Source organism: Balaenoptera ricei, chromosome 18, assembly GCF_028023285.1.
Source record: "Balaenoptera ricei isolate mBalRic1 chromosome 18, mBalRic1.hap2, whole genome shotgun sequence".
Classification (NCBI taxonomy): domain Eukaryota; kingdom Metazoa; phylum Chordata; class Mammalia; order Artiodactyla; family Balaenopteridae; genus Balaenoptera; species Balaenoptera ricei.
The window spans coordinates 26,444,405-26,516,493 of NC_082656.1; the positions used below are offsets into that span (position 1 = coordinate 26,444,405).

The 72,089-nt window shown below is 40.0% G+C and overlaps 1 protein-coding gene and 1 pseudogene across 1 annotated transcript; both read left to right on the plus strand.

Annotated features, from left to right (window-relative positions):
* The first annotated feature begins 25,367 nt into the window (after positions 1-25,367).
* LOC132352748 (pterin-4-alpha-carbinolamine dehydratase 2-like) lies at positions 25,368-25,763 on the plus strand (annotated as a pseudogene).
* Positions 25,764-56,871: 31,108 nt separating this feature from the next.
* Positions 56,872-58,968, plus strand: LOC132352749 (protocadherin-8-like). Its single transcript, XM_059903430.1, has one exon. It carries the CDS (start codon positions 56,872-56,874, stop codon positions 58,966-58,968), a length of 2,097 nt encoding a protein of 698 aa, XP_059759413.1.
* The last annotated feature ends 13,121 nt before the right edge of the window (positions 58,969-72,089 follow it).

Sequence of the window (72,089 nt, forward strand, 5' to 3'; positions counted from 1 at the left end):
ACGTTCCCTTTCTGCATTCGTGGTAACGTTCAGAACAAACGTATAACAAACACCCATGGACCAACTACTGCCTCCGGATTTCTGATTCTTCTCTGGGTTTCTGATTCTTTCTCCCTCTGCAACCTCACAGACCTTGTTTTCAAGACAGTTAAAATAACTTACTTTAAAAAAAAATAAAAATGTAACCTAAACCCATGTTTCAGCCTTCTCCCTCTATGAAGACTAGAGAAAAGGAGTTAAGAATACTTTTAAAGTCAAGCTATTAGTAGATTTACTAGTTCCTAAGAATTTACGCATTTACTTTTTATTGTTTTTCAGCCCGTAGTGCCACATGTAAAATTAGAAAAAACCCAAGAATTGGAATATCTCAGGTTAGTTCAGTTAAAAATATATTAATTGGAGGAGTCAAGATGGCGGTGTGGGAAGACGCAGAGTTAGCGTCCCCCCACAACTAGGGAGCCTGCCAGCTGCTGGTGGGGGACTCTGATGCCCAAAGAGGCGGGAGTAACCCCAGAGTGAATTAGTAGGACATAAGGGGACTAAGGGGGGAGGAGGAGTGGAGGCCAGACAAGATCGGCGCCCCTGAGGCTGGGGAGATCAGGAGAGGCAGGCGGGAGGGACTCTCCTGGAAGAGCGGGAGAGGAGTGGAGGGCGATCGCCTGGTCCACTGGGGCCAGGGAGCCTGCTGAGCTCCCAGACCGATCCCCTGTGCTCCAAAGACCCCTCCAGGCTGTGGGGGTCCTTGGGAGCATAGGAGGGAGGCTGGAGAGGTCAGAAGAGGCAGTCGGGAGGGGCCCTCTGGAAGGAATGGGGGAGGAGTGGAGGGCGATTGCCCCGCCCACTCAGCACGGGGAGCCTGCTGAGCTCCCAGGCCGGTCCCCTGCCCTCTGAGACCAGGGGTGGGGGCACGCCTGGGCCCCTTCTTTTCCTTGAGCCTAAGCCCCACTCCCCACAGACCCGAGGGCCTTTTCCAGCCCTGTGGGTCCTGAGCATTGGCCCCGCCCATCACCCAAAGCTCACCCTTGCTTAGGCTCTGCTTTCCACAGCCAAGGCCTCCCCTCCTCCCTTTTTTTTCTTTTTCCTCCTCCTCTTTTTTACTATTGTGGTACTGATGTAGCTTCTGGTTGTTGATTCATTTATATTTTTATTTTTACATTCTTTCTAACATATCTGTTAGTTTCCTAGTCTAATTTTATTTTTTACTTTGTTATTGTTTTCTTTTTTTTTTTTCTTTTGGCCACCCCATGCAGCTTGCAAGATCCTGGTTCATGAGCCCGGGGTCGAGCAGAAGCTCCTGTGGTGGGAGCTTCAAGTCTGAACCACTGGACTAACAGAGGACCTCAGACTCCAGGGAATATTCATCAGAGTGAGGTCTCACAGAGGTCCTCATCTCAGCACCAAGACCCAACTCTACGCAATAGCCTACAAACTCCAGTGTTGGAAGCCTCAGGCCAAACAACCAGTAAAACAGGAACACAATCCCACTCATTTAAAAAAAAAAAAGTGAGACGGCAAAAAAATATGTCACAGATGAAGGAGCAATGTAAAAACGTACAAGACCAAATAAATGAAGAGGAAATAGGCAATCTACCTGAAAAATAATTCAGAGTAGTGGTAGTAAAGATGATCCAGAATCTTGGAAATAGAATGGAAGCACAGATTGAGAAAATACAAGAAATGTTTAACAAAGATCTAGAAGAACTAAAAAACAAACAAGCAAAGATGAACAACACAATAACTGAAAAGAAAAATACACTAGAAGGAATCAATAACAGAATAACTGAGGCAGAAAAACGAATAAGTGAGCTGGAAGACAAAATGGTGGAAATAACTGCCAAGGAGCTGAATAAAGAAAAAAGAATGAAAAGAATTGAAGACAATTTCAGAGCCCACTGGGACAACACTAAACTCACCAACATTCGAATTATAGGGGTCCCAGAAGAGGAAGAGAAAAAGAAAGGGTCTGAGAAAACATTTGAAGAGATTATAGTGGAAAACTTCCTTAACATGGGAAAGGAAATAGTCACCCAAGTCCAGGAAGCAAAGAGAGTCTCATACAGGATAAACCTTAAGAAAAAAACACCAAGACACATATTAATCAAACTAACAAAAATTGAATTCAAAGAAAAAATATTAAAAGAAGCAAGGGAAAAACAAAAAATAACATACAAAGGAATCCCCATATGGTTATCAGCTGATTTTTCAGTGTAAACTCTGCAGGCCAGAAGGGAGTGGCAGGATATACTTAAAGTGGTGAAAAAGAAAAACCTACAATGAAGATGACTCTACTCAGCAAGGATCTCATTCAGATTCAACGGAGAAGTCAAAAGCTTTTCAGACAAGCAAAAGCTAAGAGAATCCAGCACCACAAAACCAGCTTTACAACAAATGACAAAGAAATTTCTCTAAGCGGGAAACACAAGAGAAGAAAAAGACCCGCAAAAACAAATCCAAAACAATTAAGAAAATGGTAATAGGAATATACATATCGATAATAACCTTGAATACAAATGGAGTAAATGTCCCAACCAAAAGACATAGACTGGCTGAATGGATACAAAACAAGACCCAAATATATGCTGTCTACAAGAGACTGACTTCAGACCTAGGGACACATACAGACTGAAAGTGAAGGGATGGAAAAAGATATTCCATGCAAATGGAAATCAAAAGTAAGCTGGAGTAGCAATTCTCATATCCAACAAAATAGACTTTAAAATAAAGACTGTTAAAAGGGAAAAGGAGGGACACTACGTAATGATCAAAGGATCAATCCAAGAAGAAGATATAACAATTATAAATGTTTACGCACCCAACGTAGGAGCACCTCAATACATAAGGCAAATGCAAACAACCATGAAAGGAGAAATTGACAGTAACACAATAATAGTAGGGGACTTTAACACCCCACTTATACCAATGGACAGATGATCCAAACAGAAAATAAATAAGGAAACACAAGCTTTAAATAACACAATAGACCAGATAGACCTAATTGATATTTATAAAGCATTCCCCCCCAAAGTGGAAGAATACACTTTCTTCTCAAGTGCACATGGAACCTTCTCCAGGATAGGTCATATCTTGGGTCACAAATGAAGCCTTGGAAAATTTAAGAAAATTGAAATTGTATCAAGCATCTTTTCTGACCACAATGCTATGAGACTGGAAATCCATTACAGGAAAAAAACTTATAAAACACAAATATATGAAGGCTAAACAGTGCACTACAAAATAACCAAGAGATCACTGAAGAAATCAAAGAAGAAACAAAAATATACATAGAAACAAATGACAATGAAAACACGACAACCCAAAACCTATGGGATACAGCAAAAGCAGGTTCTAAGAGGGAAGTTTATAGTAATTCAATCTCACCTCAAGAAACAAGAAAAATCTCAAATAAACAATCTAACCCTACACTTAAAACACCTAGAGAAAGAAGAACAAAGAAAACCCAAAGTCTGTAGAAGGAAAGAAATCATAAAGAGCAGAGCAGAAATAATTGAAATAGAAACAAAGAGAACAATAGCAAAGATCAATAAAACTAAAAGCTGGTTCTTTGAGAAGATAAACAAAATTGATAAATCCTTAGCCAGACTCATCAAGAAAAAAAGGGAGAGGACGCAAATCAGTAAAATTAGAAATGAAAAAGGAGAAATCACAACGGACACTGCAGAAATACAAAGGATTATAAGAGACTACTACAAACAACTATATGTCAATAAAATGGACAACCATGAAGAAATGGACAAATTCTTGGAAAGGTACAATTTTCCAAGACTGAACCAGGAAGAAATAGAAAATATAAACAGACCTATCACAAGTAATGAAATTGTTCACAGGTGATCCTTCACTGATCCTTCTCAAAGTCTTCCAAAAAATTGCAGGGGGAGAAACACTCCCAAATTCATTCTATAAAGCCACCATCACCCTGATACCAAAACCAGACATGGATATCATAAGAAAAGAAAATTATAGACCAATATCACTGATGAACATAGATGCAAAAATCCTCAACAAAATACTAGCAAACAGAATCCAACAGCAGATTAAAAGGATAATACACCATGATCAAGGGGAATTTATCCCAGGGATGCAAGGATTCTTCAATATATGCAAATCAATCAATGTGATACACCACATTAACAAATTAAGGAATAAAAACGAGATGATCATCTCAATAGATGCAGAAAAAGCTTTTGACAAAATTCAATACCCATTTATGATAAAAAATATCCAGAAAATGGGCATAGGGGGAACATACCTCAACATTATAAAGACCATATATGACAAACCCACAGCAAGCATCAAACTCAATGGTGAAAACCTGAAAGTATTTCCACTAAGATCAGGAACAAGACAAGGATATCCACTCTCACCACTCTTATTCAACATAATTTTGGAAGTCCTAGCCACAACACAGAAGAAAAAGAAATAAAAGGAATACAAATTGGAAAAGAAGAAGTCAAACTGTCACTGCTTGCCACTGACATGACACTATACATAAAAAATCCTAAAGATGCCACCAGAAACCTACTAGAGCTAATCAATGAATTTGGTAAAGTTGCAGGATACAACATTAATGCACAGAAATCTCTTGCTTTGCTATGCACTAACAATGAAAGATCAGAAAGAGAAATTAAGGAAACAACCCCATTCTTTTTGTTGCAACCATTGCAACAAAAATAACAAAATACCTAGGAATAAACCTACCTAAGGAGGTAAAAGAACTGTACTCAGAAAACTATAAGACACTGATGAAAGAAATCAAAGATGACACAAACAGATGGAGAGATATACCATGTTCTTGGATTGGAAGAATCAATATTGTGAAAATGACTATACTACCCAAAGCAATCTACAGATTCAATGCAATCCCTATCAAATTACCAATGGCATTTTTTAAAGAACTAGAACAAAAAATCTTAAAATTTGGGTGGAGACACAAAAGACCCCAAACAGCCAAAACAGTCTTGAGGGAAAAAAACGGAGCTGCAGGAATCAGACTCCCTGACTTCAGACTACACTACAAAGCTATAGTAATCAAGACAATATGGTACTGGCACAAAAACAGAAATATAGGTCAATGGAACAGGATAGAAAGCCCAGAGATAAACCCACACACCTATGGTCAACTACTCTATGACAAAGGAGGCAAGGATATGCAATGGAGAAAAGACAGTCTCTTCAATATGTGGTGCTGGGAAAACTGGACAGCTACATGTAAAAGAATGGAATTAGAACACTCCTTAACACCATACACAAAAATAAACTCAAAATGGATTAAAGACCTAAATGTAAAACCAGACACTATAAAACTCTTAGAGGAAAACATAGGAAGAACACTCTTTGACATAAATCAAGCAAGATCTTTTTTGATCCACCTCCTAGAGTAATGGAAATAAAAACAAAAATATGGGACCAAATGAAACTTAAAAGCTTTTGCAAAGCAAAGGAAGCTACAAACAAGACAAAAAGACAACCCTCAGAATGGGAGAAAATATTTGCAAATGAATCAACGGACAAAGGATTAATCTCCAAAATATATAAACAACTCATGCAGCTCAATATTAAAAAAGCAAACAACCCAACCAAAAAATGGGTCGAAGACCTAAATAGACATTTCTCCAAAGAAGACATACAGATGGCCAAGAAAAGCTGCTGAAACATCACTAATTATTAGAGAAATGCAAATCAAAACTACAGTGAGGTATCACCTCACACCAGTTAGCAAGGGCATCATCAGAAATCTACAAACAACAAATGCTGGAGAGGGTGTGGAGAAAAGGGAACCCTCTTCCACTGTTGGTGGGAATGTAAATTGACACAGCCACTATGGAGAACAATATGGAGGTTCCTTAGAAAACTAAAAATAGAACTACCATACGACCCAGCAACCCCACTACTGGGCATATACCCAGAGAAAACTATAATTCAAAAAGACACATGCACCCCAAATGTTCATTGCAGCACTATTTACAATAGTCAGGTCATTGAAGCAACCTAAATGCCCATTGATTGACCAATAGATAAAGAAGATGTGGTACATATATACAATGGAATATTACTCAGCCATTAAAAAGGAACAAAATTGGGTCATTTGTAGAGACATGGATGGACCTGGAGGCTGTCATACAGAGTGAAGTAAGTCAGAAAGAGAAAAACAAATATCGTGTATTAACGCATATATGTGGAACCTAGAAAAATGGTACAGATGAACCAGTTTGTAGGGCAGAAATAGAGACACAGATATAGAGAACAAATGTATGGACACCAAGGGGGAAAGTGGCGGGGGGGTTGGTGGTGGGATGAATTGGGAGATTGAGATTGACATGTATACACTGATATGTATAAAATAGATAACTAGTAAGAACCTGCTGTATAAAAAATATATAAAATTAAATTTTAAAAAAAGATATGGAAGCAAGATCTAGTTGCCATTAGCATCCTACCTAAATTGAAACATCTACTGAGACATTGACTCTTGGGCTTCTCTAATGGGCAGCCTCATCTTGCTGAGTCTTTATTCTACCTGCAAATGAATATAATATATCTTACTTTGTAATAATGAGGAATACAAATTCTATTTTTAAAAGATCAGACACATAAGAAACACTTAAATGGTATCAATAATTATGTTATCATATGTTTGTATCTCAATACGAATAATTGTCTCTAATTCGTGATAATAGAATGACTACTGTTTTTCTCTTTGTCACAGCTTTTAAATGTGCTTATGTGCACTACTACTTCTAAATGGAAAGTAAGAAATTCCCATCTTAAAATTCCCTTGGGATATAGTCCCAATTGATGTTACTAACTTTGTGTTTAAGTGAAAAATTTAGCACTGAAATATTTTTGCAGCATCAATATTAGTGTTGACTTGTCTTCCTATATGTGCCAAAAACCAGAGTTTTGTCTGTATGGGAAAGACCCACATTACTGTAAAGTCAATGATTTGTTGTTGTTTTATGAATCTCCCACTTGGCTCAGGCTGTGAACAGTAATATTATAATTCATAAATACCTGTGCACAGAAGAGTATTCCTCAAGAATAAAGAGGCTCTGCCTCAAAATGCACCAAAAATCTGGTAGAGATAAAAGCAAAATGATTGTTACTATTTATAAGTTACCTGCATTATTTATTTACTCTTCAGCAACAATCCTGTGATATAGGTTTTATTGTTTCTATTTCTTTTAATGAGGAAACTGGGGTTCTGAAGGTTAACATATCTTGATTTTAGTTAAACAGCTGAGATGTGGCTAAGTCAAAGTTCCATCAAGGTCTATCTATCTATCCACAAAGCCTCTGATCCACCATGTGACACTGTGATGGAGAAAAAAAGGAAAGAGATAAAAGAGACTCACAGACTGAGAAAAACTACAGAGTGAAGACAACATTGGAGGTCTACAAAAAGCTGACTGAAGGACATAAATTGCTTAACCTTGCTTTGAGAATATGTTCCTTTATTTGTGTGACTCAAGACTAAAAGGAGCTTACCTGTTTTATTCACAGCCATCACCAACATCTAAAACGGTGTCTGGAGCACAGTGGATGAATAAATAAATAGTTGTTATTAAAGGATTACATTCTCTGGCTTGAAAAAAAAAAAAAGAAAATCCTAAAGATGCCACCAGAAAACTACTAGAACTAATCAATGACTTTGGTAAGGTTGCAGGATACAAAATGAATACACAGAAATCTCTGGCATTCCTATACACCAACAATGAAAAATCAGAAAGAGAAATTAAGGAAACACTCCGATTTACCATTGAAACAAAAAGAATAAAATACCTAGGAATAAACCTGCCTAAGGAGGCGAAAGACTCGTACTCGGAAAACTATAAAACACTGATGAAAGAAATCAAAGATGAAAGAAATCAAAGATAAACAGATGGAGAAATATACCATGTTCTTGGCTTGGAAGGATCAATATTATGAAAATGACTATACTACCCAAAGCAATCTACAGATTCAATGCAATCCCTATCAAACTACCAATGGCATTCTTCACAGAATTAGAACAAAAAATCCTACAATTCGTATGGAAACACAAAAGACTCCGAATAGCCAAAGCAATCTTGAGAAAGAGAAACGGAGTTGGAGAAATCAGGCTCCCTGACTTCAAACTATACCACAAACCTACAGTAATCAAGACAGTATGGTACTGGCACAAAAACAGAAATACAGATCCATGGTACAGGATAAATACCCAGCGATAAACCCATGCTCATATGGGCACCTAATTTATGACAAAGGAGGCAAGAACATACATTGGAGAAAAGACAGCCTCTTCAATAACTGGTGCACGGAAAACTGGACAGCTACATGTAAAAGAATGAAATTAGAACACTACCTAACACCATACACAAAAATAAACTCCAAATGGATTAAAGACTTAAATGTAAGACCAGACACTATAAAACTTTTAGAGGAAAACATAGGAAAAACACTGTTTGACATAAACCACAGCAAGATCTTTTTTGACCCATTTCCTAGAGTAAAAGAAATAAAAACAAAAATAAACAAATGGGACTTAATTAAACTTAAAAGCTTTTGCACAGCAAAGGAAACCATAAACAAGACAAAAAGACAACCCTCAGAATGGGAGAAAATATTTACAAATGAAACAACAGACAAAGGATTAATCGCCAAAATATACAAACAGCTCATGGAGTTCAATATCAAAAAACCAAACAATCCAGTTAAAAAATGGGCGGAAGACCTAAATAGGCATTTCATCAAGGAAGACATACAGATGGCCAAGAAGCACATGAAAAGATGCTCAACATCACTAATTATTACAGAAATGCAAATCAAAACTACAATGAGGTATCACCTCATGCCAGTCAGAATGGCCATTATCACAAGAGCTAGAAACAATAAATGCTGGAAAGGGTGTGGTGCAAAGGGAATCCTCTTACACTGTTGTTGGGAATGTAAATTGATACAACCACTATGGAAAACAGTATGCAGATTCCTTAAAAAACTAAAAATAGAACTACCATATGACCCAGCAATCCTACTACTGGACATATACACTGAGAAAGCCATAATTCAAAAAGACACAGGCACCCCAGTGTTCATTGCAGCACTGTTTACAATAGCTAGGTCATGGAAGCAACCTAAGTGCCCATCGACAGATGAATGGATAAAGAAGATATGGCACATATATACAATGGAATATTACTCAGCCATAAAAAGAAATGAAATTGAGTTATTTGTAGTGAGGTGGATGGACCTAGAGTCTGTCATACAGAGTGAAGTAAGTCAGAAGGAGAAAAACAAATACCGTATGCTAATGCATATATATGGAATCTAAAAAAAAAAAAAAAAACAACAAGTGGTACTGATGAACCTAGTTGCAGGGCAGGAATAAAGAGGTAGACATAGAGAATGGACTTGATGACATGGGGGTCGGGCGAAGCTGGGGCGAAGTAAGAGTAGCATCGACATATATACACTACCGAATGTAAAATAGTTGGCTGGTGGGAAGCAGCAGCATAGCACAGGGAGATCGGCTCCGTGCTTTGCCATGACCTAGAGGGGTGGGATAGGGAGGATGGGAGGGAGGCTCAAGAGGGAGGGGATATGGAGACACGTGTATGCATATGGCTGATTCACTTTGTTGTGCAACAGAAACTAACACAGTATTGTGAAGCAATTATACTTCAATAAAGATCTATTTAAAAAAACCCAATCATACTGGCAAAGACTTAAAAAAATATATATATATTAATTAACTATTCTATATCAAGTACTGGAATCCTGGGTTGAGTAGGACATGATTCTTGCTCTCAAAGAGCTTACAGTCTTGGGCTTCCCTGGTGGCACAGTGGTTGAGAATCTGCCTGCCAATGCAGGGGACACGGGTACGAGCCCTAGTCTGGGAAGATCCCACATGCCGCGGAGCAACTAGGCCCGTGAGCCACAACTACTGAGCCTGCGCGTCTGGAGCCTGTGCCCCGCAACAAGAGAGGCCACGATAGTGAAAGGCCCGCGCACTGCGATGAAGAGTGGCCCCCGCTTGCCGCAACTAGAGAAAGCCCTCATACGAAACGAAGACCCAACACAGCCAAAAATAAAAATAAATAAAAAATCCTTCCCTAAAAAAAAAAAAAGCTTACAGTCTTCATGGACCTCTCAGGGATTTATAAGGAAAGTGCTGAATAAATACCACTTCTCTTCCCTGCTAACTACAAACATCCCAACTCTCACCTTCCCCTTGATATAAGGACTTTCTAAGCAGGGTGGGCAAGCACACATTAGAATCCTTCCTTAGCTTAGATTGTTCAGTTTTTTCCTACTTCTTTTTGGATATCCTTGGTACAGCATGGCATCTCTGTACTCATGTATGACTTTGCATATGCTTTTACCTCCAAACTGAGCAAGGGATGTTTGTTGAATGAATGAATGAGGGCCTGGATTGTTTATCAATTATTGTTATCAATCTGTCTTTTACTTTGGGCTCTAGGAGCTCTTCCAGGGAGGCAAGGCCACGTCTCTCTTATCTTTGTGTTCCCAAATAATATGTGCTCTCAAAAACTCTTTGATTTACATTCAATTTCATGCTTTTTTTTTTTGGTAGGAAGGGAAGTTTTTTCTCTTTGCCTTCATTCCAGACACACAGGGTGTAGGGCTGTTGTGAGGCCTTATAAAGTGTGGATCCCAGTGGATCCGAGTAGCTTAGAAAGGAAGTGGTTTAGAGGATGGTGGCAGCTGTTAACACATCCATGAACAAATGTGGCAGCGTGTTTCTGCTCTGAAGCATCTGTAAGAGGGTTAGATATTCTTAGATTTCAGAATATCTGCTTTTAGACTGACTTAAAAATTCTTAGGATACTACATCTTTGAACAACCCCTGTATTTTGTTCCTTGACAGTGACCTAGAGGCATGTTACCCTACTCTCAACTTTGGTCCATGGGATGCCCTAGCCTAGACCCTTTGACCTTGTGCTGTATCCATAGAGAAAGATGCTATTTCCCTAGGACAGTTTGTTGTTCAGACAGGTTCCAACTCTATGAGTGAATCTAAGATAAGCATCTCTCTTTCTCACCCAGAGGGCACTCAGCTGACCCTAACTTCATCCATTTGCACAGGGGTAAGAGATTTGTGGGATCTATTTGTATCTCTCTGCTAAGGACAGTCAGAAAGTTCATGCTGACTCCTAAAAGGAGCAGGGGAATGCCATAGAGAACCTTCTTGGGGTAAGAAACTAGTGAGATTGCTAACCTCATTAAAGAAAATTCAGAACAGGACAAATCTAAAGAGATGCATCTGACACTGGACTTTTAAAGTTATCCCTCCAGCCCCAGACCTTCAACTCAAGAGAAATGGCAAGTATAGTGAAAATGAAGGATCTCTGGGCCTGGTTATGCAATGCCTTTTCATTTGTTCAGGTCATGCCTTGGACTTTGGGAAGCCATCCTTGATATCTGAAGGCTGGGTTATGTGCCCCCCCTAAGTGCCCCCTTAGCACAGTGTGCCATCCCACAGCAAGGCCCATGTCTGTGAGATGTAGGGGTACTGAGTGCAGGGCTCACAGAGACATTCCAGGAACTTGGAAAGGACTTGCAGGGTGAGTAGAGCAGGCAGTCCTTTTCTAGCATGTGTAGTCCGCTCTGTAAAATAAACCCCATCACCTTCAATGGCTCCTATGTAACTCTCACCCAGAATGTGACGGTGAGTGTGGACTTTAGGATTTAATTTCCTTCTCCAAAGTCTTAGGCAAACTTTGTGAAAGAGCACAGTACCTTTTCCTTGTGGATTTATGAGGACTGCCTATCTCAGCCCCTGGCAAAGTCTTCAACGAGGGTCAGTTTCCTTCTTATTACTTGCAAACAACCCTGGAAGAAGTGGCATTTTACCCTGTCCAAAATTAGATAACAATCTGGAGAAATTTGTGGTGAAGGTGGTTGACTCAGGCGAGAATCCAGAGGGAATTAACTGAATTAATATTTGAAAAGCACACAGCACTATATAAGTGTTAAAATATTACTGCTGCTCTTATTATTATCAGACACTAAGGCATCATGCAGACCAGAACATTATTTCCTAAACCACTGAATTTCTGATATTGTAAAGAAAAAAAGTACACTTTAGATTTTGGAAGCCCCCAAAATAAAACATGGAAGTGCTCTTGGCTCGAGACTTATTCTATTTAACACCTTTCAATAGGGCAACATCTGGATGTTATCATGGCTTGGCAAGATGAGATGTCGAAATTACAAATTCTGGAAATGCTGTGCATTAGGCACTCTTGTCTTTGCCTGTAATTGCCTTAAAGATATGAAAGAGCCTGATTGTAATAACTCCCCTAGTGTAACTATTCTTCATTTCTATTCTGCAAGAGAAGATAGCAGGAAGTGGTATCATTCTAAGGATATGAGTAAGGAGAGAGGGGAGCTAATCCTTCAATATGTGTGCCCCGCATCTCAAATAAGTACCAAACAACAGTGTGAAAGGATTACCGGTAATCATATATATATATATATATATCCCTTAACCTATTAACTGGAATAATTGTTGCACTAAGATAAGGAGTCCCTAAGTCTTCCAAGCTAGGTGGCCCTAGGCCAGAAAGCATTTATTATTTATTTCCTAAAGTCCTGTTCCCCAATGATAGGGATGGAAATTTGGCAGAGTCGGTCTGCCCTTGTCAAGCAAGAGAAATGGTTGTTTCATTTTTAATCTGGATCTTTTGCCCTGACAGATAAACCTGAAGAGTGCTGTTAAGGATGGGATGAATTGGGCTCCTGGTGATGGCTGTGGGAAGGGTGAAAGATACGGCAGCCTAGGACTACAGTCATTGTCATGTGACTGCAGGCCTTTTAGAAGGAAACAGGTAGAACCAGCCATTTCTGTGACTTCAGCAAGGAGAAAGTTTGTCTCAAACATGTTTTGAATTCTTTCGGTGGACTTTCTCCCTTCAGGGAATGTATTGAAGGCCTTTGGGCTGAGCTGGGATGATGGGAAAAACTGAGTACTATTCTATCTAGCTGGGTTTGTTTTGCCCCTGGGTACCATGAAGCTTTGTGGGCAGTGAGTGCTGTGGTCCAACAGCTCTAGCTGGAGGTGGACTGCAGTGAACAAGGGCAAGTAGGGTATGTCTGAGTAACCTGTGGTATCTGTGGTCAAATGCCATGTCCACCAACAACCAAGGCAAGTAGCAGTTTAATCCTCATGGGTCATCCATCTGATCTGTGGAGACTGCCACACTGTATGATTATAGTTCCCAAGTAGGCTTTTGTTTTGGACCCCAAAATAATTTAGATTTAATGCTATATAAGGTGGGAAGTTGCTGCAGGGTTTTAGCAGGTTTTGATGTATATTTAGAACAAAAGTGGTGAACCAGTCAGGAGAATGAACACACAATAGTAATTTAAACAGGGAAAACTAAATACTGCATACAAATTTTTAACTAGTTAAAGGTTATTACCACTAAGAACTCTAAAGGGAACCCTCAAGAACACAGGCATAAGATGTAGAAAGCAGTCATTACTTACGGGACCGAGAGAGATCACGCAAGGAAAGGACAAAACTGGAAGAGGTTCCCCTCCCTGCCGCCAAGGGTATGACTCATTAGTGTGGTCCAGTAGAGGGCAGAGGAGTTCGCTGAGGCGCTGCAGGCTGGGCTGGTGAGCAGGAAGCCACCTGGTGGAGTGTGGAAGGAACTCGTGGGAGGGTTTGCGTCGCTGGGTCTCCTGGACACCACCGGCAAGGGAACTGTGGAATGGCGAGAAATTACGCTCAAGGCTCAGTAGGAACAAACGCGCTGGAACCAGGAAGAGAAGCCCCTTCCTCTTGCAGTCTGCCTCCAGCGCCCTCTACTGACAAGACCTGACACTGTGCCCCCTCGCAAAAGAAATGTTTATTAGGTTCAGCTCCAGTATCTCCAAGCAGGGCAGAGAAGGGTATATTTGGTGCTCAGAGACAATAAAGTAACTGGTACAGGTGGTGAAGAAAAGGTTGGCTTGAAGAAGGGAGAGTCTGGGGGCTGGAGTGGATGGGGTGGCGGGTAAGGTATGATGAGGTTGCTTAGAAGGATGCACTGACCTTGGTCCTGAAACGCGGCTGAGAGAGCCGGGATACAGGGAGGGAGGGATTAGAGTGGTATTGATGAGGTAGAATAGATAGGACTTCATTGCGGATAAGATGGAGACGCGGGAGAGGGAAGCATGAAGGATGGCCCCAGGTTTAGGGGACTTCCTAGCTGGGAGAAAGAATAAATTTGGGTTTGATGGGAAGATAATGAATTCTGTTTGGACATGTCAATTTATGGTACCTGTAGAATATCCTGACAAGATTCAGAATTTCCTGGAAAAAACACTATGGATTCACATGTGTAGTGGGGCTATGGATTTCCACAATTGCAACAAAATTCCCATGTGGAAAAAAAAAGGAATGAAAAATAAAGTTCCACCTTAAGAAGAATTTAAGTAAATTCTTTTTTACGAAAAAGAAAACTTTCTTCAAATTCATAAAAGTCATACAAATTTCAATTAAAGCCTGGAGCTATGTTACTTTTTCTTCAAAACGCCCTAAGGCTTTAATTTAGACTGTGGGTCATCATCAGAGTCCAGTGTGTGTGTGAGTGTGTGTGTGTGTTTATTTCTGTATGTTTTTGTTTTTTTGTACAGGAAGAAACTTTTTAAATATGTATATAATTCCCAAATGAGTGAAGTTTCTGTATTAAGCATTCTAAGAAATGTAATATTTTACTATGGTAATGATTTATTGCAGGTCAAAAGTTGGTTAGACAAACATGTATAAACTCAAAGGAAGGACGTGGGGTTAATGGGCTGAAAAGCCAAAAAAAATATATAATTCTCCCCTAGCATTTATTTCTTGTGCCAAACATCACGGCACTTAGTTGTATTCTGTATTTTGTGTCTAATTATTTTCTGTACATAACTCTTGCTTCCTCTTCTGTGCTAAATTCCAAGAGAGCAGGAAAGATTCCACATGTTATTTATTCTTCCCAGTTTAATAATAGGTTCTCAAGAAAGACTTCATTTGTATTGCTCAACTAATGTTTATTAGGCATCACTCTGACCCTACACAGGTAAAATGATCCTTGGAAATGATATGAAAAACACACAGTTTTTTTCCTTAAAGAGTTCATAATTTAAAGAGAGAAAAACACAGAAAAAGCCCATTTTCATAAAATATGGTTAGGTGCTTAAAGTGATCATCCTTTTTCTAGGCAGACCCTTCAATTTTTTTTTATTTGATTTTTATTTTATATTGGGATATAGTTGATTTACAATGTTGTGTTAATTTCAGGTGTACGGCAAAGTCGTTCAGTTATACATATATCCATTCTATTTTAGATTCTTTTCCCATATAGGTTATTACAGAGTACTGAGTAGAGTTCCCTTTGCTATATAGTAGGTCCTTGTTGATTACCTATTTTATATATAGTACATAGTGTGTATATGTTAATCCCAACCTCCTAATTTATCCTCCCTTCCCTCACCTTTCCCCTTTGGTAACCCTAAGTTTGTTTTCGAAGCCTGAGTCTGTTTCTGTTTTGTAAATAAGTTCAGAACTTTCAATTTTCAGTGAGTCTTTGGACTAATGAGGCAGGAAGTACCATCTTTTCTTCACACTAAAATTTGTGAGCTGACTGGGTTTATCAGACACTGTGTGGGCTGATCAGATCTCCAGTAGTGTTTGTTTGCTAAAATCAAATGAATGTTCACATATTATACAGAATTATACTGGAGGGAACATCAGAACAGGCTAAAGCTTTATAAACTTGACAAGAACGTTGGGAAGATTAGCAAGTTAATATTTCACAAAGTGCTTTGAAGATAGAAAGTGCCAACATAACTGCTAATTATTATTATTAGCCCCACAACCTTTTTCTTTTTCCCTTTAATGTTAGATCTATCATAAAACTTCTTAACTTCAAGGGAAATTATTTTTTTAGATGAGCATTTTTTTTAATGAAGTCAAATGTTAATATATGCATTTATGGAAATACCGTTTCTTCCATTATTATTTTTTATCCTCCCTAGAAGGCAGAGATTGTGTCATTTATCTATTTTGTAAGGGGTCTAGCAAGGCAATACTCATTTTGTCACTTTAGAAGTGTGTTGGCAATGGCTGGCTTACCTTTAAGAGAAGCAAAATGCGTGTTTAGAATCCTAGCTGTGACTGCAAACTACCAAGATTAAAAAAAAGAATCAGAACTTAAGTAACTAAAGAGATTTGCATTTTAAAGTGGTCACCAGGGGAGATTGTAGAGTCTATTCTACCAGAGATGCTGACATTACTCCAAATATTTTGGTTCTCCTTATTTGAAATTGCTTTCAGAAGCACTTTTACAAACGATATTAAGAGCTAGTGTCATTACTTCATGTCACATCTTATGTATGAAAAGAGCATGAGAGATCAAAAGCGGGAAATGTACCCAAAGGGACCTCTCTGTATTGGTGTGTGTAAGGCTTGGAGAGTTAATGAGTTAGAAATCCATTGTAATAATGTGAAGCAAACCATCCTAATGTTTTACCCACTGTATAAGCTTGAGAAAATTTCAAACACAAACATTGAAAGGCTTTAGAGCATTTTAAAATTTAGATGTTCTGTTAAACTTGGTTGCTTGGGATAAAAATCAAAACTGTGTTTAAAAGACATTCACTAAAGAAGAAAAAAAAAGCAAACATAATAACACCACACACACACACACACACACATGCACACACACACACACCCCTCTACCCACTCTTTTTCCAGTAGCTTGATTAGATATTCTGAAAAACCAGCTCAGTTCCCACCAGGTTTCTTCCTTTTTTCCATCACAGGCAATGATAGCCAGAAATTTTTGGTTACTTTCCTCCTTTTTCTCATCAACCTGATTTGTTGCCAGGAAAGAAGAGGAAAGAGAAATAGATAATGCGCAGCTGGAACACGGAGTTGGCTGAATCGTTGCAGGCTTTTATTCCTTTCCCTATCTGCAGCGTCTGTTTAAGGCTGCATTGGTTTGCTAAGGCTTCTGTAATAAAGTACCTCCAACTGGGTGGCTTAAACAACAGAAATTTATTGTCTCATGGTTCTGGAGGTTAGAAGTCTAGATCAAAGTGTCAAGAGGGCTGATTCGTGGTAAGGGCTGTGTAGAAGGATATGTTCCATGCTTTTCTCCTAGCTTCTGTGGGTTTGCTGACAATTTTTGTTGTTCCTTGTCTTGTCAACACATTACCCCGACCTCTATCATGATGTTCACCAGGCATTCTTCTTGTGTGCATGCCTGTCCTCACATTTCCCCTTTTATAAGTACACCAGTCAAGTCAGATTGGGGTACACTCTAATGACCTCATTTTAACTTAATTACCTCTGTAAAGAACCTATCCTTAAATAAGATCACATTCCGAGGTACCAGAGGGTTAGGACTTCAACATATAAATTTGAGGGGGGACATAATTCAACCTCTAACAAGCCTAGAATGGGAGTGTACAGAGAAATGAGAATGTGGGGAAACAGCAGGCATCACAGCTTGATCTTTTGTACTATGGCACGTATGAACAGGAAGTCATTCCTCTCACTTTCATAAATTGCCATGCTTATAAGGATCTAGGCTAAGAAATCTTTATCATGTCCATCTCAGGTAGATTTCCATAACACTTTACCTGTACCTAACTTATGACCCTCACAATTTTCTACCTTGTATTACAGTTCCTTACGTACCCAAGTTACCTCTCCTATAAAACTATAAACTCCTTGAAAGTAGTATCTAATTCATATTTATTTTTATTCCTTGACCTAGCAGAGTGCCTTGTACATAATAGATACTCAATAAATTGTCATTGAATCTATAAATCCATGCAAGCTTTATAGTTACAGAGTTCCAAGAGTATACAAACTCATTGCCAAGCACTATATCAGTCAGGATAGGTTAGGTTGTGCTGCAGGATCAACCAACTCCTAACTCTCAGTGACTCAATACAACAAAGTTTATTTCTTGCTCAGGCAAAATCTTCTGCAGGTCCAGAGAATTCTCCAAGGTGGTCATGTTCAATTGTGGGAGCAAGGCACCCCAGGAAACTCAGCATGAAACTTCAGTGTTTCCTGTGGCAGGAGAAGAGATCATGGAGAAACCAGCACTGGATCTTAAATGTTTCAGCTGAAAAGTGACACATGTCACTCTGCTCCCAGTCTGTTGGCCAGAAGTAGTGTCATGACCATAATGACCCAAATGCAAGGGGGCTAAGAAATGTTATCTTCCACATGTCAAGAAGGGGAGGAGGACTAGAAATGCTGCTGAACACTAGTAATTTCTACCTTAGGCACTTTTCCCCCTAAAAGGTATATTTTATATTAGCACTGTGTTTCATAGGGCATTTATTGAGCCCTTACTATGTGCCAGGCAATGTTCTAAATGCTGGTGGTCCAACATACAAAAGACAGACTAGAGGCTACATTCCAGTGTGGCACAAGGATGACAAAGGGGTGACCAAATAAATAAGTGAGATATCTGCATACCGTAATAAATGCTATAAAGAAAATAGAACAGGATAATATGGTGGAGAATAACTTCCCTGTGATCTCAGCACCAGTATGTCCTAAGGCTCTTCATCTTCTATTGAAAAGTTAGTGCTTATTTTTGCTTTCTCATATAATTCAAAATGTAATATAATCATTCTTCTACTGTGTTATACTAACTGAAACCCAATTGAAGAGAACCTTTAAATTTCTGGAATTTGAAACCCTCCAACACATTTTTAGGTATTAAAGTCAAGTAATGAGAAAATTAAGTCACACAGAATATTTATAAAAAGAAAAAATAATTTTAAAAAAGAAACACACACAAGCTGTTTTAGTTATCTATTGCTATATAATAAACCGCCTCAAAACTTAGTGGTTTAAAACAGCAGCAATCATGTACTCACTCATGTTTCTGCAATTTGGCCCAGACTTGGTGGGGAAAGCCCATCTGTGCTCCATGTCTGCTGGGCTGGAATGTCCAAGATGTTTTCATTCTTCATTAATGACTTAGGTGGAAGACTGTAATTGCAGAGGCTATCTAGGTATCTCTGTATCTCTCTGTGGCCTTTCCTCTCTCTCTTTCTAGCTTGGGCTTCCTCACAGTATGGCAGCTGGGTTTCAAGATGGAGCATTCCAAAAGGATAAGCCCAATACATAGTTGCTTATTAAGCCTTTTCTGGCATTGCAATTGCTAATGTTCAGTTAAAACCAAAGCTTGTTCCATGGTCAAGTGCAGAGTCAATCAAGGAGGCAACTTTACGTTCTACCCTTTCTGAGTCTCCCATAGTCTCATTCCATTAGAGCATCAGACTCAGGCTTGAAGTCTAGAATCTCATTGTCTAAATCAGGTCCAGGGAGGATAAGGCTTCTTAGGTGTGGTGGCTTTCAAGCTCAATACCTCTAAGGTAAATAGATAAGTTGTCTTTACCCTTTCTGCCTACCACCCACAATCTATAATCGTGGAGCAAGGACAGAAAACAAAAGCACCTATTCAGAGAGGGGAAATGGGAGAAACATGAGTCACTAGTCCTTAGCAAGTCTGAAATCTAGTTGGGTACATAATGCCAGTTTCATGGTTAGGTCCTAGTTCTGCTATCTGGTGGTGGTTCTCCATGGCTGCAACTGAGTCACTTTTTCAGTTTTCTTTCTGCACAAAGAAGGTTGAGGGGATAAGGTTTTCTTTTAATTTTGAAATTCAAGTTTCATTTTGAAATACTTCTGTCTCTTTTAGTCCAATCTGGCAATGTTGATATTGTATAATTCTCTTAAAAACTTTGTGGATTTCTTATAAATCTTATTATGGGTTCATTTCATTAGGCAGTAGTTTTGTCATATCCATAAAGATTGACCCCTTTCTAATTTTGCCTGCAAGTCAGGGTGCTGTAGGACTGTGCCCTTAATATACTTAGAAGACCTTTTTTTTTTTTTCCTCCTAGACGAGAGATTCTATGAGTACTGAGGATTATTAGAAGCCCATTTGTCTAGCCAGGAGTATATGAGGCAGTGCCCTAAATCTTTCTGAGTTCTCATAAGCAACATCTTTGATTCAGTCTTTACTGTGAGGTCTCATTTTACTGGTAGTGCCCTGGATTTGATATTTTTTGAGGCAATTTCTTACTTTGAAAATATTTTACCAACTTACACTGGGGGTAAGAATTTGTTTTATATTTAAACCCCCAATTCGTTTACATTTGCTTTAAATTCTGCTTGAAAACGAAGTTACTATTTTAGCTCATCTTACTCCTTCCATAAATTATCTTAAGCAACTAAAAGACGTCAAGTGCTACTTTCAGCGTTCTGTATCATCCTTAGCTGGATCTACAGATTAGGTATCCTTTCTGTTTTCCATGTTACTGTAGATGACAGTTTTGCTAATTAATCTGCACATACATAACTTGGGTTTTCTTTTCTCCAGCTTCAAAAAGCAATTCCTACTGCTTTTCTAATGATTACTAAGAGTCTTCTTGAGGTTTGTCAGGTCTCTGCTCACTTCACTAGTTTAGGTTTTTGTTGTAGCATTACTTCATCTCTGGGTACCAATTTCAAATTTTCAAGTTATCTTAAGGGGCTGTTTTACTAATTGTTCTGCCCTTACATACCTCAGGACCTTTTTTCTCCAGCTTCCAATAGCTATTGCTTTACTGCCTTTTCATTCTCTACTAACACAGAAGTACAAACAAAGATCTCTTCCAAGTTATTTCCTTAGGACAATAAGTACACATTTAATTTGATCTCCTATATTTTCTGAATCAAAAGTTATAGCATGAATAGCCATAATTGCCATTATTAAAATTTCTCACTGCCAAAGATTCAGTTTTCTTAGACTTAGAAAAAATTTCATTCAATAGTTCTCTTTTCTTTCCTACTTTTTCTCTTTCTTCTTTCTCTCTTTCTCTCTCTCTTTTCCCTCCCTCCTTCTTTCCTCACTCATGCATTAATTCATAAAATATTTACTGAGTACTTCTTATGAGCCAGGCACATAGTATTTGTCATTAAGGTACAGAAATAAATAAAACAATTTGTTTGCTTGCCTGAAGCTTATATTCTAGGGAGGAATTAATTCTTAGTCACCTTAAAAATCATGTGAACCAGAGAACCTATTTTGGTTATTTGATAACCCAAGTGAAAATTCTAAAGTTAGAAAAGTTCATCTTTGATTCACTTCTTTTCACCTGTTGGTGAACTCTTTCCCACCTTTGGAATTCCTCTCCCTGGAGCCCACCATTCTTACATTTTTCCTAGGAAGACTTTGTTGTCTGCTAGGTTTCCCCCAGAAAAGGCTTCAGGATCTACCCATATTTTTCCTGTCTTTCTTTACACGAATACATTTATCTCTACCTTCTTTGATTCCGCCAAGGCCTTGCTTTTGACTCAGGTTCCCCAAACTCATTTTCAGTAATATGATATTGAGTAATCATTGCTTTCTTGGATAAAATAATAACAGAAAAGAGTATCCTAAAAATGTAATGCCTCAACCTAAAGAGTATCTAAAATTATGCCTGGGCCTGTGATGGAGATATGTAGGGGTAAGTTGGCCTTTCAGGCTTCCTTAGATTGCTATGGCAATTCCACATGGCTTCTGTACCTCCTAAGATTCTCCATGTGAACCAGGCCACGTGCTGGAGAAGGCACGCTTTCAACTGTGGGTAAAACCAATGGCTGTGCAATTAAATTTATCCATTGTTTTTTTCAAACTAGAGAGGTTTGCAATGTAGGTCTTGCTTCTGCCTTGGAAAACACCTTATGGCCCCTCAAGTTGCTGATGGGACCTGACCAGCCCAGGGGTAAAATTTCTGCCTCATGGCCACCAGAACTCTGATTACAAGTGCAAGTAACTTTGTGACCAGCATTTGCTCTTCATATTTACTTGAAACAAATCTATGTTAATTTATTTCTTTTGAATATTTAACACCTGAGAAAGAAGATTTCCAACCCCACCCTCTTTTTTTCCTCATGCAATTTTCTTTTATGATTGTTTATGCCATCGTCTGCATCAGCTGGCCTGGATATCCAAGGGGAAGGTAAGACAGTGAACGTGACCCACTCATAGTGTTTGTAGCTCCCCACCGCATTGGGGTTTTACTTGTGGGGATTAAATAGAGGTATCTGAACCCCAAAGAGGCAGTTCAGCCCAGGGAGATAGTCCAGCGCCTGGCTCCCAGTGAACAGATGGAGGATAGAAGCTGTGGAGTCCTGCTCTGCCCCTTGACACCTGTGGGACCTGTTAGGTCTGGAAATTGCTACATTTCTATAAACGTGGAATGTTCTCAAGTGAAGAGAATACTGGGAAAGACTCAACCTCTTCAAATGATAGTTTCTTAATGTATAAAATATGAATAAGAACATCTGCTCAGCTTTCCCAAATATGAGTTGTAGTTATAGCTCTGGTCATCCTGGGAATGGAGGTGTTCATCAATTTCTGACAGAGTTTCTGCAAACCAAAACAAAAATATATTCCTGCTGAGACAGACAGGTCTAACTGACTTTCTGACTCAGCTTGAATTGCTGTTGGTGGTCACATAAATTTGCTTTTCTGTGCTTCTTGGAGAGCAAGTTGAGATGGAGAAACAGAGAGGGACATTCCTTTGTACTTTTGTTACTATCTGAAATAATTTTATTTCCCTCTCTCTGTAGGAATAAAAATAGAATCTAAAAATGTTCCCTTTCTCTGGGGATAGTTAGGTGTGAAACAGCTTAAAGCCATCATCTAAACAGTTAGACAAAGCTACTTTTTTTTTAGGGAGGGAAGGTATAATCCTATTATCTTTGTGTGGTTATCAGCGCCACTTGAAATTCCAATTAGTGCAGCTAATCACCATGGGCTCCTCTGGCACTTAGCTGGCAAACAGCTAAGTCTAATTAATACTTTGGAGTGGTGGGTAAATGGCATTTATTTTATTCCTTCAGACACATTTTCTAAGTAAAATTCTGATTTGGGGCTTGTTTCACTGCCAATGGGCAATTTATAAAAAAGAACAAAGAAATAATTCTGTGTGAAACTAACAAAATAAGGTCCTTAAGTGATCTTGTCAAATCTGAGAGGAACTAGGGGTCCCAGAGATAAAGAAAGGTAGGATACTTGATGGCCAGTCAAAAGTATATTTCTCATCTATTTATTATTTTTTTTAAATGTATAAAACAGGAGAGGCATTATTCATTTAAACTCAGATTTGTATAAAGAGTCATTACCATTTGACTCATTAACAACGATTCTTTGCCTAGAAACAGGATAAAGTATTAATAACCCAGGACTCTGGGTCTTTTTATTCAAATGGCTTAGAGCCAGGGTTGCAGGCAAGTTCATTATAATTACCTGGGTAATCTCCAAGCAAAATAATATCAATGCCTTCTCTGTGATCAGTAGGCATTTTAAATAGGAACTAGGGCTTGGCAACTGTGTTCCTTTATGCAGAAGTTCTCTATTAGCACCTGCTCCCCAAATTCAGAGTCCCACAGTCTCCTGTCCTAGAAAGGTCCTGGAGTTGACTTGGATGTGAGTCAGCTTCTCATGGGGAAGCCAGGCTTGACCACATGCCCAATGTTAACCAACATGGTCTACAGATGCCTTGGAGGAAGAGGCAGATATGCTCACAACTTAGTCAAACCCACCATGACTACCGAAAAATCTATTCTGCTGGTTATCAACCTCTCAATGTCTGAAGAAAATCACTACAATATTAATATTAACCCAAAGAGTAAGGGTCTGGTTTTCTTTCAAGGCTGTCTCTCTCCGTGGTCCTGGTGGATTCCTATACTTGTGTCTCAGAGTAACTTGTTTATAATTCAACAATTGCTTTGTTCTCTCTCTCTCTCTCTTTTTTAAAAAGTGCATATTTACAGAGACTTCCAGACTTTCTAAACCAGAAAATGCTGTTGAGAAGAATAATGAGTCCTAAAGTTTTGTAAATTCCTCTGGTTTTGAGTTCAAGCCTTTGACTGGGCCCTGGTATGGGAAAAGGGGACACTTATTTTTAAGACAAGAATTCTGTGTTTAATTTTTGGGAATATGAAAGCACTGAATGTTTACTTGGGAAGGGATTTGAAGCCTTTTGTAGGCTTTTTGAGTTTTTCAGATAAACGCAATCCACACCACCGTTCTTAGGCAAAGTGGTTCTGCAAGTAGCTCTTCCAGGAACCAAGAGCTGTTCCCCAATGGATAAGCATTATTCTGTATAATTATGGATATTTTCCCTTCCAAAAATATTTTTTTTTTCTAGAAGCTGCTGTTTCAAAGGCTTTCAATTCTGTGTGTCATTATCAAATAATCTTTTTTGTACTCGGGTGTTTATTATTGGGTTCCAACAACGATAAAGCTCTAGGGGTTTTTGTCTCCTTTGGTATGCTAATTAGCCAGTTTCCTTTTGATCTTTTTCTCACTGAAAAGAGTGAAAAGCTATCTCGGTAGGGAATCTTAGTGCTGTACATTCATCCCCTCATCTCCATAATCTGAGGATCAGAGGAAGACAACAATTTCACTGCTGAATGAGAGCTTCTAGAAGCTTTAGTTAGAGCCCAGTGCTGCCAAATAATCCCACTGGCACTCAGAGGTGGGCACAGAGGAAGGAGACACAGAGGGGAAAGAGGCACAGATACTTCTTTTGGCAGGGTGAGCTCAATCGCTTTTATTTCTTCCCCAAGTATTCAGTCCATGCAGATCCATGTCATTTCACTTAATTTTTAACTTTTAGATGTCTTTCTCCTATTGATATGTTTTTAGTGACAATGAATGAATATTTAGTTTGAGGAAAATGGCCTGAATACTGGGAAAACAAGCAGCTGACAAAATCTGTTAGACTCTAAAGCCGTCTTTCAAAAGACACAGTAAATTCACATATGCAAGAGTAGTATGTGGGAAATTGTGTGGCTCTTACGGGTTGAATGCACATACTTGTATGCTTGGGAACGGATAGGAAAAAGAAGTTATTAGATTTTTAGTTTGATCACTGATTGGTCTGCTATAGTTGTGAATATTCGCCTTTTTATTAAGATCTTAGGATGTAAGATAAAGTCTGGGAAGTCAAATGGAAAATTTCACCATCAATATCTAATATCTCTTGAGAATGCACTGAGAGGGCAGCAGAGCATTACGAGGACCCAGCAAGTTGATACGTAAATATTCTAGTGTCAGGAATTATGCCCGGCCCATATGGGCATGCGCGCCTGCACACACACACACACACACACACACGCACACACATTAGGTTGAGCCATATGAAATCACTGTTTTTGCAAGTAAAAAAAGCAATTTCATATGGTTCAACCTAACACAGTTTTCTGTTTGGGAGCTATGATTACAGGTAATAAAGCTTTATTTAAAAAAAAAAAAAAAGAGTTCATACATTGAAAAGAGTATTGACTCATGTAAAATCATCTCCATAGGGCTCTTGGGGCGCTGGGGGCGCGGTAGGCGACATGGCGCTGGCTCGCGGGGCTTCGGGGCAGGAGCCAGAGCCTCACGGCCACGTCAGCAGGTGCTCGCTGGTTGACAGCAGAGGAGAGGAACCAAGTTATACTTGACCTTAAAGCAGCAGGATGGTCGGAATTAAGTGAGAGAGATGCCATCTACAAAGAGTTCTCTTTCAAAAATTTTAATCAGGCATTTGGCTTTATGTCCTGAGTTGCCCTACAAGCAGAGAAGTTTAATCATCACCCGGAGTAGTTCAATGTGTACAACAAGGTCCAGATAACTCTCACATCACATGACTGCAGAGGACTGACCCAAAGAGATGTGAAACTGGCCAAGTTTATTAAAAAAGCAGCTGCTTCTGGATGACTTTTTCCAAAACGCATGTAAAATCTTATATACACATCTAGCTCCAATGTATTTTGAAGGCAATTTATCAATACATGAACAAATTAAGTTGTAAATTTAGTTCACCTTTTGAACGATCACATTTTGTAAAATCAGTGCTTAAACAAAAATGATTTAAACTTGAAAAAAAAAAAATCATCCCCACAGAGTTCTGTTTCTGAAAATGCTGCATGGCTTAGGGCAATTCTGGAATAGTCCTAAACCTCAGGGTTTTCATTTCCTCAATGCTTGGAAAACCATCCTTACCTTTGAAGATGAGCTTGAATTTTGGAAATTTAAAAAAAAGTAATTCAAAATCACCTCTTTGAGTAAAATAATTTATACTGAATAAAACTAATTTGAGTTTTCTTTCAAATAAGCAAAATTTAATTATAAATAATGCAAAAAATTACTTGGGTGTCATATCAACCACCATAGCCATATCATTTTTGATTTAGAGATCAACTGGTCCAGAAGTCCTTACATTTTATTGAACCTAAAAATCCTTGGGGATTATTAATAATGCAATTTTGGGCACTTTGCTAGAGAGAGTCTGATTTATTAGGTTTAAGAAGAGACTTTGAAATCTACATTTTAAATACGCTTTTCAGATGATTCTGAGGCAGGAGGCTGTCTATCATACTTGGAATTGCCACTCTTGTCTGTAGAGATAGATACTGAAGTGCAGTGACTTGCTGACATTTACCCTAGCATACAGAAACTGGCCCGGAGGTAGAACTCCAGTCTCCTGGACTCCCAGGAGAGCCTCAGAAAGGGACTTCTTGGTCTGAATTGCAGTCCAGTACTTAATAAGCTGAGTGGCAGTCAATCACTTTTAAAAACCTGTATTTTAGGCCCATGTTTTCTCTTTTGTAAAATGGGGATAATACTGATACCAAGTTCATAGTGTTGTCTATGTAAATTGCTTATTATGGTGCCTAGCAGTAGTAATGGCTCAATGAACACCAGCCATTCTATTCTTATCCAAAAATTTCCATTGTGGTTCTTTTATAGCTATTTCCTTTTCTGTACTTGTCCATTTTCATGGCTCCCCATGCCCCTGGCCACCCTTTTACAGGCATTTCTACATGGCATTCCTTCCCCATGACTTTGGTCACTTCTTGGTCCCTGGTACTGCCACCAGACTAGAGAATCGTGTTGAAAGGTAGCAATCAGTTATAATAACTCTCTGCAATCCTCCCTGAGAGGAACAGCTGGGTCTTTTCACATTTTGCCTTTATGCCCAATTAACCCCTAACTACAGCGCTATTGGCTTGTTTTTGTTGAAAAAAAAAAAGTCTTCAACTGTGAAACCATAGAGTGCAGAGATTGAAAATATCAGCACAGAAATTCCCTCTTGGTGCAGTGAAGGACAAGGAGCAGGCAATGGGGAAGGGCAGCCAGAACAGCTGGTGGCATCTGCACTTGCCCAGGGCTCTTCAGAACTGGCTCAGAAGCCAGGGCACTAACGATGGTGCCAGAGGGAGAAAGCGTGAGGCATCCAAGCAAGGCACCAGTGAAGTGCCTGTATCTCTTCCCCATCTGTTCCTGTCACCCCTACACCCTCCCATTTGCTCACAAATAAATAGGCAATGGGCGACCAAATGCTGCCTGAGCTACCTGATGTTGCTAATTACTATGCCTGTTTAGAGCCAATTATCTCCACAAAAGCAAAACATCTTCATGTAGCATTCCAAATGGGTACTGTTTCGTCTGGGGCAGGGACAAATTGAACACTGGGGCTTAGTTCAGGCTAAAGGGGCTCTTCCTTGGCACAGTTTTCAAAGACACATTTGTTGTCTTTTTCTCTTTCTTTTAATTTTATTGTAGCTTTGCAGATGCTACAATTCCTAAAAATGCAGGAAGCACGATTGGGTGGGATAACTCTGTGTAGATAGATTTGTATGTATCTTTTCATCTGTGTAAAAAAAATGTAAATAATACACAATAGATGCAGAATGCATATAGTCAGTTTAACAAACCAATCAGATCTTATTCCTAGTTTGAACCCTGTAAGTATTTCTCCACTCTCAATTGCATTACGGTTAAAAGGTATAATATAAATGTACTATGTGGGACCTCCATGTAACACAATTATGCATATATTTATTCAAACTTTTGCTGAGAATCTACTCTAGGACTTTATTTATTTAGTACAAATGGTTGGATAAAAACCGTTAGGCTAACTCTCTTCTCTTTAGTATTGTGAAATGATGCTTACATAAGACAAATGAGGTGTAAATCTGCAATAATGATCTGATTTTTCTGGTCAAAACATTTCACCTAAGGGAAAGGTGTGCTATAAATAATACATATTCACTGCTGCTCTGATTAGTGTCTTTGGACAATTACTCAGCTCTTACCCCTTTGTTGATAGGTACAGGCTGAGTCATTGCTCTCCAGTGTCACTATGGGAAGGAATGAAGATAATTTATATGAAAAGCATATGCATGGTTTCAGTCTCTTCTCTAAATGGAGGAAGTTGCCACAAGGAAGCCAAGTACCTGGAGAGAGAGGATGCTGACAAATGCATTTCTGAGCTGTGGAAACACCTGGGAAAGGCTGGGTTTTCTTGGGCATGCTTCCATTTTCTCCTTTGCTTCTCTAGAGGAGAGGACCCTAATATGTCATGGTGAATGTCCACAAATTAGCTGACGTCAATGTTAAATAGAGAGTTTTGCAGCATCCCTCGGGTCACTCATTCCTTCACTACGGTGATGGCTGTGGGTCCCAGTGGTGAGAAGGGCACGCAAGGACCTGTTCCTGTGGGGTTTCCAGTCTAGCTAAGGGGAACCTTGCAGGGAGAACAGAAGGGGTTTACTCACTAATTGGAGTTAGAGAAGCAACACCAAGATACTTTAAGGCCTAAGAATGCAGTTTTTCTTAACCTTAATTTTGTGATTACAGCTCACTTCCCTGAGATTTAAAAATACCAAGTTTATTTCTGATAGTGTCAAGACCTGCCGCTATCCTTAATATTTAGCAGAAATGTGTGTGGGAATATGTGCTAATAATAAACAAGACTCCAATTTCTGAGACTTGGTTGCTACTGATGGCTACTATAAGATACAAATGGCAACTGGGCTGAAACCTACTAGGTACCCCTTTTTCATCACATGAGAGTCAGATAATAGCTGTTCTAGAAATAACCTGTTCACTGAGCCGCTTTCACTGGATGATGTGTGTGTGTGTGTGTGTGTGTGTGTGTGTGAGAGAGAGAGAGAGAGAGAGAGAATATATATGCGGGTGAACATGTATGTGAAAGTGTTTGCACACCTGGGTGTGAATGTCCATGTGTGTGAGTGCATGTGAGTATGTATGTTTGTGTGTGTGATTGTGTGTATTCATTATATACGTCTCTTCATGCCCTGCAGAGAATTAAGAGACTCTTCTGGAGAAAGTTATTCAAATCATACAGCAGTTGAGTAATTCTGGCAAGTCAGTGCATCCCTAAATATATTTTTGCAAAGGGGCTGTGGAAAAGAAACAGCCCTTTTCAATAAGCTTTAGGTTCCTACCATAAGTATGAGGCAACATTTGGACAATGTCCATGGTAATCTGTGCAGTGGTCCATACAGCATTCATTTTAAATGTAAGGGTACTTTTAAGTGTAGATTTAAGTGTCTTCTTATAAATGAGACTGAGAAATTTCTGAGTGGGAGGAGATTCCTTGGATCCTCGCCCATGTGCTCTATAAACGTGATGTTGGTGTATAACATTTCTGCCCAGGATATAATTATATAGCACATGGGGATATTCCAGGGTATATATTTTCATTTTTTTCCTGATGAAAAAAATGTGCCCATTGCTAAAATTCCTTTGGAAAATGAACCCAAATAAAAGATAATTATTTTTCATTTCCTTTTCCTGTAAAAATTCTTCTCTGCATTCTATGCTAACTCCTCTTAGGGGTTGTCACATCCAAGGCTGATTTCATAACTGCTACGTTCTGGCAGGTTTCCCTAATTTCAGACTGGGTCTTCGTGACATACAGTGAGTGGAGCTTTATTAGTTGTCTGTCTAATTTAAGTATCTGGGAGTTTGATTTTTTTTTTTTAATGTTAGTCACTTAGATTTATTCAGCATACATTTATTAAGCACATTTTTGCATCATCTGTAATGACAAGCCCTGGGGAGAAAATGATGAATAATAACCCAGGGCCCTCAAGGTGCTCTCAGAGTGGAGGGGAGACTTCCTCTAAAAAGGGTACTGATTAAGTGAGACAGGAGGACAAAGGAGAGAGAAAGGAGTTCCTTTTGTGATGTTGGGGGTGCTTTACAGAAGAGATGATGTATGAGCTGAAGCTTGAATAATGGGTATGACTTTGTCATGTGACAGAGTATAATTGGGGGGAGTGGGGAATCATTCGAGGCAAAGGTCTGAGTTTATAAAAATAAACCCAATTGTTGAATTCCTATCCTCAGAATAAGCAGCCACACCTCGAGACCTATTTATCATTTTTCTCCTTTCTCACTCAGTAGTCCAGTCTTGCCATTTCCCCTCTTGTCCTGTACCTGATTTTCTTTCAGAATCTTCTGAATCAAGCACTTCACTCAGTATAAAAAATATGATACCCAGTCTAACAAAGAGGAACTCTATTCTGTGCTGTTTATTAGGCTGCCTTCCTTGTCTAGGACAAACTGATTTCTTGGTTCGGAATTGTTGTTGTTAGAGAGAAAAATAACACTTTATTCTCCCGAGCTACTACAGCCTCTATACAATCACCCTGGAAAAGGAACAAACCCTACATTCCCATAGAATAGACAAATAGTTTGGGCAAACTATAGTTCTAGCCAGAGCTTATGTGAGGCTATGTATTACCTCAAGAGACTCACATGAAGTCAAGGCTAGTTTGAAATTGTTCTCCATCTGCTTTTTAATTTTATTTCATGTTTTTGAATTGCGAGGCATTGGGGCTTAAGTGCCCTTTAGATAGTTGAAGATGGACAGACTGATAAAATGAAACCAAACCAACAAACAAAAATCACAAACCAAAATGCAAAAAAGCACCTTGTCAGATATTGCAACAAACTCAGACCTTTTGTTTATAGGAATGGATGCCAAAAGTGCTCTGTTTGTAAACAGAAAGTGAAGATTTATTGGAGTAAGGCAATGAAGGCGTCAACTAGGGGCTAGGGCAAATATTCTTCTGAAAACATCAAAGACATTCTGCTCCATTTCATACTAGGTGGGACTGTAAATCTACCAAGGTCAGAAAATGGCTTCCCTTTCGGCTCATGTGAAATGTTTGAAGATGTCAGTTTGCACTAATCTTGTTACAATGTTTCACAGCAAACAAAGCTAAATTGTGATTTAATTCATGGAAGTGTGTTCTTGATTTCTCTCTTGATTTATGTAGAGCAAAGCATTCGGTTTATGACTCCTGAAATTATCTAATTTTTGTACTAACACCTGTTTGGTCCTTTGCTTTGCATGAATGATAGTCTCCTTTTGTCTAGGGGGTGATTTTTATATGGTATGAGAAGAGAATTCTCTCTATGCTTTTACCTCTGGGATCTTACATCTTTTTTCCCCTCAGTTTTCTCTAATTCCACACCATTCAGTGTCATACAGGCATGACAAATGTGACGTGGAGACCCTGGGCTGATTTATATTATTTACTGTGATGCTTCTGGTCAACCACAGCAGAAATGAGAGCCATCAGACCTGAACTGGGAAGAGGCAATTGGAGCCTCTGGTTTCCATTATCTTCCACACTTTTGATTTCTGCTTTCCTAGTGTTGGAAAATTCTGTGATTGGGTTGACAGTTTTAGTTGGTTCCACAAATATTCATCATATGCATGTGCAAGTCTTTGTATTGGGGGTGTATGTCGGGGGAGTGCAGTTGGAAGGGTTGGGAGAACAGCATTGTGGGCAAAGATAAACAAAAATTAGTCCTTTTCTACAAAGACCCTAAGTTTTGAAGGCAGGAGGTTGACCTGTGAACAAGAAGGAATGAAATGAGTTTTATAGTAGAAGCATAAGCACAGTGCTCTGGCAACTGGGAGAAGGGAAAACTTTAGAAAAGCCGATTTTTCTTGAGCTGTAAAAGTCCTTATAAACTGGAACTCATTACTTCTAGCTTGATATATTCTCTGGAGCTGTGATATGAATAGACCCAACTCTATTTCACATGTATATTTCGAAATTGCCTCTGGTTTTGGATTTTTGTGGCGATGCGTTTTATAGACTGAACTGGTTCCAAAGGCAGGTAGTCCGTAGTTAAGTAGTTATAAAAATGAAAGTATTTAGATTTAGAAACTCAACCTTTTCAAATCTTCTTTTTCTGGATAGCTTTATCTTGCATGTGGTCTTGAACATCAGTGCCTTTGATTGTGGCTCAGGAAGTTTCGGTCATCAATTTGCTTCCCTTGTTATTATTACACATTGTGTTTTCTTACTCATGAATAGCGTCAGGGAATCTATGCACTCACTGTAAGCATATGCAAAAATCTCTCTGTGTACATTTTTCTTGGAAGAGAGTCCATTCTTTTCATCAGATTCTCAAAAAGATCCATGAACCAGACCATGTAAAACTACTATGTTTTCACTTCATGATTTTCTCCAGTCTCAATATTTCAATACCAGCTAAATGTTGATGACTCTAAAACCTGTATTTCTAGCCTAAATTTCCTCTGAGTTTTATTCTTATATATTCTAATGTTTACCACCTATCTTTGCTTCTTTGGGCCAACACCCGCAGCCCACCAATTCCAAGATTAAAGGGAAGTGACTATTTCTTACTTGGTTTTGGAATTCAGCACTGAGCCCAGAATCATACACTCAGAAAATGCTTAGGAATCAATTAAGAGGAGAAATTAGGGGTCTTCAAAGAACTTATATTACACTTGGCTTCCAAAAATTCAGATACAGTGATAGTGGCTTGAAATATTCTGATTTCATGGCCCATGAAGTATAGAGGGAGGAAAGCTCTGTCCATTGTGGTCTGCTAACATGAAACTATTTTTAAAGTCAGATCTTAGTGCTGATTCTATGTCATTCAGCAGGAAGGAGATGGCAACTGGGTAGTAATAGCCTATATTCTCTGTGTTCTTTCTAAACTTGGAAATCTTAGTCTCTCTCCAGAGGGAATAACATTCTATTAAGTTAAACATTTAGGTTTTAAAAGTAAAGTTTTAGAACGAAGTAATTCATAATTCATAGCATCTTGTGGCAAATTGTGTTAGACACAAGTGCAAAATTCCTGAGGCTTCATGAGTTCTGGAGGAAGCATACACGACAAATACAACAATACTTTGGCCATTGTGTTTAAGACAGAAACACTCTTAAAATAAGCACTAATGGAAAAGGAGTTTGACAATGTCCCTTGGTCCTTCACCTATCAGACATCTTTTAAAACCATTGTAGTTAGGTTTTCTGTAGTTTTCAAATGAATCAGAATTATTTCCCTTTCTCTCCTCATGGGTTAACGGTAAGGGAATGGCTCCCTCTACTCTACACCATGTAAGAGGGACTTAAGAGAAATTGTGGTGTTTGTCAGAAGGAGAGCCTAACATATCATCTTGGTTTTGATTGTTGGCTGAGCTGTAGAAATGTATCCATCCCTGTGTCACCATGGGAAAAGAGCTGAGTGCAGAGACAGTTCTAGGGAGACATCGGCTTGTGTCCTTTGGAGTCTGTACCCAGAGACTGGGCCCTGATTCTTGCATAGAAAATCCTAAAGGCAAGAGGTTATGTGGAGATGCCTTTGAAGATTAGACCAATGGAAGAAGCCACAGGAGGAGTGTCATTTCATCTAGATTTTGGAAAGACAGAGGTATAGCTTTCTCATGGGCTAACTGGACATTCTTTGGTAAGTGGCAAGTTCAGAGAAATCTTGAAAAGACTCTGTCTGAGAAGTCTCCTTGTCAGGGCAAGGTGTTCCCAATAAAGAGGCACACAGTAGTGAATGGGGTACACTACTAGGGCAGCAGTGAGGTGAGTGGTCTAGGACTGGTGTTGGAGATACTGTATGTGTATGTTTTGCGGTGGGTTCTTTTCCCCTAATCCCATTCTCAGCTCCCACCCCCACCCAAGTTGTTGAGGGGCCAGAAAAAAGTGTTTGCAATGGAGAAGGCAAGGGAATAAGGAATACCTGGATAAGAACTGAAAAAGTAAAAAAAAAATCTGCACTACTGAAAAGATCAGGATATCTGTTGTACTCATTGCTATTGATGCCCTCCTAGATACCCTTTTCACCTAATGCATCAGTCAGCCAGCTGCTGTGAATGGTGGCTGCTAATAGCTCACAGCTGCTCCGTGCCGCTGAGACTTGCCCTTGGCCAAACAGGACCCACCTTGCCCCGAAATCTGTGAATCTTCCCTTAGCTAAACCTAAGACATCCAGTATTTTATAGAAATGGTCAAATTTCTGCTGCTGCTGGGATTGCATGTTGAAAATATTAGAAGTATTTTGGAGGGATATCTATTCTTTGTGACAGTGAAATAAAAAATATCTAACAAAATGTATTTTATAAAAAGTCCATTTGAAGCATTGGAGAGCTACTAAAGCAACTACATCTTGAGGGGCCAAGATTTTGGAAAGAAAAGTGAAAAGAGATAAATTTGATTTTCAGGGATGCTTTCCCCTTCAAGGTATTTGCTAATTCCAAAGAAGCAGCAGAGAGGCTAAGAAATTGAGCAGAAATTGATGGCTGAAAAGTTGAGAAGCCAAATGGAGTTTCTGGTGGTCTCATGGGCCAGAGGACAAAAACTGGAATTCAGGGCCAGCTCAAGGGGGGAAACCTTGGCAAACTCTCCAGTGTTGTAATTATACCCCTGGATGGCCTATACCCTAGGAGTGACAGTGGACCAGAAATAGACAAACCCCACAAAGCAGAGCCCAGATTAAATCAGCTTATTCCCTGATCAGATGAAGATGATCTTTCTCTGTTATGTCAGAAGCAAAACTAAATGCTGTCTTGAAGGGGTTGACAGTCTCCAGAATCTCAAACTATTTCTTCAAATTTTCGTATATGTTATCTAGAATTCAATACAAAATTACCAGGCAATGCCTGGAGATAAACATGTTCCTGAAAACTAGGAGAAAAAGCACAATAGAAACAGATTTGGAGGAGATCCAGATTCTGACATTATCTGACATAAACTTAATGAATGTGTTGAAAATAAAAAGTTAGACAATTTAAGCAAATAATAACTTTAAAAAATAATCAAATGCAAAATTTGGAGTGTAAAAGAATGACAACTGAAATTATTAACTCAATAGATATGTTTAGTAGCAGATTTTAAAAACTGCTTAAAAGAGAATTAGTGAACTGGAAGATAAGCCATAAGAAAATCTCAATACTAGAGAAATATGGGACTTAGTAAATAGATCAAACATGTTTTGAACACAACTTTTACTGAGGGGTACATTTAGAACCCCTCAATGAAAGAAGAATGAGATTAGAACAGAAGTCATATTTGAAGGGATGATGGCCAAGAGTTCTCCAAAAATAATGAAAGATACCAAGAGTTAAGGAGCAGTACAAATCCATAGTAGGATCAACGTTAAAAAAATACCATACTTAGGCATATCATAGTAAAACTGCTGTAAACCGAAGAAAAAGAGTCTTAAAAGCAGACAGAAGCCCAAATAAAACTGTTATATGAACCCTCCAAAGCAACAATGGAAGCTAGCTGGCAATGAAATTATTTATTCAACGTTTTGAAAAACTTGCTTTAAATAATTTACTCAAAATTAACCTAGAATTCCATCCCTGTAAAAATCTTCTTTAAAAATAAATGAAATAATTCTACACCAAAAAAGAACTGAGATAATTTTATCATTAGCTCACCTGCTTTGTAGTGAATACTAGAACAAATTCTGCTCTAGTATTTACTGTATTTCCAGATAGAAGCATGGAGATACAAGAAAAAATGAAAAGCAGTGTAAAGGGCAAATATATGGGTAGATCTAGATGAATATTTAAGGTATAAAATAATAATATCGTTTTGAAGGGTTTAAATATCTATGGGATAGACACAGGGCAAAAATAGAACAAAAGGTTGGAGAATGGATAAATGGAGCTATATTGCTCTAAAGTCCTTGTGTTATGCTGCAGTAAGAGTCAAGGATGCATGTTTTATCCTAGGGTGACCCTTGAGAGAATAGTAAAAGTATAATAAACAACATAATGAAAGGGGAAATGGAATAATAAAAACATTTAATTAAAACAAAATAAGGCAAGAAATGAGAGCAAAGGGAACATGGCACATGCGAGAAGAGAAAACATATAGTAATGTGGTAGATTTAAACCTGTAAATGAAAGTCTAAATACTGCAATTAAAAGACAAATATGGTCAAACTAGATTTTTCAAAAACCTTCACGCTGCTTATAGTAAACAACTTAAAAATAAGGATGCAGAAAGTTTGACAGTAAAAAGATGATAGACATTTCTTATTAACATTAACTAAAAGAAAGCTGTTTTGTAAACTAATAACAAGCCAAGCAGGCATTAAGGTAAGAAGAATTACTAGAAGGATAGTTCACAACGATAAAATGGTTAATCTTCCAGGAAGTAGCACTGTCAAATCTGCATGGATATAATAATAAAGCCTCAAAATTTATGAAGTAAAAATTCATAGAACCAAAACAAGAAAAAGGCAAATCCACACTAGTCTTAGATAATTTTAATATATCTCTTTCAGTGACTGATAGCATAAGCGAGGAAAATAATTTGTAAGGATACAGTACATACTTGACCCAATTGACATACATTGAACACTGCACCCAACAATTGCAGTGGAACCTAAAACAAGTTTCAACAAATTTCCAGATGTTAAATTCATACAGAGTATGTCCTCCAAACACAGTGAAATTAAGCTAAAAATCAGTCATGAGATGATAACTAGAAAACCCCCAAATATTTGGAAATTAAGTGATATAGTCATCTCTTGGTATCAGGGAGAGATTGGTTCCAGGATCCTCGAAGATACCAAAATCCTCAGATGTTCGCGTCCCTTATATAAAAGAGTGTATTTGCACATAACCTATGCACAACCTCCTGTATACCTAAATCATCTCTAGATTACTTATAATACCTAATACAATGTAAATTCTATGTAAATAGTTGTAAATGCAATGTAAATGCTATGTAAATAATGTGCAGCAACTTCAACTTTTGCTTTTTGGAACTTTTCTGGAATTTTTTTTTTTTTATTGTTGAATATTTTGGATCTGCAGTTGGTTGAATCTGCAGATGCAGAACCCGCGGATATGGAGGGCCAACAGTATACTTCTAAATAAACCATGGATCAAAGAAGAAGTCACGAAGGAAATTAGAACTTGTTTAGGCTTTAGAAGGAGAACTAATATCATTGTGCTAACCTCATAACTGCAGCAGTCAAGGTGCTAGCTCAAGGAAATGGAATAGATTCTTTCTTTTTCAGTCTCTTCCCATTAAAATTTCAAGGAATTTTGTATCTGTGGCACAAAAATGACATGGCAGGGCTTTTTAAGTGTCTGCTTTGTAGTTTGTATGGATCTTATAGGTCAAATGGTCAATATAGGGTGGCTTTCTGGGACAATAATGATAGCAAGATTGGGAACATTGAACCCTGTGCCAGGCATAGAAGTGATATTTCTATCATCCAAAAGATCTGTGGAATAGCTTGAGTCCTCTCCTTTTCTCATTTATGTAAAATGTTACTCTTCCCTGGAAAAAATCTGGCAGATGTTTAGGAGCACAGAGAAGCACTTCACACCCTTATTTAACCAAGCATACTGTGCTGAGTAATTAAGAATCCTGCTATCCGTTTGCTCAAATATGAAGGAAAGGGCTATATAAAAAAAGTGAGACAAATTAGATGTTTTTGTGTTCAGAATAAGGGCAAAGATGGCCTTTTAATGAAAACATTTTCTTATGTGCAAACTCTCAAAAAGTTGTTTCTTCTCAGGGAATATTACATGATGAAATAATAATAATTATGTCCAGAAGTTATGAAATGGAAGATGATGCCTGTGTTTAGGAAGTGTTTCTCTTCCTAACCCTCTGATGAAGATCACAGGCTTCCAATGCCAAAAGCACTGAAGACTTGTCATATTAGAGACCTTCAGAAGCTCATGAGGCCAAAAGTTACTCTGTGGCATGAGATACTGTGCTCTGAGGGCCCCGGTTTTCTGTTGCAGGTTACCACAAATTAAGTGTCATAGATTAATCACCCAGAGCTAAATTAGGGAGTTAAGAAGCTGTTGATTCCTCCTATAGCTTTAAACTCCAAGGCAAACTACCAGCCCATCAGCTGCAAAACGCTGCTGGCTTCTACTGGAAAAGCAAAATTCTTCCTTGATGTTAGGATGAAGGGGCTGTGTTTGTAATATGCTCATAAAACAAACTTCATTCTTTTCCAAGTAATTGGCTTCCTGCTGTCAGGAGCTCTAAAGAGATGTTTGACAAGAGTTTGAATTGGTGTGTTAGTACACTTTTTATGTGTCTCTCTCTATGCGCTGTTTATATTTCCTCCTGTTAGCATACCCTTCACTTGGTAAAGATGAATTTGGGTTTTCAATGTCTTCTTGTACAGACTTATTAGTGATTTGCAGTTGCACAGAATTTTCATGCCTTTGTAGCTGTAAAATTCACAAATAGGCTAGACCACATGAAATCTTAAGGTCTTGGAAGTCTGAGTGGCTCCAAACAGCTTCAGGTTTTTGACCTTTTCCTATTCTGGGCTCCTTTGCTTGTTCTGAAAGACTCACTTGGATTTTATAAGGTGCAAAAGATAGTTCTATTTTCAGTGTCTTGCCCTTTAGCCTATTACAGAGCACAACTTGATTCTTCTTTCAGAGGATGGTTCAAACCCACATTGAATGACTGCTTTTGGGAGAAAAACATCTCAAATGCTAATGTGCTGAGACTGAAGTGGTTCTGGGCCACACATTAATAAGTAACTAAATAAGAATAAAAACATTTCTGAGGATGAATGTCATATTAAAACAATAAGAGAGGTGCAGAAATTCCTTGGTGTCAGGGCTGATTGGTGGAGTCAGAGCTTAGGGATGCTTTTGCTGGAATAATGGGTGGGAGAGAATTCAGAAGCAGGTTTTTGCATCTATAGTTATAATAACACTCCTTCCTCATTCCCACCCACCCCTAAACCATGAGGTGGAATTGCAGTGATGACATGTTCCTATTAAACTCTATAAAGAGTAAAAACTAGGAAATTCTAAATATCTTCTCATTATCAATTAGGAAGGTTTACATTTAAAATCTGTGGCTAGAATGCAGATCTTAAATATATAAACTAAGCCAGCAGTTTAAGAGACCAAAGTCCATAAAGGCAGGACTGAATCACATGAAACTCAGTTGGGATACTGCTTAATAAAGAGTGCACTGGTGTAACCATTGAAAGACCTGGATTCCAAGCTTAGTTCTTCCACTTACTTGTCGTATGACCTAATTAAAGCAAGTCACTTGATCTTTCTGGGCCTCAGTTTCTTCAAGTATAACCTAAAGGGTTTGGACAAATGGTAAGGAGCCTGTGAGTCTGTGAATTATGCCTAGGGTACTAACCAGGCTTGGATTAGCATGTTGCAAATAACCAACATATATGGTCAGGGTTGATATTCTAAATATTTAGCAGTCCTGTAGCATAAGTACTCACCAATCAAAATGAAGGTTTGATATAAACAACCTTCAGCAGTGTGTGCTAGATAATTATCAACTACACTTATGGGAATGGAGCCCCAGCTACTGGTGTCAAATTGCCAAAGCAGAAAAGACCTTAGGAATCACTGGTCCATCTTCCTGATTTTACTGGCCATTTCATCCTCTGTTAGAAAAAGCACATCGTGATATTTAAGAATTATTGCAGAAAGATGACACCAATGCATAAGGGCTTAGGTACATGACTGGATATGTCAATACATGTGGTAGATTGTTACAGTAATGGCACTGACGAATCATACCTTCCTGTATCCTCACCCTTTATTAATCCTCTTCCATGTTGACACTGGCCATGGCTATGTGACTTGCTTTGGCAACAGGGCATTAACAAATATGATTCAAGCAGAGTCTTACCAAATACTTTCTCATTAGGGTTTGCCCCATCTCTTGCTGCTTTTGGAACACAGCCACTATGTAAAGATGGCTCTTGGCCTGCTGGTGACACATAAAAGGCAATAAAAAAATCCATTTTATCATCATCCTAAAGTTTCTGATATCTTGCCTCTGGTGGCTGTGAGACAAAGAGTTAATTTAAAACAAAACCTTGAAGACTGCTGCTTTTTGTCATAAATGACTCTAAAACTGGACAAATATATGAGACAACTAATATCAGGTATTGAATAACAAGGGTACAGTCCCTAAGAGAAGGGACCTTTCTCCCCATGTTCATCCAGGTCTCTGCCCAGGTTTCCAGCTGTAGCCCAGAAAGCTGAGTCCATGCTGAGGGTGGTGGTTCAGTTGACTTGAAGAGGCAGAGATAAGAGCTTGGGACCACTCAAGTGGATGGAAGCTGCATATCTGGTCATTTGGCAGGAGGGAGCTATATTGGATGGTGAGAGAGTGAGAGAGAAGTGTACATAGGAGTTCCTGTGAATCCTTGACTGAGGACCCAAATGCATATGTGCAGAACAAGATCACAAAAGCTTACTACTAACAGGATTGAGAGCAAGACAGAGATACTAGAGGTTGAGCATTGCTAGATGTTAAAGTTCTGATTCAGCCTGAGGAGGGTTCTTGTTAACACCCTAGGCATTCATCTGAGACACTAGAAAGGCCATACCTCAGAAGACAGGACCGTGTCTTGTAGTCAGGTCTACTCTAGGCCTACCTTATTAAAGCCTAAAAATCTAAGCTTTGACAAGATCCACAGGGGAGACAGAGATTGGAAGTTGAGTTCACTAAGTTATGGGGAATGAGAAATAACTAGAGCTTTCCACAGACTAAAACCTAGGCTAACAAGTTCGAATTTACTAACAGTAATTAATTTGCCTGCCAAAGACATTGCAAGAAGAAAAAATTATAAACTAATAACCCTCATAAACATAGATGCAAAAAATAAAAATGTTAGCAAATCAAATCAAGTAATAGCTAGAAAAAAAGTAATATGTTATGACCATGGGGGGTTGATCCTAGGAAAACAAGGCTGGTTTAACATTTAAAACTAATATATGTAATTCACCATGCGAACAAAATGAAGAAGAAAAATCATATGATAATCTCAATAGATACAGAAAATAACATTTGACAAATTTCAACACCCACATATGATAAAATCTCTCAGTAAATTAGTACTAGAATAGAAGTTTCCAAATCTGATAAAGAACATTTAAGATATGTCTACTAAAAATATCATAGCTAATGGTAAAACACTGAATGCTGTTCTCTCAGACTGAGAATATGGCAAGGATGTTTGCTCTCTTTACTTTACTTCAACATCTTACTGGAGGTTCTCAGCAGTGAAATAAAGCTAGGAAAAGGAATAAAAAGGATAAAGATTGAGAAGAAAGAAGTAAGACTGCTTCTATTCACAAAAGACATGATAGAAAAAATTGAGTCTATAAAAAACAAATAAGCAGGAGATAGCTTCAAGATGGCAGAGGAGTAAGACATGGAGATCACCTTCCTCCCCACAGATACATCAAAAAGACATCTGCATGAGGAAGAGCTCCTACAGAACACCTACTGAACGCTGGCAAAAGACCTCAGACTTCCCCAAACCTTTACTTTTACCATTTGTCCTAAGGTTCTGTCTGTCCTTTTTTTGTTTTTGTTTTTTAGTATAGTTTTTAGCACTTATTATCATTGTGGATTTGCTTTTTGGTTTGGTTGCTCTCTTCTTTCTTTCTTTCTTATTTTTAGTTAATTTTTAATTTTTAATTTTTAATAATATATTCTTTATTTTTAATTTTAATTATTTTATTTTATTTGTCTTTCTTTACTTTTTTTTTTTTTTCTCACTTTTCTTCTGAGCCGTGTACCTGACAGGGTCTTGGTGCTCTGGATGGGTGTTAGGTCTGAGCCTCTGAGGTGGAACAGCTGAGTTCAGGACAATGGTCCACCAGAGATCTCCTGGCCCCACATAATATCAAATGGCAAATGCTCTCTCAGAGATCTCTATTTCAATGCAAAGACCTAGCTCCACTCAACGACCAGCAAGATACAGTGCTGGATACCCCATGCCAAACAACTAGTAAGACAGGAACACAACCCCACCCATTAGCAGAGAGGCTGCCTAAAATCATAAGGCCACAGACACCCAAAAACACACCACCGGACATGGTCCTGCTCACCAGAAAGACAAGATTTAGTCTCATCCACCAGAACACAGGCAACAGTCCCCTCCACCAGGAAGCCTCCACAACCCACTGAACCAAACTTACCCACTGGGAGCAGGCACGAAAAACAATAGGAACTACGAACCTCTAGGCTGTGAAAAGGAGACTCCAAACACAGTAAGTTAAGCAAAATGAGAAGACAGAGAAATATGCAGCAGATGAAGGAGCAGGTAAAAACCCACCAGACCAAACAAATGAAGAGGAAATAGGCAATTTACCTGAAAAAGAATTCAGAGTAATGATAGTAAAGATGATCCGAAATCTTGGAAATAGAATGGAGAAAATACAAGAAACGTTTAACAAGGACCTAGAAGAACTAAAGAGCAAACAAACAATGATGAACAACACAACAAATGAAATTAAAAATTCTCTAGGAGTCAATAGCAGAATAACTGAGGAAGAAGAACAGATAAGTGACCTGGAAGATAAAATAGTGGAAATAACTACCACAGAGAAGAATAAAGAAAAAAGAATGAAAAGGATTGAGGACAGTCTCAGAGACCTCTGGGACAACATTAAATGCACAACATTCGAATTATAGGGGTCCCTGAAGAAGAAGAGAAAAAAAAAGGAACTGAGAAAATATTTGAAGAGATTACAGTTGAAAACTTCCCTAATATGGGAAAGGAAATAGTCAATCAAATCCAGGAAGCACAGAGAGTCCAATACAGGATAAATCAAAGGAGAAACACGCCAAGATATATATTCATCAAACTATCAAAAATTAAATACAAAGAAAAAATATTAAAAGCAGAAAGGGAAAAACAACAAATAACATACAAGGGAATCCCTATAAGGTTAACAGCTGATCTTTCAGCAGAAACTCTGCAAACCAGAAGGGAGTGGCAGGAGATATTTAAAGTGATGAAAGAGAAAACTACCTTAAATGTAAATAGATTAAACGCTCCAACCAAAAGACATAGACTGGCTGAATGGATACGAAAACAAGACCCGTATATATGCTGTGTACAAGAGACCCACTTCAGACCTACGGACACAAAGAGACTGAAAGTGAGGGGATGGAAAAAGATATTCCATGCAAATGGAAATCAAAAGAAAGCTGGAGTAGCAATTCTCATATCAGACAAAATAGATTTTACAATAAAGAGTATTATAAGAGACAAAAAAGGACACTACATAATGATCAAGGGATCAATCCAAGAAGAAGATAAAACAATTGTAAATATTTATGCACCCAACATAGGAGCACCTGAATACATAAGGCAAATGATAACAGCCATAAAAGGGGAAATTGACAGTAACCCAATCATAGCAGGGGACTTTAACATCCCACTTTCACCAATGGGCAGATCATCCAAAATGAAAACAAATAAGGAAATACACGCTTTAAATGATACATTAAACAAGATGGACTTAACTGATATTTATAGGACATTCCATCCAAAAACAACAAAATACACTTTTTTCTCACGTGCTCATGGAACATTCTCCAGGATAGATCATATCTTGGGTCACAAATCAAGCCTTGGTAAATTTAAGAAAATTGAAATCGTATCAAGTATCTTTTCCGACCACAATGCTACGAGACTAGATATCAGTTACAGGAAAAAATCTGTGAAAAATACTCACACAAGGAGGGTTAACAATACACTACTAAATAACCAAGAGATCACTGAAGAAATCAAGGAGGAAATAAAAAATACCTAGAAACAAATGACAATGAAAACACGACGACCCAAAACCTATGGGATGCAGCAAAAGCAGTTCTAAGAGGGAAGTTTATAGCAATACAATCCTACCTCAAGAAACAAGAAACATCTCAAATAAACAACTTAACCTTACACCTAAAGCAATTATGGAAAGAAGAACAAAAAAACCCCAAAGTTAGCAGAAGGAAAGAAATCATAAAGATCAGATCAGAAATAAATAAAAAAGAAATGAAGGAAACAATTGCTAAGATCAATAAAGCTAAAAGCCGGTTCTTTGAGAAGATAAATAAAATTGATAAACCGCTAGTCAGATTCATCAAGAAAAAAAGGGAGAAGACTCAAATCAATAGAATTAGAAATGAAAAAGGAGAAGTAACAAATGACACTGCAGAAATACATGAGAGATTACTACAAGCAACTATATGCCAATAAAGTGAACAACCTGGAATAAATTGACAAATTCTTAGAAAAGCACAACGTCCTGAGACTGAACCAGGAAGAAATAGAAAATATAAACGACTAATCACAAGCACTGATATTGAAACTGTGAATAAAACTCTTCCAACAAACAAAAGCCCAGAACCAGATGGCTTCACAGGTGTATTCTATCAAACATTTAGAGAAGAGCTAACACCTATCCTTCTCAAACTCTTCCAAAATATAGCAGAGGGAGGAACACTCCCAAAATCATTCCACGAGGCCACCATCACCCTGATACCAAAACCAGACAAAGATGTCACAAAAAAAGAAAATTACAGATCAATATCACTGATGAACATAGATGCAAAAATCCTCAACAAAATACTAGCAAACAGACTCCAACAGCACATTAAAAGAATCATACATCATGATCAAGTGGGGTTTATTCCAGGAATGCAAGGATTCTTCAATATATGCAAATCAATCAATGTGATAAACCATAGTAACAAATTGAAGAAGAAAAAACATATGGTCACCTCAATAGATGCAGAAAAGACTTTTGACAAAATTCAACACCCATTTATGATAAAAACTCTCCAGAAAGTAGGCATAGAGGGAACTTACCAGAACATGATAAAGGCCATATATGACAAACCCACAGCCAACATTGTTCTCAATGGTGAAAAACTGAAACCATTTCCACTAAGATCAGAAACAAGACATGGTTGCCCACTCTCACCACTATTATTCAATATAGTTTTGGAAGTTTTAGCCACAGCAATCAGAGAAGAAAAATAAATAAAAGGAATACAAATCAGAAAAGAAGAATTAAAACTGTCACTGTTTGCAGATGACATGATACTATACATAGAAAATCCTAAAGATGCTACCAGAAAACTACTAGAGCTAATCAATGAATTTGGTTAAGTAGCAGGATATAAAGTTAATGCACAGAAATCTCTTGCATTCCTATACACTAATGATGAAAAATCTGAAAGTGAAATTAAGGGAACAGTTCCATTTACCATTGCAACAAAAAGAATAAAATACCTAGGAATAAACCTGCCTAAGGAGGCAAAAGACTCGTACTCAGAAAACTATAAAACACTGATGAAAGAAATCAAAGATGACATAAACAGATGGAGAAATATACCATGTTCTTGGCTTGGAAGGATCAATATTATGAAAATGACTATACTACCCAAAGCAATCTACAGATTCAATGCAATCCCTATCAAACTACCAATGGCATTCTTCACAGAATTAGAACAAAAAATCTTACAATTCGTATGGAAACACAAAAGACTCCGAATAGCCAAAGCAATCTTGAGAAAGAGAAACGGAGTTGGAGAAATCAGGCTCCCTGACTTCAAACTATACCACAAACCTACAGTAATCAAGACAGTATGGTACTGGCACAAAAACAGAAATATAGATCAATGGAACCGGATAGAAAACCTACAGATAAACCCACACACATATGGTCACCTTATCTTTGATAAAGGAGGCAAGAATATACAATGGAGAAAAGACAGCCTCTTTAATAATTGGTGCTGGGAAAACTGGACAGCTACATGTAAAAGAATGAAATTAGAACACTCCCTAACACCATACACAAAAATAAACTCAAAATGGATTAAATATAAGCCCAGACACTATAAAGCTCTTTGAAGAAAACATAGGCAGAACACTCTATGACATATATCACAGCAAGATCCTTTTTGACCCACCTCCTAGAGAAATGGAAATAAAAATAAAAATAAACAAATGGGACCTAATGAAACTTAAAAGCTATTGCACTGCAAAGGAAACCATAAACAAGATGAAAAGACAACCCTCGGATGGGAGAAAATATTTGCAAATGAACCAACTGACAAAGAATTAATCCCCAAAATATACAGGCAGCTCACGCAGCTTAATACCAAAAAAACAAACAACCCAATCCCAAAATGGGCAGAAGACCTAAATAGACATTTTTCCAGAGAAGATATACAGATTGCCAACAAACACATGAAAGGATGCTCAACATCACTAATCAACAGAAAAATGCAAATCAAAACTACAATGAGGTATCACCTCACACCGGTCAGAATGCCTATCTTCAAAAAATCTACATACAATAAATGCTGGAGAGAGTGTGGAGAAAAGGGAACCCTCTTGTACTGTTGTTGGGAATATAAATTGATATAGCCACTATGGAGAACAGTATGGAGGTTCCTTATAAAGCTAAAAATAGAACTACCATATGACCCAGCAATTCCACTACTGGGCATATACCCTGAGAAAATCATAAGTCAAAAAGAGTCATGTACCACAATGTTCATTGCAGCTCTATTTACAATAGCCAGGACATGGAAGCAACCTAGTGTCCATCGACAGATGAATGCATAAAGAAGATGTGGCACATATATACAATGGAATATTACTCAGCCATGAAAAGAAATGAAATTGAGTTATTTGTAGCGAGGTGGATGGACCTAGAGTCTGTCATACAGGGTGAAGTAAGTCAGAAAGAGAAAAACAAATACCGTATGCTAACACATATATATGGAATCTAAGAAAAAAAAAAAAAGGTCATGAAGAACCTAGGGGCAAGACGGGAATAAAGACACAGATGTAGAGAATGGACTTGAGGACATGGGGAAGGGTAAGGGTAAGCTGGGATGAAGTGAGAGAGTGGCATGGACATATATACACTACCAAACGTAAAATAGATAGCTAGTGGGAAGCAGCCACATAGCACAGGGAGATCATCTTGGTGCTTTGTGTCCACCTGGAGGCGTGGGATAGGGAGGGTGGGAGGGAGACGCAAGAGGGAGGAGATATGGGGATATATGTATATGTATAGCTGATTCACTTTGTTATACAGCAGAAACTAACACACCATTGTAAAGCAATTATACTCCAATAAAGATGTTAAAAAAATAAATAAGCAAAGAATCCACTAAATTTAATAAATGAACTTATTAATGTCCTCAGGATACATCCAAGTAAAAAAATTCAACTGTGTCTCTGTATATCAGTAACAAAGAGATAAAAATAAATATCAAAAAATATTTAGGATAGTATCAGAAAACATAAAATACTTTTAAGTATATGTAACAAAAGACAGGAAAGACTTGTGTATTGAAAGCAATAAATATTTCTAAGAGAAATGTTTAAAATTGTAAATAAAAAGATCTACCATATTTATGGATTGGCAGACTCAATATTGTTAAGATGTTCATTTTCGTCAAATTGAAACATAGATTCAATGAAATTCCAACCAAAATTGCAGAGGTCATTTCTGTAGAAATTGAGAAGCTGATTCTAACATCTACACAGAAATGCAAAGGACCTAGAATAGTCAAAACAATTCTGAAAAAGAAAACTGACGTTGGAAGACTTATACTATCTGGTTTCATGACATTCCATAAATGCTACAGTAGTCAAGACAATATGGAATTGTCAGAAGGATAGACATATAATCAATGGAACAAAATAGAGCAGTCAGAAATAGACCCATATGTGTTCATTTTGACAAAAGCAACAAGATAATTCAACGGGGAAGGGATACTCTTTTCACTAAATGTACTGGAACAACATATGAGAAAAAATAAACCTCAGCCTCCACTCCATACCGTACAGAAAAATTATTTTAAAATAAATCACTACTTGGTGACCTAATCAGTTCCCTAAGGAAGCTTAATATAAGGTATAATTACTGGGTCCTGTAACAAGTCAAATCTTGGGAAGATTTGCACTGCTCTCAGTCAGGTTTGGGTATATCAACTGCTCATGATCTGACAACTTATCTGATACACTTAACATTCCCCAACAGATCAATGACAAATAACTGCAATTTAAAACACTCATCTGGGAAAGGGAAAACCACGCTCAGTGGCCACTGTCCACAGCACGTAGGCTGTTTGCCAGAAGATGCAAGGACTCCCTAAGCTGACTGTGATGTGTGTTCCTAGATTGGCCAGGATGGCCTCCCCGGATCCTAGTCACAAAGATGTTCTTTCTTAGCCTTTTTCCTCTGTGACCACATCTGAGCTGGGAATTGAGATGATATTCCAGGGGCTTTACCATTTATTATTGAGGGTTCAGGAATCTCAGCCCCTTGTTTGCCAGGTAATAGTTTAATATTTACTTGCATTTGATCAACTCCACTATCAAAGCTGAAGACAGTGCTCAAATTTACTCCCAGCCCAGGGATTTCCATCTCCTAGCAACAGCCCTGAATGTTCTGTTCATGCCTTTAACCCTCAGCTTAAATGACTTCCACCTAGGCCTCTCCAGGGTCGTTCAGAACAATATCTTGGGGTGGGAATCACAGTTAATACATGTCCCTCTGCTTCCAAGTTGCATCTCAAGGGATGGCTTTTTTGCCGTGAGGTGATTTTAATTTATCTTAACTTGGATCTTCCAAACTTAAGGGGAGTTTGAGAGGGACAGGGGACCTCAAGGCTCTGTGAGACCTCAATGTTATCTTCCTGATTATTTTTGCCATTGATTTTTTTGCACTAACTTTAGCTTGGTACAGACATTTTTGCTTTTTTTACCCTTAAGACTTGCCAAGATTGCCAACTCTCAACCTTCTTGGATTATTGGCCTCAGTCAGAAAAGGGACTCTTCTAGTAATATTATACTTTCTTCCCCTTCTGCTCTCAGAGGGACTATCTTCAACTGGAGACTATCCTTTTTTAAAATAAATGTAGCCAAGCCCTTCCCTCCAATCCTATTCTCTGGCTTTAGTAGACACATGATCTGAATCCCAAAATACGAGTAATGGTTTGCCAGCGGCTGTGCAAACACATAGCAAGAGAGCAGGGCAACCTGTTGACTTAGTGTATAGATAGGTCTCCATGGACCTTCTCCCTGGATCCCCTCAGATAATTACTCATTTTAGAGTCTGTTACTTAGAATTCCTTTCTCATTGTTGGAATTTGTTTTGATTGTTTAGGAGACAAATAACAGAAATCCAGCTGCTAATTTTCTTGGATATAAAAGGGGAACTTACTGTTATACTTAAATGAAAAGTCCAGTGGGAGATCAGGCATGGTTGGATCTAAGTGCTCAGAGCCATTTCAGTTTTTGGTTTTTTTTGAAAAATGTTGAATTTATACTCAGGCAAGCACTCTCAACCTAGTGGCTCATATCCAGCTTACATCTTCTTAGCTCAGCAACTCCAGAGGAAAAAAATATATCCCTTTCTTAGTAATAGTAGCAACAATCCTGGAGCTGATGCCCAATGGCCCTGATTGGCCCGAGCTGGGAAACATGCACGTACCTGAGTCAATCACTGTAGCTAGGAGGATGGGCTATTTTAATCTGGCTAAGCCTGGGTCATGTGGTGATCTGAGTACCAGGAGTGGGGGTGTCTATCATACCTTACTCACCTGGACTGACTTATCGAAGAGGTGGTTTCTCAGAAAAAACCTGGGTGCTGAACAGGCAAAAACAATGAATGTCCAATGTGCCCTGATAGGACAGTGTTGAAACTGACTCAAGAAACCAGTTTTGTTACTTGTAGCTGCACCAAGTCTTGCATATTATTCCGCAAGTCTCACTTATTGCAGAAGTCTCACATAATCTACAAGTTCCAAGGATCTTATGATCCTTTAGCAAGTTTTCCAGTTTAGAATTCAGATGATGTAATGTGGTAAGAATTACACAGAAGTGACATTGGGTGGTGGGACCCTCACAACTATTTCAAAATATTCGCGAGCCCCTTTCATGTGGTTGGCAATGTCCTGGGCTCCGGGATACAAATTTGATGAAAACATGATTAATACCTGGAAGAATTCCTAATGGGGGTAAGAAATATACCTTTAAATAAAGGTATATGATATGCAAGTGCCTGTAACAAAGGATTCAGTTGTCTTTTGAGACCTCACAAAATTGTAGGCACTGGGCTTTTTGCTCTTCCCACATTTTCTTACTTAAACCTCAAGGCAATCCCTCAAAGTAAGCATTCTTTCCTAAAGACATTGAAGTTTGTCGAGATAAAGTCTTTTGTGTGTGGTCATTCAGCTGGTAAGTAGCAGGGGCCTTTGGGAATTCTATTTGGGAATACCGTATTGCTCAATATTTGAGAGCACTGAGAAAGTGTGACTATTCCTTAAGCCATCCAATAGCTTTAGAATCACTTATTTGTTCCATCTTCTGCATCCCCCACAGCTTATATGCCATGAAATCCTGCCAGTTTTTCTTTTTCAGTGTTTCTTAGGTTCTCACCCAATACTTCTTCAAAGTCATTGTTCAGGCCTTTAACATCTGGTATATAATTGCAGAGGCACCTAAATTGGTCTTCTCCTTGCTTCCTATCTTCTCTTTAATTCATTCTGCTACCGGGTGGGTTTTGAGGTAGGCAGAAGTTGTATACCATATCATACTGCCTTGATCATTTATTTGGCAAATATTTATGATAAGCCAGTCATTGTGCTGGATCATGGTTTAAAGCTTCCGAAAAAACCCAATCCTTTTTTTTTTTTCTTTCCTTTTTTAAGTTATTTATTTATTTATTTATGGCTGCGCTGGGTCTTCGTTTCCGCTCAAGGGCCTTCTCTAGTTGCGGCAAGCGGGGGCCACTCCTCATCGCGGTGCGCGGGCCTCTCACTATCGCGGCCTCTCCTGTTGCGGAGCACAGGCTCCAGACGCGCAGGCTCAGTAATTGTGGCTCACGGGCCCAGTTGCTCCGGGGCATGTGGGATCCTCCCAGACCAGGGCTCGAACCCGTGTCCCCTGCACCGGCAGGCAGACTCTCAACCACTGCGCCACCAGGGAAGCCCCCAAAACCCAATCCTTTTTGAGGATTTCACCAATGTTCAGGAAAGACAATCGTCTACGTTATTTATCATACAGTAGTTCCCCCTTATCTCCACCCCCTTATCTGTGGTTTCACTTTCCCTGGTTTCAGTCACCTATGCTCAACCGAAGTTTGAAAATATTAAATAGAAGTTTCCAGAAATAAACAATTCATAGGTTTTTAAATTGCATGGTGTTCTGAGTAGGGTGATGAAATCTCATGCCGTTCTGCTCCATCCCACCCGGGACAAGAATCTTCCCTTTGTCCAGTGTATCCTGACCCTTAGTCACCTAGTAGCCACCTTGGTTATCAGATAGACTGTCAGTATCACAGTGTTTGTGTTCAGGTACCCCTTATTTTACTTCATAATAGCCCCAAAGGGCCAGAATAGTGAAGCTGGCAATTTGAATATGCAAAAGAGAAGCCATAAAGTGCTTGCTTTAAGTGAAAAGGTGAAAGTTGCCCCACTTAATAAGGAAAGAAAAAAAAAAAACTGTGTGCTGAGGTTGTTAAGATCTATGGTATGAATAAATTTTCTATCCATGAAACTGTGAAGAAGGAAAAAGAAATTTGTGCTAGTTTTGCTGTTGCATCTCAAACTGCAAAAGCTATGGCTACAGTGCACGAGAAGTGCTTAGTGAGCATAGAAAAGGCATTAAATTTGTACAATAAGATATTTTGATACAGAGAGAAGGAGAGAGAGAGAGATCATATTCACATAACTTTTATTACAGTATATTGTTAAAATTGTTCTATTTTATTATTAGTTATTGTTGTTAATCTCTTACTGTGCCTAATTTATAAATTAAACTTCATCATAGGTATATATGTATAGGAAAAAACATAGTATATATAGTAGGGTTCAGTACTATCTGTTGTTTCAGGCATCCAGTGGGGGTCTTGGAACAAACCCCCCTTAGGTAAGGGGGAACTACTGTAATAGAATACATATCGACAACCTCTTTCTCCATCCTAAAGCCATCCATTCCAACCAACTGGTATATTTAGTTCCCATAAAAGGCTCTGTGCCTGCCTTTCTCCGTAGCTTGTAAACATCACTCCTGGATTCTCTACATCCCTGGCAGTTCTGGCTGACTCTGATTTTACCTGTAAAGCCTGAGATCTCTTCCTACTTGCACTTGATATAACTTTCTCCATGTCATTTGGCACTGTGTCTTCTCTGAACTCTGATGGCTTTTTTTTTTAGCATTTAAGTATTTTCTTCTACAAGGCTGTGAGCTATATTGCGTCACCAATACTTGATCAAATATCTGTTGATAAAGGACCCCAAAGTGGGGACTTCCCTGGTGGTGCAGTGGTTAAGAATCTGCCTGCCAATGCAGGGGAACACGGGCTCGTGCCCTGGTCCAGGAAGATCCCACATGCTGCGGAGCAACTAAGCCTGTGCATCACAACTACTGAGGCTGCGCTCTAGAGCCCGTGACCCACAACTACTGAAGCCCACACGCCTAGAGCCCGTGCTCCGCCACAATAGAAGTGACTGCAATAAGTTCGCACACCACAATGAAGAGTAGACCCTGCTCGCCGCAACTAGAAAAAGCCTGCATGCAGCAACGAAGACCCAATGCAGCCTAAAAAAAAAAAGGACCCCAAAGTGCTCTGATTACTGGTGGTCACAAGCTTTATTTTAGATTAGGAATAGAGAGGTTCAGGCGAGAGGAAGAGAGATGAAGATAAAATAAGGTACAGATGAAAAGTTACTCCTTAGTCCATATTCTTTTACTCTTCTCTTGCTTTGCAACATTCTTGAGAGGGGGGCAGATATTTTTTTTCCTATAGAGTGGTAAGAATCCAAAGTATGGTCCTTGAGCCAATGACCAAAGTCAAGTACCAAAGTCAATTTCTCTGGCTCAGTTGGGGGTTGAGGTATCCCTGAACCAAAAAGTAAAATATTTTTCATTATTCATTGACTTAATTTCCTTCACAGAGCTAGGCTAATAAAATCAGCAGTTTAAAAACTAGTTTTATGTAGTATTTTAAGATTACATAGTTTTGATAATATCATTATTAACATAATGACCCTATGGGAAAATATTTTTCTAAGTGAAGATTATGTCGTTTAAATCCTTGTTTAATGTTAAGGGGAATTTATGATTAGTGTTGATACTCTATAGTGGTTCCCTGTGATTTTCTCTAGGTTCAAGCATTTAAGTAGTTGATAAATATCATTTGTTTCTAGGCTACGCTTGTAGACAGTATTTTGGCTGACTTCAGGGCTGAATTATTTTCCCTGAAATCATTTTCCAGAAAGGACCAGCAATTTGCTGATGGCTTTTCTTATAAATGAATGCACAGTCAAGACCTAATGGGGTCAGTGGGGTAACAGGAATGTGAGATAATGACCCTTCTTATGCGAGCACTTAAAACAGTTACTCTCAATTTGGGGGGCTCATCCTGCTGAAGAATGACTTTAGCTTTTTCAAGGTATGATTTTAAAAATAGGAAAAAAAAAAAAAACCCAGTTGTTAGGTTGATTTGTTTTCTTTCAGTCTTCATTGCTTCAATTTCTAGAACTTGCTGCTTTAAGACAGCAACATTGCACTTGATAATGTTTTGCTCATTATAATCTTTTCTCCAGAATGTTTGTTCAATTGAGAAATGAAAATGGGTCTCACATAGTACACAGAGTGATTTATTCTAAATGGCACAAAAACTGTTTCTGGAACTGTTAGTTCAAGGTTCTATAGAAGTTGATGCTTGCTCTGAAGTGTGGACACCATAATCTAGCCAAATATTTACATTAGGGATTTTCCCGTGGCTTCATTTTTTTCCCCTAAACATGTTATTAGTTTTATGGAATAGGAAAAGGGGAATATGCAAAGGCACAGGCACTATTTTGAATTAGGGACCATTTTCCCCCATGTTTATGGTGAAAGTTATCTTAGTTTCTGTCCAGCGTGCCTTAGTGTGTAAGGGACACACTGGAGTTACTTGTTCAGCAAAAGAGAAGATCTTTTATTAAAATGATTAGAATGCAAATCCTGTTTTACAGATCTGGTTTTCTGGCATTTTGGGGGAACACTAGCATGTCTGGTGCTTTTGTTTTAGGAACAAAAGTAAACAATGTAGGGAGTTCAACCAAATCCCCCCACCCCCCTTCATCCCTTTTGAAACCAAACTGAGCCAGAGGACCAAACTGCTGCTTTATCCACATTTTGGTCTTCTCGTAGTGGCGGTAGTATAGTTTGGCAATATGCTGGCAAATGAGAAAACAAGCAACATAAAGCACATTTCTGCCACAGTGCTTTTAATATTGAGACAGATTTTTATCTAACAGAGCCAACAGAATGGAACATGAGAGTACCATTGGCTCAAGGCTGTAAACACGGCTTCCCGATGACACATCCTAAGGGGACAGATCATACAGTTTCTATATTATTCAGCTTGTCAATCTACGGGCACAGAAGTGATTTTTGCTTCAGAAAATGTCTCTTTCTTGAAACTCCAGCTGTCTTTCATTCATGAAGCAGTGTTTTAATAACGTGGTTGTTTACTAGGAAACAAAGCTAATTCTAATAATGAATCTCTGACAATATAGCACATTCCTCATCATAGATGGTCTCCTTGCTGCCAAACAGCTGGAGGCGAAGTGGGGAAAATGCAATCAAGCATTTAAGCATCATAGGTGGATGTTTTCAAACATTAAGTGGCCAGATGTTTAGCATTGTGGAAGTAATGTGTATGATTGCCTGACTTTTAAAATGTTTTATCTGGGTCTTTTGATGTTCGGTAGATAGAGTCATAGACTATTCTTCGTTTTCAGGATACTGAGCAGTTTTTCTGATCGTGAATGGCCAGAATGACGCTGAAGACTGGCAAGAGCCAGGCTTGGCAGGGACTGTGTGCCACGAGAGAGAGAAGGGCCAAGACTTGGACGGTGATGAAATGGGTCCCTCTCCTGGCTAAAGTGCGTGGAAGCATGTGCCTTTTAAAAAGCATGGGTCGAATCAGTTTTCAGTCTTCCGATAAGGGGCAGCTAGGAATGAAGAAACTGGGTAAAGGGATCAGATCCTCTTGTTTTCCCTGAGACCCAAAGACTGAATAACCAGATGCTTCCTTGGAGTACTCAGTTCTAAGAAAGAAAGCAAACTGTCTTAATACCATTGAGGATACTGGCCAACAAGAAATCTAGTCTCACTAAACTGAAGTAGAGTTGTTTCCTTCCTCAGATGAATGCCTCGTCAGGCAAAATTTTAAAAATCTAAAGTACAGTAGGACCTTGTTGCCTATCCATCATATATATAATAGTTTACCTCTGCTAATCATAAACTCCCAGTCCTTCTATATTCAATATCTTGTGATAAATCATAATGGGAAAGAATATAAAAAAAGAATGTCTATGTGTGTATAACTGAGTCACTTTGCTGTACAGCAGAAATTAACACAACATTGTAAATCAACTATACTACAATAAGAAAATTAAATTTAAAAAATCTAAAGTAAACAAAATGAAGCTCTTTCTCTTTTTAGGATCTCAGAGTACCTGAGATGAAAATCAAGCCATGCTCTCACTGTACTTCTCTATCGGTTACTGGTACTTATAATTAGAGTCATTGCCAAATGCTCCACTAAATTAAAACCCCTGGAAATTAATTATCTCATCAAAGGTGGCTCAGTTTCAGAACTGGGTTCACAGATCCTGGTGCTAAAATAAGTGCAACTCCCTCTTAAGAGTGAAAGGAAAAAAAAAATAGTCATTTACTGACATGTCTCTGCAGGAATCAATAACATTACAGATCATGTAGGAGCCAAGAATAGCCTGGGCGTATTAATAGCTCAGCCTGCTCACTGATTTTATTCAAGATGACTGGTTAGAGAACACTCTGCCTTGATGACGGCTCCATGGCACGAGGAACAATGTCATCATTAACATGTGGGACTGTTTAGCATTTAGAACACTTCACACATAAAGAGAACTTAATATAGGACTATTGTGCTTTAGACAGATGGTTTAATGTTTCTTTAGCCTTCAGCCTATCAGGCCACCTGCGGTTTTCTTCAGCCAAGGGCTTTTAAAAAATAATTGGTGTATAGCAATTTTCTAACAAGACTGACTGCAATATATTTCCCTAAATCTTTTTCTTACCCTTAACTATCCCTTGCAGTGAATCGTAGGGTAGACTAACCTCCCTGACTGACACCGAGTTTTCATGTATAAGTAATTACTGACATAAAAGGAGATGAAGGGGCTGAAATTTCATCATTAATGGTTTCTTTGCTTGGGAAAAGCTATTCAGAAATGATTACTTTGGAAAACAGTTCTTCTCTGATTAGAGACTGCCTGACTCTGGAGAAGCTGTTCCCCCAGAACCTTTCAATACAGGAAATGATAACCCAATATAGATGGATAACCGTGGGTGGCAAAGGATGCATATATGCATTTGTTTCAAATTGCTAAAGGAGAATAGCAATTGTGCCTCTGTCCGAGGACTATGTGTGCTCAGGAAGGAATAAAGACGCTACGGGTCCCCTGCTCATACTCTCAAAGTGAGATTCGGGCACACTAGCAAAGCAAGCAGGGTGCGTTTTTATAGTGTAAACTTCTGTAGGGATCTTAATGACCCCCTGCACTGCCCTGGCCACTGTTCAGCTCTCCAGGCCCTTCTGTGAGCTCTTTCAAGGGAAGAACATGACCCAGAGGCCGGGAGACTGTGGATTGGTCCAGATGGATGCTTATTTGCATATTCTTCTCTAGGTAACCACCCCGGTAGGGTTCAGAAGAAGCTTGCTTGGGCCCCAGGCAGAGAAAAGCGATTACATAGCAGAGAGGGTTTAGTGATCAAAAGTATTTAAGACGGCAAGTGTCTCCTGACTGTGCACTCAGGAGGACTTGAGAAAGCTGGAAGTCTGAGCGCAGAGACTCGGATTGTTGGTGGTTTTCTTTCCCTTTGACGAACAGGAATGTCTCACTGGAGGCTCAGATTCCCCACTGACACTTTACACAGGGCTGGACTGGGGTCCCTGTTGCTTCTGCTGCTGCTTCTGGTGTCAGGGTCTTGCACCGAAACTGTCAATTTCCTCACCTACGAGGAAGAAGCCCTCGGCACCTCCATCGGTGTTCTGTCTGACCACATCCTGTTTAATTCCCAGCGCGAGGTGCCAGGCCAGTTCCGCCTGATTAAGTTCAACAGCTCGCTGATCCAGATGCAAGAGGGCGATGGGCAGCTGACCGTCGGAGACGCGGGCCTGGACCGCGAGCGGCTGTGCAGCCAGGCCTTCGACGTGGTCAGCTTTTGGCAGGAGCGGTTCCAGCTGGTGCACGTGGAGGTGGAGGTGAGGGACATCAACCACCACGCGCCGCGCTTTCCCCGGGCCCAGATCCCCGTGGAGGTGTCCGAGGGCGCGGCCGTGGGCACGCGCATACCCTTAGAGGTGCCGGTGGACGAGGACGTGGGCGCCAATGGGCTGCAGAGCGTGCGCCTGGCCGAACCGCACAGCCCCTTCCGCGTGGAGCTGCAGACGCGCGCGGACGGTGCCCAGTGCGCCGACCTGGTGCTGCTGCAGGAGCTGGACCGCGAGAGCCAGGCCGCCTACAACCTGGAGCTAGTGGCCCAGGACGGAGGCCGCCCGCCGCGCTCCGCCACGGCCGCCCTCAGTGTGCGCGTGCTGGACGCGAACGACCACAGCCCGGCCTTCCCGCAGGGCGCCGTGGCCGAGGTGGAGCTGGCGGAGGACGCGCCCGTGGGCTCGCTACTGCTCGACCTGGACGCGGCGGACCCCGACGAGGGCCCCAACGGCGACGTGGTGTTCGCCTTCGGCTCCCGTACCCCGCCCGAGGCGCGCCGCCTCTTCCGCCTCGACCCGCGCTCGGGCCGCCTCACCCTGGCCGGGTCCGTGGACTACGAGCGCCAGGACACTTACGAACTGGACGTGCGGGCGCAGGACCGCGGCCCCGGGCCCCGCGCCGCCACCTGCAAGGTCATCGTGCGCATCCGCGACGTCAGTGACAACGCGCCGGACATCGCCATCACCCCGCTGGCCGCCCCGGGCGCGCCTGTCGCTTCGCCCTTCGCCGCCGCCACCGCCACTCTCGGGGGTGCGGACGCGACCTCGTCGACCGGGCCCGGGACGCCAGAGGCCGGAGCCATCTCGCTGGTGCCAGAGGGGACGGCACACGAGAGCCTGGTGGCGCTGGTCAGCACCTCGGACAGGGACTCGGGAGCCAACGGGCAGGTGCGCTGCGCCCTCTATGGGCACGAGCACTTCCGGCTGCAGCCGGCCTACGCGGGCAGCTACCTGGTGGTGACCGCGGGGTCGCTGGACCGCGAGCGCATCGCCGAGTACAACCTGACGCTGGTGGCCGAGGACCGCGGCGCGCCCCCGCTGCGCACCGTACGGCCCTACCTGGTGCGGGTGAGCGACGAGAACGACAACGAGCCGCTCTTCACGCGGCCGGTCTACGAGGTGTCGGTGCGTGAGAACAACCCGCCCGGGGCCTACTTGGCCACGGTGGCCGCCAGGGACCCGGACCTGGGCCGCAACGGCCAGGTCACCTACCGGCTGCTGGAGGCCGAGGTGGGCCGCGCTGGGGGCGCCGTGTCCACCTACGTCTCATTGGACCCCGTCACTGGGGAGCTGCACGCACGACGGTGCTTTGACCGCGAGGAACTGGCTGAGCTGCGGCTGGGGCTGGAGGCGCTCGACGGCGGCTCTCCGCCGCTCCGGGGCCGGGCCGTCGTGCGGCTGCATGTGGAGGACCAGAATGACCACGCGCCTCGGCTGGTGACCCCGTCACTCGTCAGTGACTCAGCCCAGGCCCCTCTGCCCCGGGACGCGCCCCTGGGCTACCTGCTGACCCGACTGCAGGCTAGGGACGCGGACCAAGACCTCAACGCGGAGCTGACTTATATCCAGCTCCGCAGCGACTGCGGCCCCGGGGCGCTAGCGCTACACCCGACCACGGGTGAGCTGTCCCTGCAGTGCCGCCTGTCCCCGCAGCCCGCCGACCCGCTGACGGCGGCCGTGGTGGTGCGGGACGGAGGCCGGCCGGCCCGGTAGTGCACGGCCACCTTGCTCCTCGTGCCCGCGCACTCGGCGCCACCTGGCGGAGAGGTGGTGCTGGTGCCACGGCCGCCTCCGCCGGCAAACCAGGAACGGGAGGGACCCGCGGGACGGCGCACAGCGCATGGAGCAGGGCGGCACCCTGACCTCTCCGTGGTTGTGGTCGGGGTTTTGACCGGCGGCTGCGGCCTTCCGCTGGTGGCCATCGTCACCGTGACTTGTTCCTGCTCAGGCAAGGCTAGGACGCGGAGGAAGAGGCTTTGTGAGCACAGACAGAGCGGGTGCCATGTGAGCAGTGGCCAGGCTTGCCCATGTTGCAGGACATCAGCGGCTGACCCTGGGAGCTTCGACCCAAGGTTCTTCGTGGAGACACCGCCGCTTTCCATTTCCTCAGAGGCGCAGGGGAACGAGTCTGACGAGACTTCCCAGTCCGGCAACAGTGCGGTGTCCTTATGTTCCTCACCTCGGAAGAGAAGCGGGATCCCCTGGGCCCAGGTAGAGCACCCCCAGCTCTCTTAGTGTCCTCGTTAGCATTTAGTAAATTCTCACGCTGGAAGCTTTATGAAAATTCAATGCCTGATCAGGTTTGGGACTTCAAGTGGCTAATTTTTCGGGACTTGTTTATTTTTTATTTGAGAGGAAAAATTCTTCACAGATGAGAGCAGGAGGAGGCCTGATGGTCCTGTGTTCATGGAGGCCCATGTCTATTCCTGCTGTTTCGGCCCCTGGTAACTTCCTTATGGGTCCAGCTCGAATCCCTTTCCGTCAGGGTTTAAATGGTGTCTTCCTGCAGCACTCCAGGTGAGGGGTGCTGCGCCTCCTCTGTCAGTTCTGATATCTAAGGGTGAAATATTATTAACTGCTGCTCTCACACCTCTTTTTAAACAGGGTTCCGTCTCAGGTCCTCTTTTCATTCCCCATTCCTGTGCAGAGAGGATAAATCTGCTGCAAGTTTAAGGTAATTGCAGAGTATTTATCATTATCTCTAAGCCATGGGTTTGAAATTTTGTACATTTGTATGGATAACAGAGTAGTTCTTTCCTTTTCACTTCCAGGACACATTCAAATCCAGATGAGTTTAGTGTGAGAGATAGTGGAAAAGGAGACAGTGAATTGAATGACAACAGTTCTGATATCAGGAGAGAACGACAACAGTTCTGATATCAAGAAAGCACCTTTTGGAATGATTACAAAGCAAGAGGGTAAGTTCACACCTGTGACCTTGAAGTTCTTGCTTTCAAAGTCATAATACTATATGCCCAAATGCATAATTTAAAAAACTAAACAAGGGGTCTTAACTGTACATTCATAGATGGGAGTATGCTGAGTGCTGCTGAATAGAGCTAACATTTTTGATCACTGACTATATAGCTGCTTCTATGTATTTTAAATACATTTATTGACTTAATTTATTCCCCATGATAAATCTAATGAGGTAGGAAATTGAGGCACAGAGAGTTTAAGTAGTTTGCCCAAGTGTTAGAGTTAAGATCTTAGCCCAGGAATTCTGGCTTTAGGTTTCCTGCTCTTAATCACCCTACTAAACTTCCTCTACTAATGCAAAAGATTAAAATACTGAAAAATCAGAATATTGTGGTTATTAATACTAAAATAACTTAGTGTCACGAGCACTAAGGATAACTTCGCCCCTGTGGGCATTCCAGAAGGGAACAGCATATGAATAGGTAAATTTCATATAGGCCAGTATGTCATTTGCTGGGAACATATGGGGATAGATTTTTTTTCTTTTTTTGATATTTCTTTGTAAATTTTATTTATTTATTTTTGAGGGGTGTGTGGTTTTGTTTGGCTTTGCTCTGTTCAGTGAATCCTGCACCAATACAGCCTTATGCTATTCAGTCCACCTCCTGTAGTGTTGAGGTCAAAATCTCTGTAATGGTGTCTGGTTCTGGAATGGTAGCTCCTGTGGGGAAAGGCATAGTCAATTTTGAGGTGTTTTATGTTAGTCTCCACAAAAGTGGGCATTAGATGTTTAGTCTCTCAAAGATGAGTCCTGATGGTATGTCCTACTGATTCAAGTGCCTCTTCACCATCATAGATATTTTTGCCCACCCTATGTTTAGTTCCTTCAACATTTTTTTCTTTAAATGGTATGGCTTTTAAAAGTATCTGCATCCTGGTCCCCTTCTTCTGAATATTCTCTAGTTTGTATATATCTTTCCTAAAATGAGGCACTTAAAGTTGAACATAGTACTATGGAAACAGCCTCTCTCCTGACCTCCAAATTCATATACCTACTTGCTTCTTTCACATCTCCATTTGGGTGTTTAATGAACATATCACATGTTCAAAACTGAACTCTTGATTTCTGTTCTCCAAACCCACTCTTCCTCTAATGTTTGTAGCTCTGGAAATGACACCTCTATTCACTTAGTTGCTTTCTCTGGCCAAAATCCTTTGTGTCATTCTTGATTTGTATCTTCCCACACACAACTTCCAATCCATCAGCAAATCCTACTGGAATTACTTTGAAACTATATTGTCAATCAAAGCTCTTCTCACTATCTTCATTGCTGCTCCCCTAGCTGGGGCACTATCATCTCTTGCTTGGACAACTGCAATAGGCTCCAAACTGGCCTCTCTGCTTGCATGCTTGCCCTCTTGCAGTCTGTTCTCCCTGCAGGAACTAGAGTGATCCTCTTACTTCAAAAATCAGATTATGTTAATCAACTCTCCAAAGATTTCTCACTTATCCAAAATCCCTATCATGGTGTCCCAGTTATGAATGCTGGGTAACAAACTAGCCCCAAGTGCAGCAATTTACAACAATCATTATATTATGCTCATGGATTCTCTGGGCCATTTTGGACGGGACATAGCTTGTGTCTGTTTCAGTTTCTGAGGCTTTAGCTGAGAAGATGTGATGGCTGGGAGCTGGAATCATCCGAAGGCTTATTCAGTCATGTGTCTGGCGTGGTAAGTAGGATGACTGAAATTCTAGGATTGCAGACTTGGGGGTGGGAAGGGGAGCTACATGTGTCCTGTACACGTGACTTGATTCTCTCACAGCATGGCAGCCTCAGGAAAGTCACATGCCAGCTTACGGTTGCAAACATGAATGCTCCACCAAACAAGACAAAGACCCATCTTCTTTTATGACCCAACCTCAGAAAGACATAGTCATTTCCATCATATTCTACTGGTCCAAGCAATCTTAAGCCCACCAGATTCAAAGGAAGGGGACAAAGACCCCACGTCTACATTGGAAAATTATTAAAGAATTTTGGGGCCATGTTTGTAAACAAGCCACGCGTGGCCCATAAAGTCCTGTATTATCTGGCTCCTGGCTGCTTCTCCCATCTGATTTCTTACCACTCTTCCCCTTGATAATTTAGGTCATTTTATTGGCTTTCTTGTTTTTTTTGAATTGACCAAGCGTGTCTTTATTTCAGACCTCAGGATCTTGCTGTTCCCTCTGCCTGGTAAGCTCTTTCTCAAGATGTCCATATTGTTTGCTTTCTGCCTTCATTTAGTTCTTTGCTCAAATATCCATCCTCAAAGAGGTCTTCCTAACTGCAGATCGCTTCTCCCCACTGTCAATGTCACTCTCCACCCTGCTTTATTTTCCATCATAGCATTTATCACTGCCTGATATTATTTTATATATTTGTTTGTTTATTATTTGTTCCCTGTTCCATGCTGAATCACTGGCATCAAATGTGTACTAACATTTTTTTACTGAATGGATGAATGAAGGTGTGGTCTAACCAGAATATACATTGCAACTGTATGACTATTTCAGATGATAACATCACATTTTATATTAGGGTAAAATAATGTTGTTGTTTTTACAAGTTCCATTGTGCTGCTTTGTTTTGTGGAAAATTTTAGTGTCATCTTAAAACTTGAAGATTTTACAGTAAATGTATCTTTCCAGATCATTTAATGGTAAATAAGCCTTTTCCAAAAAAAAAAAAAAAAAAAAAATCAAATTCCTGGAACTCCTACTGTTTATTCACTATTTAGGGAATTACCAGCTTATTCTTGCCTTATCTCAGTTTCCTCTTTATAATAATAGGCAAGCTCTCTAGATCCATGATAGCTCAAGGTGTAGCTTTAGCAAACAATAATGTGCTCAAGGCAATGTGTTCAGCATGAGAAAATACCGTTTCTTGTTTCTCGGTAATAACAATCACATTTCCTCTTACCAGTATGCAACAGCTACATTTTATTTATTTATTGAGCATTTATACAAGTTTTACCATGTGCCAGGAACTGTTCTAGGTGCTTTACAAGTATTAATTCACTTCATCCTCATGATAATGCTATTAAGTAGGTACTGTCATTTAACACCGTTTCGCACATGGGGAAACTGAGGCATAGACTTGTTGGAGTAATTTGATCACGACCACCCAGCTGTAAGGGGTAGAGCTGGATTTCCAACTCTGGAAGTCTGGCTTTGGAGTCCATGCTTTTAAAATGTTCTGCTATAGCGTAGTTTCAGTAGCGTTTTACATACTTATTTTATGAGCCTGCTGAAGATTTAGGGCCGATTTACATTTCTGAGGATGTTTCTGTCTTTGACTTCATGAGCTGCTCTGATTTATGATTTGGTTTATACTTCAACTCTCTGCTGCATTTTCTTGTAAAACTTTTAGTGGGAGTGTTGAAAGGATGCCACGTGGGTGATGGCAAGATAATTAAATTAGATGTTGACAGCTGGAGATAAGATGTTTATCGCAGGTATTTTTAATTGTTTTTTGCATCTCACTTTTAATAGTTAACAGAAGGGATGAGTGGCTTGACCCGATAATCTTCAGAAACTTCATTTTAGACTGTAATTCTGACCATTTCTCCTACCAAACCTGTATCAGAGATTCTCGCAAATCGTTTAATTTACTTGCTTGGATTTTATTTCCATTTCATTTCCTCAGTGCACCAGCAGGTGGAGGTACAAGTCATTGGTAGAAAATCCAGAGGAAGAAAAAATAAACAGCTAGAAAACCAGTCTCTGGACAACTGAATGCTGTTTGCATTTTTAAGTATATCACTATGTAGCATTCTTGTTATTTAAAACATTTAAAACTATTTCACTTTATTTCCAAGTTGTTTCAGATCATTCAGAACAAAAAACATTTAAGGATCCTGAAAGGTTAATCCAGGCATTTCATCACATCATGAAAACAGCTACAGGATTGTACTCTCTTCAGGTACCCGTTGCCCTCACGTTTCCCAGCTGAGAAATAAGGGTTTCCAGCCCGAACACTAAGAGCTCAGAGGATGTTATTTTCAAGCCTATGCCTCCCCAAGTGATGGCAGCCAAGTGTATATGACAGAGTTCAAATCTGCAGGCCAGCAGGGCCACCTTCCACACTTCTTGAACAGAATGATGAATTAAATCATCCTTCAGTGGACGAATCACCTTCACATGCCTCAGAAATAGCCACTTCATTCTGAAATGCTGCAACTCATATAGACAGTTACGTCTGGGGAATATACACATTTATGTTTCTGTCAAGTATTTATAAGCCAAGCTGCACCCACGAGCCTCCTGGTTTTGACAGACATTTCCCTAAATTACGATAATAGTCAATGTCAGAGTACATGATGATTTTATATAATCCATGCTATTTTACCAAAGAGTTCTAGATGAGAGCCTTTTATTGCCACAAATATAATAAGTGAACATATATTTTATTTTCTAGGATCATTTATGAATGTAAATAAAATATTCATCTAGCTGTTCATATACAGTTAAGTGTTTACAGTTTTACTGGGAACATAATTTAACTTTGAATAACTTTAGGCTGGATGAAGAATTTGGACCCCAGCTGTAACCATAGGCCCAGTGGGGAGAAAGAAGAAGCTGTGGACGGGCACCACTGGGGTGGGGGAACCCAAACCATTTCTCTAGCCTAACATCTGAAAGGGTTGCCTGGTGCTTAGTGGGTAGAGCAGTGGCAGATTCTGGCAATGGGTGAAAACCAAAGACAGATGACTGGTGATGTTGTGCTTTTGGGCACTCAGCCCATTCACAGCTGCAGCTCCATCTGAGGCAGGGCTGCAGGGAGAAGGGGTGGCAGGACCTAGAGAGAGTTTTAAGGCCTCAGTCATCTGGGTTAGAACCCCCAACAGGACTCTTCCCCTAGCTGTGAACAAGAAGCTAGGCAGACACTGAGGCAGAAGACCAGGGGGCAAAAGGAGAGATCAAACGCCCAGTGCAGTGACTGGCAGACTAGGTGAACAGCTGACCAGATCCAGGGGCAGCAAGGTCGGGTGATGGGATGGAAGGATCTGGATTATGTCTTGTTGGCTTCAAGATTGGCTCAGACCATGGGAAGAATTGGGTCTGCAAGGGCAGGACACTAGTATCTCCCCAACAGGAAGGGTCCGGGCTCATCAAGATCTGACTGGCAAGAACTGTTCACCCAATTCAATAATCACTCGCCACATGTGGCTGCTTAAATTTAAATGAATTAAAATTCAATACAATGAAGAATTCAGTTCCTTGGTCACATTAGCCATGTGTGGCTAGTGGCTACGGTATTGGGCAGAGAAGCTGTACAACCTTTCCATTATCACAGTTCTAGTGGATTTAGAAGGAGGGCCAGGCTGGAGGACCACGTCCATGGGCTGGACTTGTTGAGGGAGCCACTGACCCACCATCATTGCTCGGCACGTTTACAGGGTGACTGTGTTCTCATTGTTCTCCACGCTTCCCTGGTTCATGACATCAGTCTTTTATTGGTTCATAGAAGTATCTAAAAATGGGTGGACACATTATATTATTTATTATAAAATATTTGAAAAACATCTAATGACAAGAATTCCCGGGAATTCCCTGGAGGTCCTGTGATTAGGCCTCCTCGCTTCCACTGCCGGGGCTAGATTCGATTCCTGGTCGGGGAACTAAGATCCCACAAGTTGTGGCAGTGCGATCTTTAAAAAAAAAAAACAAAAAGAATTCCCAATACTACAAGGTTTTCTGCAGGCAGAAACTCTAATTTCTAATGGCTCCTCTGCTAGTCTAGCTAGCACCTTAAATTTGTAGTCCTCATATTCAGCCCTATAACCTTAGAGATTTTGCATCAATGGTCATGATAAAATCAACCTGCTCTTATTCCTAAACTTGCCCAAGAAGTAACTCAGCCATTTTCATGATCAGTAATTCATTCTTTACCTATGCTCAGGCGAGATGCTAGAAAGTCCTTTAAACTCCTTTGGCTGCTGGCCTTCCATAGAAAATCACTGCTGTAGAAATCAGTTTCCAGGTCCTGTGGTATCTTCAGAGTTAGTATGTGGCCCCAAGCATCAGCTTTCCAGAATCGGTGGTCTAGGCCCCAGCGAGAATGGAGCAAACATGAACGAGTGTACCTAAAATTACATGAGACATACCTTCAAAGTGAAATGTACACCCATCTTTTGGTTTACGTTGAATAGTATTTCAACTTCATTAGAGTAATTTGTTATGTAAATGAATTCTGTGGGAAACAATATTTAGAAGCTGAGAATCTAAAATTTTCCCTCAAGTTTATAAACATAGGATTAGATGTCTTTGTTTTTCTTAAAACCAGGTTCACATACATTTGTGATGTTAGCTTCTACCTTAAGTATGATTCCTCAAGCAATTTATAACTCCTGAATCCTGACTGTTGATGACTGCATTCTCAGTGAGAGACCACAATGGGCAACATTTATCAAATGCTCATTGTATACAAGGCTCCATGCTAAATGCTTTACATGAATTATTGTATTTATACCTCATAATTATCCTAGGAGGTAGTTATATTATCATTCCCATTCTATAGATGAGGAAATGGAGGTTTAGAGAGGATGATTTGTTTGAGGTCATATAGTCGGTGAAGGAATTATGATATAACATTAAAGTACATGAATTTTAGGTTTACAGCTGGATGGAATTTTATATGTATACACACTCACGTTACCATCACCCAGATCAAGGAATAGAACATTTCCAGCTCCCTTGATGGCTCCTTTTCATGCGCCTTTCCCAGGCAATAACTCTTCCCAAAGTTACCACTATTCAAACCTCTTTCACCATCTGACTTTTTCCTGTACTTGAACTTTATATAAACAGAACGGTACAGCCTGGCTCACCGTTATGTCTGTGAGCTTCATCCATGCTGTTCATTCTTTCTTACTGCTGTGTAGTATTTGATTTGTGAATTTGCCACAATTTATTTATCTACTCTACAGTTGATGGTCATTAGGGTGATTTCAAGTTTTTAGCTTTTGTGAATTCATTTACACATTTTTTGGTGGATGTAACGCTTGCTTCTGTTGGCCATATACCCAGGAGTAGAACTGTTGAGTCAAGAGTGATGATATTGTAACTCTATCATATGATCCTGCAATCCCACACCTGGGCATATATTCAGAGAAAACTCTAATTCGAAAAGATACATGCACCCCAGTGTTCATAGCAGCACTATTCGCAATAGCCAAGACATGGAAGCCACCTAAATGTCCATTGACAGAGGAATGGTTAAAGAAGATGTGGTATATTTATACAATGGAATATTACTCAGCCATAAAAAAGAATGAAATAATGCTATTTGCAGCAACATGGATGGACCTAGAGATTATCATACTAAGTGAAGTAAGTCAGACAAAGACAAATATCATATGATATCACTTATAGGTAGAATCTAAAAAAAGATACAAACGAACCTATTTACAAAGCATAAACAGACTCACAGACATAGAAAACAAACTTATGGTTACCAAAGGGGATAGTGGGGGTGGAGGAGATAAATTAGGAGTTTGGGATTAGCATATACACACTACTATATATAAAATAGATAAACCACAAGGACCTATACTGGATAGCACACGGAACCATCCTCAATATCTTATAATAACCTATAATGGAAAGGAATCTGAAAAATAATATATATACATATGTGTATGTATATATACACATATATATGATAACTGAATCACTTAGCTGTACACTTGAAACTAACACAACATTGTAAATTAACTATACTGCAATTAAAAATGAATTTTTGAAAACCCAAACAAAAGGGTGATGGATCTAGTATATGAACCTCAAGTTTCCTGACTCCAGTGTTACCCATTGTACACCACCCACTACATCAATAACAGCTAACATTGTCTGAGCGCTGTCTATGATGTGCCAGACACTCTGCGAAGCTCTATTTTTCCAAATAGGCTCTTGATAAAACTGAGAACTTTTTATATGTTTAACTAATAACCACAGGGGAAGTTTCACATTTGTTCAACAAACAAGACAGTCTTTTAAATTAACATTAACTAACTGATATATTACAACGTATGTGGAACACTTAGTAGCTTCTCTTTGTAAAGACCATCATAATATCCATCTTTGACAGACTTCTTTTGCTCATGGAAACGTATACAGTAAAAGTAGAGGTAGCAATTGATTATGAATTCACTCATGTACTGTAATTAGCTAAGGAAGAAACAAATCCATTTAAAACCAATTTCCATAGTCTACACAGGCACAGGAATTGATTGCAGACTTGAATTTGCTGAATGAAAAGTGAAGCTAGCTAATCTCAATTAGTATTTCATTGAGCAAATGTCAGCTATTGATTTCTGTGGCTGACTACCGGTGAGGCTATGTGTCTGTCATGCTGTAAAGGTGACACAGCACCATCGCTGTGCAGTTTAATTAGGTGTGGGCTGGTCATTTCACTTGCTTGAGGCAGATGAAATATTTAGCTGTAGTGGGAGGAAAAACTTCAGCCAGCTGCCTGTCCTATGACCCTCTTTCAGACTCTTACTCATCTCAATTTAAGGTCCATTGATTCTTATTGTTGGATGTTGTACAGAGGAGCCCTTTTGTAATGTAGTGTCGGAAGCTTGGACTAAGACTGACTTACAGGCTAACTGAATTCTCCCAAGCTTTCTTGAACTCTTTCTTTTTTTAAAATAAATTTATTTATCTTATGTATTTATTTTTGCCTGCGTTGGGTCTTCGTTGCTGTGCACGGGCTTTCTCTAGTTGCGGCGAGCGGGGGCTACTCTTTGTTGCTGTGCGCGGGCTTCTCACTGCGGTGGCTTCTCTTGCTGCGGAGCACGGGGCTCTAGGTGCATGGGCTTCAGTAGTTGAGGCACATAGGCTCAGTAGTTGTGATGCATGGGCTTAGTTGCTCCGCGGCATATGGGATCTTCCCAGACTAGGGTTCGAACCCGTGTCCCCTGCATTGGCAGGTGGATTTTTAACCACTGTGCCACCAGGGAAGTCCCAGGCTACCCACTCTTGCCACTTTTTATTCAATATAGTTTTAGAAGTCCTAAATATATGACTGGACACCATAAAACGCCTAGAGGAAGACACAGGCAGAACACTCTTTGACGTAAGTTGTAGAGATAGTTTTTTTTTTTTTGGATCTGTCTCCTTCCTCAACTTACAACGGAGTTACATCCTGATAAACCCTCATGATCACATACATGGCTAACTGGGAACTGCACCTCGTTGCCGCTGCCCAGCAACATGAGAGAATATCTTACTAGCCTTCAGAGTGGAAGTGAAACAGCAGCTCTCCTCAGAACTCAGTCCACCAGTTTCGCTTTCTTGAACTCTTGACAATGCAGCATTACATCTTAGGGTAATGACTTGACCCGTATATTACACAACAGGTTTCCACAATGTGCCTGGTTTTCTTAAAGATTAATCCATGCTGCCTTGCTCAGATGGGATTTGTATAGGATTTGACAAGTTGTGATGCCTTGTGACCTAGAGTAACACAGAATGTGTAACCTTGCCCTGTCCTCGAATGCTACTATTCATATAAAAAGTGACCTAAAGGAACAGTGAAAATAATGTCTTCTTTCTCAAAAGGAATACTGTAATCTCTTTGGTTTTGGTTTCCTCATCTGAAATGGGGATAACAGTACCTACTTTATAGGGATTTTGTAATAGCTAAATGAGATAGTACATATAAAATGCTTAGAGCAATGCTTTGCCCATAGTTATCACTTAATATTTATTACTACCATCAGAAACATTTTTCATTTCCCTCTTGTCTTCTTTAAATGGATGTAGTTTGTTATTCCAAATATTCCTAATTTTTTCTCTTTTTTTCCTTTCTGTTTGGTGCAATTAGTTTTTTCTTTTTTCATCTCTTTTGGTTGGCTATTATTATTATTTTTTAACTAACTTTTCAAGTAGGTGAACAATAATAAAGTCCCCTATGGATTTGACAGTGGTATGAGCCTCTGATTTTAAAAAAAGACCATTTAGTAGAAACATATTTTTACAGTAGTTCTTGGAAAGTTAGATTAGTCGATCATTTTGCCTTCTGGCTATATTTCAAGCCAGCAGTGAACTTGACAGGCACATGAGGGCATTTAAACGGAAAGGTTAGAGCTCAGTAATAATAAATGCACTGTTTCTTTAGTTCAAGAATCCTTTGGAAAACTCACAAAAACTTGGTAGCCCACTTTTTTCTGCTTTGGTGAATGTTAATGTGCCATTTAATTGAGCCTGTAGGCCACCTGCTCTGCACCTCGTGCACCCCCGTCAGCCCATGGTGCTGTCGTGATACCCTGCGAGAGGCATGAAGTAATAAAGTGGTGGATGATCAGCTTCTAGCTCAGGCCACTGTAGCTGGGGAGATGATTGATAGGCATTTCTAAGTAATGGGAGAGAGTCTTCCAGATAGCACGCAGCCTGAAAGGTACTTTCTTTCCAACCTGGAGCCAAGAAAACCTGTATAACTTCTCCCACGTAAGGCCCAGAGGGCAGTCACGGACATGCATAGATATTTTGGTAGACATATTTTATAGATGGCATATGCTCTAGTCCATGCTTAGTTTTCAGTTCTATCTCCTGCCACTTTCCTGCTTATGTGCCCTGCCCCAGCCTCAATGGTCTGCCTCCCCTAAAATGGAGATGGGACAGCCATATAAACAGTACCCCAAGCCCTGATCACAGGAGCCAGGCCCACCTCTCAGATAGCCCTGAGGACATATTACACCTGAGGGCCTGTAAAGAGATGGACACCTGAAATGTGCTGATTACCTACCCATCTGAGTTCTTATCCCCAAGCAACCTTCCTCTTTCTGCCTATGATTTGGTTTTCCATGTAAGCTTGTTTTCAGGGAGAGAATGGGCTGGACCTATGGAAGCATGTATTCTGTTCCTATGCAAAGTAGAATTTTCATTGTAAATTAATTAGATTGCAATTTTGGGTTTATACATCAGAACCATGAGGTTGCTTGAAGTGATTTTGCTATTCAGAAAGGGATCTATTTTCATAGTGCTGAAAAATCAGGGATTTGAATCTGCCTCTCTGAGGGCTGGACACTGTATTATGATAAATAGACAAAGATAATGAATGCAATTCCCTGAGGTCTCCTAGGGGACAGCCTGCTGGTCGTTCCCCAGGTAGTATGCCACCCCCCAGCCCTGCATTGGCCATGCCAATGCATTTCCTAATTAAATGTCTGCATCAGCTGATGATGTAGTGGTAACTAATATCTGTCAGGCTTTTCGTGTGTACAATGATACTTCAATCCTGTGAAGCAGGCAGTGTTATTGTCTTCTACACATAAGAAAATCGAGGTTAAATTACTTAGGCAAGTCCCAGTACTGGTGAGTGGCGGAGCTTCAATGCCAGACCACATCTTCTGGGTTCAGGGCATGTTCCACCTTGCCTTATTGCCTTTCCTTTAGCTTGTTAGTTCTTCATTTTATAGGTCTATAGGTCTAGAAAGCAAAGTACTTAAAAACCCATTTTGGTAGTTTCTCTGCTCAAATCACCAGGAGCGGATGAACAATCTAAATGCATGTTCAACCACTCAAAGATGTGATCTGTCCTCTGGCTGCTTGTCCCTCATCCATCATGCATGCTCCTAATAGACTCGGCAGGCTTGCACAAAGGGGTGCTTTGCTTCCTCTCTCCGTGCTGCTTCCTTTGAGGCATGCTACTGTTCAGGGCCCTGTTGAGATTTTGATTAAAAAAGACAGATATTGTGCAACTTCCATTAATGTTCTATTTCTCCTGTAGCAAAACATAGGCCTTTGCAACTTCCTCAAGGGAATTTAATTTTCCATGTCTGTTGGCAAATTCAATTTTGAGTTTTACGTAAAACACTAGAAAACAGTTAATGACCTGGTCAGGGGTTATGCTTGTAATTCAGTG

Coding starts and splice junctions, on each gene's coding strand:
- LOC132352749 (XM_059903430.1), top strand. CDS start 56,872: ATGTCTCACTGGAGGCTCAGATTCCCCACTGACACTTTACACAGGGCT.